General features: G+C 38.3%; 2 protein-coding genes across 7 annotated transcripts; both read left to right on the forward strand.

Moving 5' to 3' along the window:
- Window positions 1–9,263: 9,263 nt before the first annotated feature.
- LOC100791596 (serine/threonine-protein kinase ATG1c) lies at window positions 9,264–24,763 on the forward strand. Of its 6 annotated transcripts, none has more exons than XM_006576487.4 (13): window positions 9,264–9,767; window positions 18,188–18,305; window positions 18,377–18,435; window positions 18,610–18,674; window positions 19,054–19,147; window positions 19,229–19,309; window positions 19,501–19,609; window positions 20,489–20,567; window positions 20,645–21,018; window positions 21,133–21,488; window positions 22,193–22,484; window positions 23,998–24,068; window positions 24,276–24,763. In XM_006576487.4, exons 1-13 carry the CDS (start codon window positions 9,522–9,524, stop codon window positions 24,525–24,527), a joined length of 2,196 nt encoding a protein of 731 aa, XP_006576550.1. In that variant the 5' UTR covers window positions 9,264–9,521; the 3' UTR covers window positions 24,528–24,763. The 6 variants fall into 6 exon arrangements, with proteins under 6 accessions (XP_006576550.1, XP_006576548.1, XP_006576547.1 ...); XM_006576485.4 differs by having other exon boundaries at window positions 20,639–21,018; window positions 24,276–24,691; XM_006576484.4 differs by having other exon boundaries at window positions 21,127–21,488; window positions 24,276–24,691.
- A 2,338-nt stretch (window positions 24,764–27,101) lies between these two features.
- On the forward strand, window positions 27,102–28,094 carry LOC102659871 (uncharacterized mitochondrial protein AtMg00810-like). Its single transcript, XM_006577443.1, has one exon. It carries the CDS (start codon window positions 27,102–27,104, stop codon window positions 28,092–28,094), a length of 993 nt encoding a protein of 330 aa, XP_006577506.1.
- Window positions 28,095–72,089: the final 43,995 nt, after the last annotated feature.

Consider the following 72,089-nt stretch of genomic DNA (forward strand, 5'->3'; position numbering starts at 1 on the left):
AACTTCAAACAAATAACTTCAATCGCATGAACACAATTCATGATACATTCTCTTTCAGCTGATAGAGATATCTTATTTTAAACTGGGCACCAAATTTGTGTTTTCCTTTAAATCATTACAAAAAAAAACCCTATCAAGGAGCCCTTTCTTCAACCAATATGAGGAAAAATATACAGCCATATAAACTGTTTACTTGAGAAAACCACTTCGGTGACCAAGACACATCGCATCAGCAATAACAGTAGCAGTACACAACAATAATAATAAGCAAGCAAGCAAAACACCCATCATTACCAACATAGTACAGCCCAACCCCATCAAAATTAATCCCCATGATTGACCCAAAATATTCAATTAATGAAGCCAAAAAAAAAAAAGTAGCTACACTAGAGAGGGTGATGAACCCTAAATGAGACATTGAAGGAAAAAATCATAATACAATTAAAAGAAGACTCGCCAGAGAGTGATGAACAAAGTGAAGAGAACAAAACCCTAGAGAATAGAACAGAGCATGTGAGGGAGAACAAGAATGAGCCACTGCGAGAGAGAAGAACCCACCACGGAGAGAGCAAACCAAGTGAGGGAGAACGAGGCTAGAAGGGAGAACGAGAGTCACACGAGAGAAAGGGTCGTTGGAGAGGAAGTGAGGTCCATGAAAGAGGAGAAATGAGGTCAATGAGAGAGAAGAGTCACTGGAGACGTGCGAGAGAAGAGTGCTGGAGACGTGAGAGAGAACTTCAAATTCTCTTTATTTATGTGTAATTTTAATTCTCACCTTTTGAAATAATCAGAATTCTTTTCCAAAATGACGTGAATTCAAATTCTCTCACAATGCTTTATCCAAACAGCTTAACAAATTGCAGAGTAATTTAAATTCATTAAATAATTGATTTGCTCCGTTAAATTACTGTATCCAAACGCACAGTAAAATTTTAAAATTTTTGATCCAAACATAAGGTCAAACTCAAACCCTGATAACATTTGTAAGGGTGATTCCATGATCAAGAACCCAAACGTCGTTAGGGTGAATTTTCATTTGTTATGGAATGAAGCGTTTGGGTGGTGATGGGACTTGAACGATTCTTGCTTGTACTTGAAGGGATTCAAAGCATTCGATGAGTTCATGCTTATACCTGAAAAGGATTCAGAGGGTTTACACATCACTTTGGCGGTTTGCTCCCTCTTGGTATTGTTTCTCATCTTCATTCTTTGTTTAATTTCTCCTATTGGGTTTCGATTGAGCTTGTTTTGAGTAGGTGATTGGAACCTCTTTGCCAGTACAAATGGTACGAATGGTGTGGGAATGAAGGTGATGCTTACCTTGAAACTACTATTCACTCCCTTTCTATTACATTTTACCTTCCAGTAAGATGTTTGTGAAAATGCTACAATTAACTGAAGAGGAATATAGTATTCTAGCTAGTTGCTTTGTTTTTTATATTTATTTTAGTAAAAAACACTAATGATTTTTATTTATGACTGGATCAATGATTTGTCTTCATGGTAAATATTTGTTTTCATGAATTCATTAGAGAAAAAGTTGGGGTAACACTCTACTGTAAAGAAAAAATGTAGAATCTTGCCTTATGTAGTTTGGGCATGTAGAAGGTTTAGTAAGGAGAGTATCTCAGATAGAGAGTAACCTTGAGCTTTACTTGGTTGTTGGAAATATAACTAATCAAAGCAAGTCAGTTTTAAAGATTTATTTTAAAAGTTTGTCATGCAATTTGATGCTATGATTTATTATTATCTGTTAATTGCAAAGAAACTCTCTTGTTCCAATGCAATTTTTGATAGAACCACGGGAGGTCTCTATGGGCTTTGACAGGAATCCTGCTAAGCAAGTTAGGATTCTATACAAATTACTTGCTTATGCACATTTCTTTATTTTTATGAAATTATACATATATAATTGTTATAATATTTTTATATATGCTTTATAGTTTAAATATACAATTTGTACGCACGAGATATGATAATTTGACTAAAATGGTCGTGTTCATAATTTCTTAACTTTGCAACTCTGCTTTATAACTTTGCAACATCATTATCAAACTGTAGTAGTGGAATAAACTTCATGATAGGAGTAAAAGTTTGTGAAGTATAGAAAGGGAAATAAATTGTTAAGGAGAAGAAATAGAGAGAAAGTAACCATTGTTGGCAAAGCTAGAATTTAGGATGAACTAATTAACTAAAGTAGCAATTGGCTTAACTGGCCTATTATGCATTTCATTTGTTTTTCATTTATTTAAGTAAAGAGTTCATTTGTGATTCTTTGATGTAGATAGATTTTTTTTATAATGCAATGATCAATTGAAATAATTTGTTTATTTGTATAAATTAACTAACTTTGGTGTATTTTATTTTTGAAGAGGATATAGTGATATGCTTTGAAGATCAAGAAACAAGGAGATGCTTTAAAGAGATTCCTACTAAAGTTAGTAATTTTCCACCAAACTATACACTGAAGTCTTGTAGTTATAATTTAGTCTCTTGCTTTTGTTTTAAATTGTTATTTAGAATAAAAAATTGATTAGAAGCTCTTTAACATTCTATATTATATATTTGAATCATAGACATGTTTAGTTATTTTGATTTATGATGTGATTAGTTCAATTGTGGTTTAATCCATATTTTTCTTAAATTTTCTTTATTTACTTTTAATTTAATCTGATAGAGTATAGTTTGCTCAAAATCTTATGCCCTACTTGATCTTACCTTCTTTCACTGGTCTAGTGCATTTGAAAGGCTTTTTTCCTATAAAACTTCACTTCTTAAATCTTGGCATCCCCACACCATTACAAAAAACAGAAATAATACCCCTTTGGCCTTCCTAGCGCATGATTTGCACATAGTTGAACATAGGTGGTGTATCACACTTGAACATATATTTTGAGAACTTTCAATTCTACATATCCACTAAGATATTTAAAAAGCTACCTTGAGATATTTTAAAAAAACTATGAGTCTACCTTAAGAGCAATGGATATTGAGTTTCCCTCTCTGCGTCTACCTTTTCTCCCTCTAAGGAATCGGTGTCTGTCTTCTCTTTTGTTTTAAATCTATTTATCTAATATTTGTTACCAATGTTCACTATTTATATTACCTTATATGTAATACCTTTTGTTGTCATCAGGGGTTTATTAAAACAACAAATACCTTATGGTCTCATGCAATCAAGGACTCAACTAAAAATGAGAGCAACGGTGAGCGAGTGGTTTGGTCCATCTTGTGCATTTGTTCTTATTGGGTTTGTTAGTTTGTTATGTTGCTTCTCCAAGGTAATTGTATAGATATGTAACATGTTGGCTATTGCATTATAAATGTCATGCTTATAGTTCTTGAACTAGATAAAACTATTGGGTTGATCCTAGGCATGTTTTAATGACAACCTTATTGATGTTGGGGTTGAAGGAATTCTACCCCTTGTTTTTGAGTTTGGATATCCTCTTAATAAGTATTTTTTGTTACTTTTGTATCTTAGTGATTTCCAAGGCATATTTGATATGGATCATTTTATAACATCCCTAAGAGATGAGCGAGGATATTGAAAGAGTTGCCTTCCATACTTAGGCTAAAAATAGAGTGTTGGTTTCTTTACAATATATATCGCTCATTAGTTGGTCTGATATGACTAACTATCAAAACCAAGTAATTTTATTGTATTCATTTAGTAATATCCTTGAGTCAATTGGTTTAGGAGTTTAAAAACTGTCAGCTTACTACTAGCTTAGCTTGTGATTGTATCAAGCAACAACTTTACACCATGTTATCTTTCTGTGTTGACATCTTCTAAGTTTTTTTTTTTGTTGCCTATATTAGCTTATGGTGATAGATATTGTGCATTATAGCTTACTTGTATGTACTTTTTCTTGTCAACAAGGATGATAAAAATGGTTTATTACTGCAGCTTCACTAATCAACTGGCAATTATATGAGAGTGTTCTTCTTGAGTTGTTCTGAATCCTTAATTTTTTTTATTTGATAGGTATTTCAAGATACAATTGTTTTTGAGGTTGATGATCAACTCTACTAATGTATTTTGGTTCTCCTCAATTCAGCTAGGACTAGATATGCTTTATGTATGAATATTCTTTCATGCATGCATATTCACAAATGTTTCCATGTGGTTTAGTTTTATGCATATATTTAGTTTCTAATTTTTAGACCTATTATTTTACAAATTTTAGAAAAATGGAATCAAATTCTTTTTCTCATTATATAATTTATCTAATAATGTAAAAAAAACACTAATATCCATTAAAAAAATTATTTAAAATTATAAAAATTAAAATATTACAAAAAATGACAATTTAATTTATTTTTTAAAAGAAGTGAATTAGTAGTGTCGCAACCTACCCTACGACGGGAGTGCGAGTGAAAAGTCAAAGGAGCGTCTTCCAAACAAGAAAACGCGCGGGAGTCACCACCAACGTTTATTCGTGGAAAACGTTAGAAAAATCCAAAAGAGAGGTCTGTGAATTTTGAAAATAAAAGTTCGGAAGTTGTTTAAACATGGGGAAAGTATTAATACCTCACATGCTCGTTACAAGGGACAACAACTTTTAATCGAGTGTGCAAAAAATGTGACTTCAATATTATTTATTTTCTCCTTTTATATATATAATTTTTTGGGGGTTGACAAGGGGGCTGCCCTTACTCCTACGTATCCTCAAATGCGATGAGGAATTCAAACCTACGTAGTTCTTTAAGTCTGAATGTTTATGTGTTAAATTGATTTTTTATGTTTTTGAAAGATTATTTTTAATTGCAAACAAAAAGATGTTTTAAGGTGTTGGACCTTGAAACAATGTTTTAAATTTTGAAAAAACGGAGAGAATCGTTAAAACGCTAGACCTTGAAACGATCTTTTAAATTTGAAAAGCGGAGAGAATCGTTAAGGCGTTGAACCTTGAAACAATCTCAAGTGATATTTAATAAAAAGAAATTAGTTATGAGTTGGTTTTATCTTGGTTTTGTTTATTAACTTTCAATCTCTTTAAAGACAACTTTACAACACTAGTGATCGGTTAAGATTGAACTTTGTAAAGAAAAACGAGATCGCCGATGATAAATGGAGAAAATGGATGTGCACATAATAACAAGGGGGACCCTTAAGGATACATAGATCACATTCAATTTTTTTTTTTTAAAAGAAAACTAACCGACGGTCGCACGAAGAACACCGAACAAGAAACGATGTAGAGATTGATCACAGTCGCAATTCGGCAACGCCTTAGTTTCGTTTTCTCTTTTTTCTTCTTCTTTCTTCTTCTCTCAATTCCCTCCACTTCTGAACCTTGGAACCCCTTCCTCAGCTCCCCTTCATGCCTATTTATAGAAAACAGGGCATTTGGACCATGGTAGCTCGCCCAGGCGAGCTGAGACTTACTCCTGAAGTAACTAGCTCACCCAGGCGAGCTGGTTCCTTCAGCCTAAAGTCTTTTGAGGGCCCAGGCGAGCTAGAGGCTGGCCTGGGCGAGTCAGGGTCCATAAAACTTAGTAAAAGACCCTTTTGCCCCTCCTTTTTGATATTTTTCGCATTCTTGATCGAAACACTGAATGGTTCCTTGCTTTGCACTGTAACTGGCGTTCAACACTATAAGTCATCTAGCAAGGATCAAAAGATCAATGAACGATAGTCCCCAGACGAATTAGGGTATGACAGTTGTCCATCTTTAAATATCTTTTATTGGAAATAAAAGAGAAGTAAAGATAAGGATACTAATTTCGTTCGAGTGACCTTGGTATTCGACTAGCCAATTGACGAAAACCAAGGAAAAAACCTGTAAACAAAAGGACATTGAAGTCCTATAGAGCAGAAGACATTTGAAGTTTTTTTTATTCAAAGCATAGAAACAAAGGACGTTGAGTCCTAAGCAGCATAAAGACAATGACATTGAGTCCTATACAAGACAGAAGACTTTGAAGTGTAAAAGACAAAAGACATTAAAGTCTTGTAAATGTAAAAGATAGAAGACATTGAAGTCTTGTAAATGCAAATGACAGAGGACTTTGAGTCCTATGAAAGCATAAAGACAAAGGACTTCGAGTCCTATGAAAGATAAAGGCGAGGACTTTGAGTCCTGTGAAAGATAAAGGTGAGGACTTTGAGTCCTGTTAAAGATAAAAGCGAGGACTCTGAGTCCTATGAAAAATAAAGGCAAAAACTTTGAGTCCTATGAAAAATAAAAGCGAGGACTTTGAGTCCTGTGAAAGATAAAAGCGAGGACTTTGAGTCTTGTGAAAGATAAAGGCGAGGACTTTAAGTCCTATGAAAGATAAAAGCGAGGACTTTGAGTCCTATGAAAGATAAAGGCGAGCACTTTGAGTCCTATGAAAGATAAAAGCGAGGACTTTGAGTCCTGTGAAAGATAAAAGTGAGGACTTTGAGTCCTGTGAAAGACAAAGGTGAGGACTTTGAGTCCTATGAAAGATAAAACTGAGGACTTTGAGTCCTGTGAAAGATAAAGGCGAGGACTTTGAATCCTATGAAAGATAAAAGTGCGGATTTTGAGTCCTATGAAAAATAAAGGCGAGGACTTTGAGTCCTCTGAAAGATAAAGGCGAGGACTTTGAGTCCTGTGAAAGATAAAGGTGAAGACTTTGACTCCTATGAAAGATAAAAGTGAGGACTTTGAGTCCCGTGAAAGATAAATGTGGGCACTTTGAGTCCTATGAAAGATAAAAGCGAGGACTTTGAGTCCTGTGAAAGATAAAAGTGAGGACTTTGAGTCCTGTGAAAGATAAAGGTGAGGACTTTGAGTCCTATGAAAGATAAAAGTGAGGACTTTGAGTCCTATGAAAGATAAAGGCGAGGACTTTGAGTCATATGAAAGATAAAGGCGGGCACTTTGAGTCCTGTGAAAGATAAAAGCGAGGACTTTGAGTCCTGTGAAAGATAAAACTGAGGACTTTGAGTCCTGTGAAAGATAAATGCGATGACTTTGAATCTTATGAAAGATAAAAGTGAGGATTTTGAGTCCTGTGAAAAATAAAGGCGAGGACTTTGAGTCCTCTGAAAGATAAAGGCGAGGACTTTGAGTCCTCTGAAAGATAAAGGCGAACACTTTGAGTCCTATGAAAGATAAAAGCGAGGACTTTGAGTCTTGTGAAAGATAAAAGTGAGGACTTTGAGTCCTGTGAAAGATAAAGGCGAGGACTTTGAGTCCTATGAGAGATAAAGGCAAGGACTTTGGGTCCTATGAAAGATAAAAGTGAGGACTTTGAGTCCTGTGAAAGACAAAGGCGAGGACTTTGAGTCCTATGAAAGATAAAAGTGAGGACTTTGAGTCCTGTGAAAGATAAAGGCGAGGACTTTGAGTCCTATGAAAGATAAAACTGAGGATTTTGAGTCCTGTGAAAAATATAGGTGAGGAATTTCAATCCTCTGAAAGATAAAGGCGAGGACTTTGAGTCCTATGAAAGATAAAAGTGAGGACTTTGAGTCCTATGAAAGACAAAAGTGAGGACTTTGAGTCATGTGAAAGATAAAGGCAAAAATTTTGAGTCCTATGAAAGATAAAAGCGAGGACTTTGAGTCCTATGAAAGATAAAGGCGAGGACTTTGAGTCCTTTGAAAGATAAAAGAGAGGACATTGAGTCTTACGAAACAAGCCAATAGGTACTTGTACCAAAGGTATGAGAAAGCAAGAGGTTGACTCTTTGAAAGGGTCTCTCATCCTAAACTCAAAAGATAGGACATTAGATTTGGGAATTAGGTATATAAAGAGAAATCTATGCACTTATAACCTAACATGATTTTTGTGCAGATGCATGCAACCTTCATCTTGAAATGCAATAAAATGTAAAATAATTTTGAATCATGAAAATTATGTAATGCTCATGACATTCTTTCCTATTTTTGTGATTTTTATTTCGATTTGATTTTTTTTTTGTTTTTTTGGAAAACACAGATTGACTGTCTCTTTCTGAAAGACGTGATAACTCATGAGACATCATCCTATCTTTTTGCAAATCTCTTTGGGGAATCCCTCAAAGTGTATATTTTGTTTGATTTAGTCACTTGACAATTTTGTTTGGGAAATTGTATAAGTCTCCCAATATCGTCACATATATACATCGAAATAGATATGAGAGAACCGGGTTAGCCAAAAATATATTTCATGTGTCGCATCTCAAGACATTTCAAAAACAAATGTCCTCATTGTGTTGGAAATGCAAGCCAAGAACGTTAATTTATGTTATATTATTTGTAATTTAAATATTATGTTACATTGTTTATAATTTTATTCTATTTCATGTTAACTTAGTCTCTTTTTTGGTTCAATTAAAGTTGTTAGTTAAATACAAATTTTATTGACAAATGAAAATGAAAATAAATTGAAAATTCACTCTTGAAAAAAATGAATAAACAAAAAATAATGCAAAATATTTTTTTAAAAATAAATATGTATACAATTAATAAAAAAACAAAAAACAAAAGATTTCTGAAGTGAAAAAAAACTATGCAATGATTATATATATATATATATATATATATATATATATATATATATATTGCGTTGAATTATTGGAGTAAATAGTTTTTCTCTTTTTATTATTCGAGTAAATATTTTTTTTATTTTTACAAAAAAATTCTAAAAGTTATAGTTAGTAACATATATAAAAATATGATTATTGTTCAATATATAAATTAGAATAGTTATTTTGAATAAAAACATTTTTAGATGTTATTCTTTAACGAGATTATTTTAACCTTTTTTGGTACAAAGATTATTTTATTTTAGCCTTTAGGTGTTCTCATCTGATGAGAGATTTTTTCTTAATCTCTCATTTCTTTCTATTTTTTTAATCTTTATTTCTAAGTTAAATTTTAATATTTTGTAATAAAAATTATCATTACTTAAAAAAGACTTATATCACAAAATAAATTATTAACTATATTTAAAATATAATGTTTATATTATATATTCAAAAATATTTTTTTATAATAAATTTTATTAAAATATAGTTTATATATATATATATTTAAAAATATTTATTATAAATTTTAATTATATAAAATAAATATAAAATAGCTAGTTATCATTCACACGCATAACAAATGTTGCTTCTTCCTTAAAATTCCTATTCCTTTATTGCTTCTCTCACGTTCTTCGAACGTGGACGTCAATGCATCCGAATGGAGTTTCTAACTTGTTATTATATTAAAAATAAAAAATAAAACAATTCAACTCTCCCAATTAAAATTCCATTTTCTTTTAAAAATTTAAATTCCAATTATTAAATGCAAGTAATCAATCAAACAAAACAAAGCCTCCAAAGTAAAAAGAAAAATGAAAAACAATTGTCGTCTCTTCGATAACGATAACACTAAAATCTTTCTCAACTCAAAGTAAAGAAAGTGTATACAAAATCTCGGAAAGTTTTCTGACCACAATCCGTCGTCGTTTTCTTCTTCTTCTTCTTCTTCTTCTCAGAACCAAAACCCAACCTTCGTTTGAGTTTCTTTGGAGGATCCGTTTTCGGAGTCTAGGGTTTGGGATTTGACGGCGGCGATGGCGCAGGCGGCGGGGCGGAGCAGGGTGGTGGGAGACTACGTGGTGGGGAAGCAAATCGGCGCGGGGTCGTTCTCGGTTGTGTGGCACGGGAGGCACAAGGTGCACGGGACCGAGGTGGCGATCAAGGAGATCGCCACGCTTCGCCTCAATAAGAAGTTGCAGGAGAGCCTCATGTCCGAGATTTTCATCTTGAAGCGGATTAACCACCCTAACATAATCTCTTTGCACGATATCATAAATCAGGTTAGGTTTCAATTTCTTTTATTTGTTTTCGTTGTGGGTTGTTTTTGTTTAGTTAGGACCTCTATTTTTCATGGTAGCATCCTAAGGTATTTTCATAAGTTTCTGTCCTTTAGGCCGTTTATAAGACTAATCCTAGGCATAGTCACGCTTAAAGTTACTTGCCCATGGGTATGAAATAAATTAAGTTTGCAGGGGAATATCCACAACCTTGTGTGCGCTCGAAGTCCCCGATTAGACGCCGGCGGGCTACTTCGTACCAATACCATGATCACAAAAAATATGTTACTTGTCCCTCTCTAAGGATGTATTATCAATACCATGATCACAAAAAAAAAAGTTACTTGTCCCTCTCTAAGGATGTATTATGTGGGAATTGAACTTTGGTTCTCTTTTGTGTTGGCAATTGAATCATACCCGTTGTTGAACTGGTGTGGATTGTTGAAGTTATAAACTTATAATCCTAGGTTTAGTCATACTTAAAGTTTCTTGTTCCTCTCTGAGGATGTGTTATGCGGGAAATGAACTAGTGATGTTTTAGTTTTAGGAGCTTGAGGATGATGTGTGATGAGTTTGGTAATTTTGAAATTGGTGTTTTTGCTTTTCTCTGTGGTTGCGGCTGTGTGGCTGCTGTATTGTAGGATTTGAAGAGGGATCAGATTTGACCGTTATGGGGGTATGTGTGTTAGGACTAAGTGGTTATGTATGCTAATATGTATAAGAAACTATTTTGCTGTGGGTGTAATTGCATCCTGCTGGAACTTCGGTTCACTGCTTATCTCTAATTTGGGAAAAGCAATATGCAAGATCTTGCTATTAACAATGATTCAGTATTTTTCTGTCTAGTTAAATTGGGGGAATTTGTGATTATGAAGCATTGTGAGGCTAAAGCTGGGTTTGGTGTATGTATGAAGAGCTTTGTGTGGAAAACAAAGGAGTGATGTTGACACCACTTGATTGTAAAATGACATTTGTTGTTTAAAATCTGTTAGTATGCTTCTGGATCTGTGCCTGCAAAATGGTAGCCTGCCTTAGGTAGATGATGAATGGAGCATCATGACATTGGATCTAGGCTGGATTTATTTTGTGCTGATGGTAGACAAAATATGGTTGTCTCGTAGGGTATGGATCATGGTTTAAGTATTAGGTTTGGCTTATTTTATTCAAAATAAAAAATATGAGGTCGGAGTAAGAATTGTAGCAAGTAATATTCTGTTGAATATCTTGCTTTACTTGATGTATGACTGATGTAATATTTTGCTTATCTGAGAAGTTAGCAGAGATAGGCCTGAGAGTAGGCTGTCTCTCTCTTCCATCCTTTCTCTATATATTTTGTAATCTTACCAAGTAATGAATAAGCTTAGTGAGAGACATTTTTTCCTCACTCAAATTTCAAGCTTCAACTTGGCATCAGAGCTGAGTTCGTCTGCTGCCGTCCGTTGCCGCGCCGCCGTTGTTCGCCGCCGCGCCGCCATTTTTTTCCTGCGACAAGCAGGGTTTGGTGCGCCTCGAGAAGCGCAACCCAACCCCACAAATCGCGTGACCATCAGGTCACCCATGCGCCGTCACGCGCCCTCATCGTCCGTCACCCTCATCGGCGCGTGGCCGCCACGCGCCGTCTTCTCGGTGCTGGAATCCGGCCAGACCAATGCCAATCGTCTCGTCGGCGCGTCTTGAGGCCATTCCAGCCTTCAGTTTTTGGTTTTGACACTCGGAACGTGTCGACCTTGCTCATCTCTCTGTTTACTCTTAGGGTTTTGTGTTCTTAAGTAGAAATGGCTTCGTCTGGTCCAGTTCTCTCCTTCTCCGGAACTCCAACCATCACAACAGCTAAACTCAATTGGAAAAATTATTTATCTTGGACTGCTTCAGTGGAGCTGTGGTTTCTCGGCCAAGGTCACCATGACCACTTGGAGAAAGGTGCTGAGGAGGTTCCAATCGATAAATGTTAGAGAGAAGTCTTAAATTCAGTTAGTTTTCAGTTAGTTGTAAAAACTGTTTGTGGTTACTATTAGCTGTCTCTTCTTAGTTAGTTAGTATGCTGTGATTCTGTTAGTTACTAACAGAATCAGTTAGTAATTGTTAGAGTCAGAGTTAGGCCTCATTGTGAACTCTGCTCTATATATAGACCTTTGTTGTAATCATCAAATCAATAATGAAAACACAATTATGATTTCTATCAGTTCTCTATCTCTCTCTAAATGTAACATGGTATCAAAAGCCTTCTGATTCTTCCACAAGCGTGGCAAGATCCTCCTTTTCTTTCCTCTTTCCTCTTTCCTCTGAATCTTCCCTTCTTCAATGGATTCCCAACCTCACACACCTCGTACACCACCAATCTTGGCGACACCCAACTCAACAATCACACCTCTATCTTCTTTCAACTACAAGATTTCTGTCAAATTAGATGCAACAAACTATCTTGTATGGCTGCAACAGATTGAACCAGTCCTAAGGGCTCATCGCCTTCATCGTTTCTGTGTCACTCCTGAGATACCTCCTCAATACGCTTCGGAACACGATCGCCTTGCCAATATTGAAAACCCAGCTTTCAGCAACTGGGAATTACAGGACCAGCTCCTCTTAGCATGGCTGCAATCATCTCTTTCCCCTGCCATTCTTCCTTCTGTCATTGGTTGCAAGCACACATTCCAACTCTGGGAAAATATCCATCAATCCTTTCAATCGAAAACCAAGGCTCAGGCGCGACAATTGCGAACTCAGCTACACACCACGAAGAAAGGATCATCTTCAATCTCTGAATTCTTGGCAAAAATCAAACACATTTCAGATTCTTTGACATCAATTGGTGAGTCTGTTTCCCTTCAAGATCAACTTGATGTGATTCTTGAAGGTCTTCCTAATGAATTTGAAAGTCTCGTAACCCTAATCAACTCAAAGATCGAATGGTTCGATTTAGAGGAAATTAGGGCCCTTCTTCTGGCTCATGAGCAGCGATTGGACAAGGCGCGTATCACTGAAGAAGCTGCATCCCTCAATTTTACTCAATCTCAGCCAAATTCAAAAACCCCCAATTCTGTGAACCCTAATTCTGCGACAGACACCCAGATTGCTCCTCAAGCCAATTGGACAACTGGGAACTCAAATTCAGGCAATTACGACTCTCAAAACAACAATTTCAAGAACAACAATCAATCTAGAGGCCGTGGAGGAAGAAATGGCCGTGGCAATCGTGGTGGTCGTGGGGGTCATTCCACTGTTCAGTGTCAAGTCTGTCATCGCACAGGCCTGAACTTGGATACTCAGTCAGCAAGGTGTGTCAGTTTTTCGCTCAGCCACTGGTCTCTCATTGGAGTGCAGTCAAAAGGATCTTAAGATACTTAAAGGGCTCCATTGATCATGGTCTCACCCTTCTGCCTGCCACCACCAGTGCCCCTCTCAGCATTAATGCTTTCTGTGATGCAGATTGGGCCTCTGATATTGATGATAGGAGGTCCACTTCAGGTGCTTGTATCTTTTTTGGTCCTAATCTTGTGTCCTGGTGGTCTAAAAAGCAAACTCTGGTTGCTAAATCTAGTGCAGAGGCCGAATACAGGAGCCTAGCACATGCTGCATCTGAAGTTCTTTGGCTCCAGTCTCTTCTCCATGAGCTCAAAGTTCCCATCCCTCCTCCAGTTATCTATTGTGACAACCAAAGTGCTGTTGCTATTAGTCACAACCCTGTGCTTCACTCCAGAATGAAACACATGGAATTAGACATTTTTTTTGTGAGGGAAAAGGTTCTGAACAAGTCTTTGGTTGTTTCCTACATTCCTGCACAACTCCAAGTTGCTGACATACTTACCAAATCACTTAGCAAGCATTTGTTCTACAACTTCCGCTCCAAACTCAGAGTACTTAGTACTGCTGAGCTTGTGGGGGGAGTGTTAGAGAGAAGTCTTAAATTCAGTTAGTTTTCAGTTAGTTGTAAAAACTGTTTGTGGTTACTATTAGCTGTCTCTTCTTAGTTAGTTAGTATGCTGTGATTCTGTTAGTTACTAACAGAATCAGTTAGTAATTGTTAGAGTCAGAGTTAGGCCTCATTGTGAACTCTGCTCTATATATAGACCTTTGTTGTAATCATCAAATCAATAATGAAAACACAATTATGATTTCTATCAGTTCTCTATCTCTCTCTAAATGTAACAATAAAAGACCTGAATGGGAGAAGCTGGATTATCAGCTTTGTGCAGTTTTATGGCATTCAGTTGAGCCAAACGTTTTGGAGATTCTTAGATCATTCAAAACATGTTGTTCTTTCTGGAAGAAGGCCCGAGAAATCTTTGCGAATGGTATTCAGTGTTTGTTTGATGCAACCATGAAGGTTACAGCCCTCAAGCAAACCAGCCATGACATGATTGCTCATATAGGAAAAGCTCAGGCTGCAGTAGAAGAGCTGGAGAGGTTTCTGGTGGCTGACTCGTTAGAGGAAGTGAATAGAAAACTAGATAAGTTCTACATGGTCCTTATATTGAGGAGTCTACATTCAGACTTTGACCATGTGCGAGATCAGGTTCTTGCTGGAGATCAAGTCCTATAAATGGACTCTCTCATCACTAGACTGCTTCATGTGCCACATATGCTGAAAGATGAAAATCTAGCTGATGCGGTGGAAACATCAGCTATGGTTGCACCTTGTGGGAGAGGGGGAGACCGTAACAGTAGAGGAGGTCGTGGTGGAAGAAGTGGCGTCCTCATTGCACCTATTGCAAGAGGATGAGTCACACTCAAGAAAACTGTTACTTACTACATGGCTTTCCTGAAAAAGTAGCACAGGTGTCTAAGTCAGAAAAATCGGAGTCCGGATTCTCTAATGAAGAGTATTAGGAGTATTTGAGGCTCAAGTCCGAGAAGTCCAGCAATCAAGCATCATCCTCATCGGCACCATGTTTTTCAACAACTTGTGTTTCTCAATCCATTGGAAGTCCTAGTCCTTGGATACTCGATTCAGGTGCCTTTGATCATATCTCTGGTAACAAGTCCTCCTTCTCATCCATTTCTTTTCCAAAAGTTCCTCACCTTGTTACTGTAGCTAATGGTTCCAAAGTTGCATCTCAAGGAAGTGGTCAAGTTTCATTATCTCCTTCATTGAAATTAAATTCTGTTTTATTTGTTCCTTAGTTTCCATATAATTTAATCTCTTTAAGTCAGTTGACTCGCTCATTAAATTGTTCAGTAACCTTTACCGCTGATTCTTTTGTTATTTAGGAACATGGGACGGGTCGACTGATTGGAGAAGGACGTGAATCACGAGGACTTTATTATTTAGAATCCAACTTTCCTGTGTCTTGTTTTTCATCCTCAAAACCCAAGCTTTTGCATGATCGTCTGTGTCATCCAAGTCTACCAAAGTTGAAAATGATGGTCCCTAGTCTCAAGAATCTTAGAGTCTTAGATTGTGAGTCTTGTCAACTAGGAAAACATGTTAGGTCATCTTTTTCTCAAACTGTACAAAGATGTGACTCGGCTTTTTCTACCATTCACTCTGATATTTGGGGACCAAGTCATGTTGCTTCTTTTGGTTTTCGATATTTTGTAACCTTCATTGATGAATTTTCCAGATGTACTTGGGTTTACTTAATGAAAGACAGATCTGAACTTTTACCTACACTCATGTCATTCTTTAAGGAGATTGAGAATCAATTTGGCAAATCAATTAAGATTTTCAGAAGTGATAATGCTAAAGAGTATTTCTCTCATGATCTCTCTTCCTTTTTATCTTCAAAAGGTATTCTGCATCAGTCCACATGTCTTCATAGACCTCAACAAAATGGTATAGCAGAGAGGAAGAATCGTCATCTTCTTGAAATTGCACGCTCCCTAATGTTAAACTCCAATGTTCCTACCCATCATTGGGGAGATGCAGTGCTTATTGCTTGTTACTTAATTAATAGGATGCCTCCTTCTTCTCTTGACAACCAAGTTCCTCATTCAATTATTTTTTCTCATGATCCATTGTTTCATATTTCTCCCAAAGTGTTTGGTTGTACTTGTTTTGTCCATGATCTTTCTCCTGGTTTGGACAAACTTTCTGCTAGGTCAGTCAAGTGTGTCTTCTTGGGTTATTCTCGTCTTCAAAAGGGTTACAAGTGCTATTCTCCAACCACCAGACGATACTATATGTCTGCAGATGTAACCTTCTTTGAAGACACACCCTTCTTTTCATCTTCCATGGATCATCCCTCTTCTCTCCAGGAAGTTCTTCCAATTCCTTCTTTTTGTCCTACAGGCAATTCAGACCAAAATGTTAGTGTTGTCCCATCTTCTTCACCAAATTCACCTGAAGTTGCTCCTCCACCTCTTATGACATATCAACGCAGGACAAGACAAGTTGGATCTACCGTACCTGAAGTCTCTTCTCGTGATCCACATCCTTCTTCAACTAGTCCTCAACTCATGGGTCCTTCCTCTCCTTCCACTTCTTCTCCTCATTCTAACTGGCCCATTGCCATCAGGAAAGGTACTCGTTCTACTCGTAATCCCCATCTTATTTATAATTTCTTAAGTTATCACCGTTTGTCTCCTTCATATACTTCCTTTGTTTTCTCATTATCTTCACTTACTATCCCTTCCACTGTCCGTGAGGCACTTGATCATCCTGGCTGGCGACAAGCTATGATTGATGAATTGCAGGCTCTTGAAAATAATGGTACATGGGAACTTGTTCCCCTTCCTCCTGGCAAGACAACTGTGGGTTGTAGATGGGTCTATACTGTTAAAGTTGGACCCAATGGTGCAATTGATCGGTTTAAGGCTCGCTTGGTAGCTAAAGGCTACACACAGATATATTGATTATTATGATACTTTTTCTCCTGTAGCCAAAATCACTACTGTTCGCCTGTTTCTTGCTATGGCTGTCATGCGCCACTGGCCTCTCCATCAACTTGATATTAAGAATGCCTTCCTCCATGGTGATCTTGAAAAGGATATTTATATGGAGCAACCTCCTGGGTTTGTTGCTCAAGGGGAGTCTAGTCTTGTGTTTAAGTTTCACCGGTCTCTCTATGGTTTGAAGCAATCTCCTCGAGCCTGGTTTGGTAAATTTAGTCATGTTGTTAAGCTTTTTGGGCTAAAATGAAGCGAAGCTGGTCACTCTGTATTTTATTGCCATACATCCCTTGGATAGTGTGCTTATCTAATGGTTTATGTTGATGATATAGTGATTACAGGGAATGACACTACTAAGATTGTCCAGCTAAAGGAGCACTTATTCAGCCATTTCCAGACCAAAGATTTAGGGCATTTGAAGTATTTTCTTGGTATTGAGGTGGCTTAATCTGGAGATGGTGTCATGATCTCTCAAAGGAAGTATGCTCTGGATATTCTGGAGGAAACAGGCATGCAAAATTGTGGACCTGTTGATAGTCCTATGGACCCAAACCTGAAGCTCATGGCAGATCAGAGTGAAGTTTATCCTGATTCTAAGAGGTATAGGAGACTTGTAGGAAAGCTCATTTATCTTACCATTACAAGACCTGATATTTCCTTTGTTGTTGGAGTAGTTAGTCAATTCATGTAGAATCCTCATGTCGATCATTTGAATGCTGTCATGCGTATTCTTAGATATGTTAAGAGAGCTCCTGGAAAAGGATTGTTATATGAAGACAAGGGTAATACCCAACTATCAAGATATTGTGATGCAGATTGGGCTGGCTGTCCCATGGATAGGAGATCCACATCAGGTTATTGTGTCTTCATTAGAGGGAATATTATTTCTTGGAAAAGCAAGAAGCAAACGGTTGTTGCTCGATCTAGTGCAGAAGCTGAATATCGATCTATGACTATGGTTACATGTGAGCTTATGTGGGTTAAGCAACTTCTCCAAGAGTTGAGATTTTGTGAAGTTGGGCAAATGAGGTTATATTGTGATAATCAGGCTGCTCTCCACATTGCTTCGAATCCTGTTTTTCATGAGAGAACTAAGCACATAGAGATTGATTGTCATTTCATTCGGGAGAAACTATTGTCCAAGGAGATTGTCACTGAGTTCATTAGTTCCAATGATCAGCCAACAGATATTTTGACTAAGTCCTTGAGAGGACCTAGGATTCAATCTATATGTTCCAAGCTTGGTGCATATGATTTATATGCTCCAGCTTGAGGGGGAGTGTTGAATATCTTGCTTTACTTGATGTATGACTGATGTAATATTTTGCTTATCTGAGAAGTTAGCAGAGATAGGCCTGAGAGTAGGCTGTCTCTCTCTTCCATCTTTTCTCTATATATTTTGTAATCTTACCAAGTAATGAATAAGCTTAGTGAGAGACATTTTTTCCTCACTCAAATTTCAAGCTTCAACTTATTCTATGAATAGATTGGTCTGGCTTAAATTATCATTTGTGGCAAGTGTGATACCAAATGAAATTCACATTCATTGGTGCATCAGAAAGTCCCTGCTTAGAAGTGTCATTCACTTTATGTAGGTTCATGGGAAGATACATCTTGTGTTAGAGTACTGTAAAGGGGGAGATCTTTCCTTGTACATCCAACGCCACGGAAAGGTACCAGAGGCAACTGCCAAACATTTTATGCTGCAGCTGGGTATGTTTCAACTGTATACAGTTATGCTTTCTTCAAATGTTCTAGTATTAAATGACTACTCTGTGTTTCAGCTGCTGGTCTACAAGTTCTTCGGGACAATAACCTTATTCATCGAGACCTGAAACCACAGGTTTTTATTTTGATTCTATTCCTTACAGCATAAATGCCTATCAATTGGTTTATGTTTCATTAGTTCAGAGTTCTAGCTGATCGCCTTCCAGATAAAATTTAATCCTTGTATGAAGATTGAAGGTTGCTTTGTTATTTTATCTAAGTATGGTAATACCTATCGTCCTTGAAACAGAACCTTCTTCTCTCTCGAAATGATGAGAAGTCAGTGCTGAAGATTGCTGACTTTGGATTTGCAAGGTAGCCTAATTATTTCTGATTCATTCATCCGTATTCTTTAAGAACAAAAAATGATTAAGACCTCATAAAAGCCTAATTTTTTTCCCCAAAAGTACTACTCTTTATGTTTGTGGCTCACTATTTGACTTGAGATAATTAGTGATTATGTTTTTAAATGAGTTCAATCATTAATTTGAAGCCCCCATGAATTTCTTCTAAGTCTTTACACTGTGATCTGACAAATTACACCATGTTGCTTGCTTTGACATTCTTATGTTCTTTTTGCTGGTGCTTATCTCTATGACTTTCAAATTTCTGGGTATTCTTTCTGGAAAAGGTTCTTCTCTCTATACTCCTTTCTGTAATCTAGTCAATAAAGCACATTTTTCTTCTCGGGCAGATCTCTGCAACCTAGGGGCCTTGCTGAAACCTTGTGTGGTTCACCACTCTACATGGCTCCAGAAATCATGCAACTACAGAAATATGATGCTAAGGTGATTTTAGTTTTATATCTTTAGAACACAAAAGCATACATGATTAGTTTCCTTCCTATTTATCTCAAATTAAACATGCAGGCAGATCTTTGGAGTGTTGGTGCAATCCTATTTCAGCTTGTTACAGGAAGAACGCCTTTCACTGGAAACAATCAAATACAGGTATAGAATTGATATTAGTGCCTCTTTTTTTTGTAGTCTTTTGAGTATTCTTTCAATGCTAACAAAGTAGTTCTTTCTAGCAAATAATCTATATAGTTTGGTGCTATCATCAGTAGTGTTGTCCTCCGATGTGTTTGAGTCTTTTTGCCCCTTAATTAACTTAATGTAACTTGTAATCATGAACTCTGCAGTTACTACAAAATATTATGAAATCAACAGAATTGCAGTTTCCGTCTGATAGCCAAAGTCTGAGTTTTGAATGCAAAGATTTGTGTCAGAAATTGCTACGTCGGAATCCAGGTATGTTTTGATTTTATTGAAGATTAAAATTTGAGACATAAATGAAGGGTCAATCTGTGGGCCAGTTTAAGATATTTAACAGTATCATTGGTAATTATTTAATCATTGTTACTTGTCTAATATGGTTTGAGATTTCCTTGGTGTCATTTATGACTAATTGCCTGGGAAACTAGCTCCAGTAGAGAGGGTGGGGAGTGCATGCATGTTTCAAACCTGCCTATGTAAAATTAGATTCGCTTTGGTTAGCATCAGCATGACAGCACCACAAAATTGAGCTGACAAATCTGATTTTTCATTGCTGTTTCAGGCTTTTAGATAATTGAAATCCTCCTCCTGCTAACCAATACCATACTAACAAGAATCAAGGGGTATTTTGATTTTGTTCTTTTTGCTAATGTAGATCAGACCACTTGATAGGTGAATGCTTATTTTGGCTTTCTGTGCAAGATTTACATACATAACTACTTGATACAAGGGTCCTGTTGTAGGGGTAAATTATTACTCATTGTTAGGAGTATAGACAAGGCAACTTTCAAAGAGTCTTGTGAAATAAGGAAGGGTTGCCCTACGTTCAAGGGGTATTTAATTTGGGGATTGATAACAGATGATTAGTTGGAGCTTGATTTAGTGATGATTGATTGATAAAATATGCTTGTACTAATATCTAGTTTTTTTTATAAAAAATATAAATTGAGGGGAATATACACCTTGTGTCCCAACCTACAGCCCTTCATGCGCTACTTTTTCAACTGTTTTGTGTGAGATAAACAGGGAAAAGGGGATGATATAAGTTCATAGGGTGCTTGTCATGATTTTCGGTATACTTCATATCCTATTCTGATACACTGTTCTGACTTCTGTATCTTTTTTTAACTTCAGTGGAACGTCTAACTTTTGAAGAATTCTTTAACCATCCATTCCTTTCTCAGAAGCAAACAGAACAGGATGAGCCATTGAGGTAAAAACAGGCTCTTAGAATTTATGATTATTATGGTTAATTTGCAAATATAAATAATTTGTAGTTTCCAGGAATAGAAGTTCTCCAAGGCTGGTTGGTGGGTTTTGTTCTACAGGGTCTGACCCTTTGAGAAGAACTGAGGAAAATTATCAAGAAGATTGTTTGCCTTTCATGTTAGATGATGACTCTAGTGGCCCGGAGGGGAGTCCATCCTTTTCAAGGAAGAAGTCCTCAATGAAGTCGACCTATGGATTTGATCTAAATGCTAAACTAGATAAAGCGGAGTCATCATCTCCTATTTCTAATAACATAAATCATACTTCTGGATTTGGTAGTGTGACACAGAGATCTGAAAACACTACTAAAAGATTGGACAACCATAAAATTTCTAGAAATCTCACTAATCCTCTAGAATCTCCAGAACAGCTATTCACAAGTCCTTATCCAAAAGGTAATATGATACTAAAATTTCTTTTTTCCATTTCTGGTTTTATGGTTAGATTAAGGACATATTTTTTTTAATAATGTATAATACTGCTTATTTATGTGGAATATGTAGCAGCAGTTACGGATTCACTGGAGAATATTGATCAAGAATATGTTCTGGTGTCTGGGCCCCCTATAGATGTTTCATCTTCTTCAGTGGGTGCTTCAAGGCCCAGCCATACCCCATATCGGTCAGGTAGTTTACCCCAAGAGTCTTCTAGTACAATCACTAGACTAAGTGTTCCAATGCCAATAGTTGGTGTACCTTCCAATAGCATATGCCAAATTGGAAGTTCAGGAAGTCAGGACTCTGCTCCTGGGACATCGCTTGGATCAATGGATACTGGTGATGAACAGCCATCAGCTCACTGCATGACAAGGGTGAAATCATTGCAACAGTGTGCATCTTCCATCACGGAGTTAGTTAATGAAAAGGTAAATGCTGCTAAAAGTTTGCTCGCTACTGTATTCTTAAAGTGACTGTAATTTTGCTCGCTACATGTGCATGTATGTGAAAATCATGAACTAGTTTTTCACTCCTTGTCTGTAGTGGAGCCTATGAAATGATAAATGATCTTTTAAACCAATCAGAATCAGGACATTGTGTGGTCTTGTAGTGAGTGATACAATATATTTCTTATAATGGATTCATACACTCTATTTAAACTATAGGTTAACTAGGTGTTTTTATTTGGCTTTTGCATATAGTAGAATGAATCAACAGGTTAGGGCTTATTCAATGTTAACAAGTTAATACAGGATACTGGTCTTAAATTACTGTGGAAAGCTGCGGATGTGAGATAATGCCTAATGCAACATTTTGGTCAGCCCCCCTCCTTGCCTGTTGCACTAGAAACATGCAGTCATTGTTATTACTTATATTATAATAATAAAACAGTATAGCAATTTAGATGTTCCTTCTGTGTGCATTATGAGGATCTTTCCCTTTGGTGGGAAATGAAAATGACTGAAACCTGTCCTTCTCATTGACCCTTGGTGTGTCTTGTCCTGCTGCCTTTCGCGTTATGCAAAGTGGTCATAGTTGTCTAAATGTTAAGTTTTTATTTGTGTTGTATATTAATGATACTCACCCTTTTGATTGCTCCATGTCCCTCTCTTCTCTTAAAAAAATGTAAAAGATGGAGGCAGGAAAGCATCTGGAAGCATTTTCTATTCAGCTTGTAATTCTTGCAATCTGGAAGCAAGCACTGCATATATGCCATACACAAGCTGCATCAGCCATGGAAGGAAGTCCAAATCAAGAAACTTCAAGATATAGAAGGAGCACCAGCAGGAAGCATGGCAGTCCTGATTCAGAAGAATGCCTTGATGGAAACACCCTAGGGCCGAAGGATATATTATCTCAAATTGAAAGTGAATTTTTGAGGGAATTTGAGCATGCTGAAGAACTTGCCAAGACCATTGAGCCCGGTATGGCTTCCTTTATTTTAATTTATGAGCTGAATGGCTAATTAAGTTGCTTCTTTTTTTTTTTAAAATATCTTCTGCACTGATGCTCGTAAGATAGAGTTTTATATGTCTAAACTTTTTAGGTTTTATGACCTGATGTGGTATCAACTAAATTGGATGTAATGTTGTTAAGAGTCACTATTGGAGATGACATAAAAAGTAAATTGCTGTTAGCTATGGATAATGATGGATTTATTCCAGCCAATATTTGCAAGTTTTAAAAACTTGAGAATCTCATGAACTCGTAAAGCTTCCATAAACTTGACTCATAGATTCAACTTATAATGAGGCGTTTACTTGCAATTTTGTTTTCTATTTTCATTTTCTGTTTTTACTTTTCAATTTCGAAACTACCACCTTGTTTTCAATTTGTTTCCTGTTTTCAATGATTTGTACAGGAAAAGAAAAAAACAAAAACAAAAACAAAAAATGGTTTCAATGTTTCTTGTACAAATCTTTCAAAACAGGAAACAAAAGTGTAAGTGAACCCCCCCTAAAGTCTTCAAAAGTTTACCTAATATACAAATAATTAAAAAACTGATGATATTCAAAGCTTCAAACATAAGGGTAAAAACCTATCACAGGTCATAGTGGAGACACAAAGACATGGACTGAATCTCCATGCCCATACACTTGCCACTTGATTTGGTTCCAAAACTATAGTAAAAAGGATGTGTGTTATTAAAATGTCACAGGCTATAGTTATATTAGGTTTTGTGACAGGATATATTAGATGGATATTATTTTGTTCATCTAGAAAGTACTGCATATCAAAGCACAAGAGTTTAGTCCTAGTTTGTGGAAACCCCCTATTTTACATATATCATTGCTCCTTCACAATGGGCTGACAATATTGGATTCTTGTCTTGTTGGGTTCATGATGGATTCTGGGTTCACACTTCACAGATGTTGTCACAATAGAATGCAACAACTTGACAATGCTTAAGTTTGAAAGAAACAAAATTCCATGCTATTATTACGCTTTGATTAGTATGCAGAAAACAGGCAACAGTGATGGTCTGATCAATTTGTGCAATTGATTTGATCCCTAGATAAATGTTACATTTATTATTGATGTTGCCTTCAGAGAGTGTGGGTAGCATATAAGACTGTTGTGGTGCATCAATTGGGTAAAAAATTACATTTGATTTGAAACTCGACTTACTTGTTGACTAAAAAATTATGCAAGTTTGCATGAATTTACTGAGTCTTGCCAAGTTTATTCAGAAATGATTTAGGAGTTATCTCAATTTCTCTACTTACAATCATAAACTCATAATATGTTGACTCGAGTTTGACAACAGTGACTATTTGGAGCCTATGGCCTTGTTATAATATGTGCACAAGATAGTAATAACTACTAATAAATGAACATTTCTCCTTTCTCTCCATGAGTGTGTGAGAGATTCTTATAGTTTCATTCCATAACATATGAAATATATAACAATAGAGACCCTTTCTGTCCTGATTGCAGGAAACACAGAGATGCCAGATGCAATGGAGACAATATTTCAATCCGCCCTTGCTTTTGGAAGACATGGGGGTGTCAGTATTTCTTTCTGCTTCTCATTTCATCCATCTTGAAAATACAATTTTAAACATCTATGTACCTAAATAAAAAAAAAGGATGGCACATCATTGATTATACAAAATTATGGTTATCTTCAACATTTTATGGATGATAAAATTGAACAAACATGGGGATATAATTGGTGATCCAAGCTGAAGTTGCGTTCTCAATGTTGATGGCAGGTAGAAGAGCTCATGGGAGAAATGGAAAGTGCAGCTGCATTGTATTCAAAAGCTGTCCGTCTGTTAGTTTTCCTTTTAGTTGAGGGACCATCCCTGATTCTTAATCCTCCATTTTCACTGACAAACTCAGACCGTTACAGGCTTCGGAATTACATTGATATTCTTAATAACAGGCAAGGTTATTCAAGGTCCCAGCGAATGACACTACTGAAATGTGATGACAGTCGAGGTATCCTTAAGGAAAAGTTTTAGGAATGATTATTTATCTCCCATTCCACACAACAAATTATTTATTTGTACAGTTATTCTTTGAGGGAGGGGAAATTGGGGATGCTGATGGGAGTAAACCGGCACAAGATAGTTGTAAAGTTCAACATTTCTGTGATTAGAATGATGGCCAAATGTGCATTTGATTATGTATTCTGTGTCAGTTGTCTCGCGAATTCTGTGATGATGTGTTTGAAATTTGAATTTGTTTTTTATTTTCTTATTAAAACCTTAGAATATTAAGATAATATTAACACTAGTTAAAATTTGATCGATGACTTTAATTTGGTTTTGTTCTTAAAAGAGAAAGTTCTATGTGACCTTTGTCAATGAAGTATTATACATGGTCGATCAAATTCAAGATGCTAAGCTTCTTATTATCATGAACTGTCCATTAGCCAGTTAAGGTGGAGAGATGTGCAATGGCTCTAGTTATTAGCCTTTCTCTCATTTAAGTTAGAGTAATTATAACTGTCTTAACTGTCAGTTAGTTATAAATTAACTATTGTATATAATTTGTATTCATGATTGAATTAAGTAATGAGAAACATTTCTTTTGTCTTCTTCTTCGAACTTCTTTTCTCTCTTTCTTAGAATATGCTGTTCCATGAGTTTTACATGGTATTAGAGCATATCCAATATCATTCAAAAAGGGTCACCTATCATTGTTATTCATGCACCAAGTCTAAGAAGTGCTGGACGTGAGGGGGTGTATTAAAAAAAATCCAAGTTCTACATCGGCTAAAGATAAAGCCATATAAGATTATATAAGTGAGGGACAATCCTCACCCCTTGAGTCAACTTTTGGGGTTGGGTATATAAGTTGAAATCTTCATTAAGAGGATGATTGGTGCAATTGATGTTGAAATTGGTTTGTACAAACTCAAGTCAATCTCTAGCCATCACAACAATGCATCCCTTGTTATACTCAATCCCTTCAATTATGTCAATTCTTGTAATAAAATACTCATTGATATATGGCATTGCAGATTAGGATACTTATCCAATGAAAGAATGTTAGCCATGAAACAATATTATTCCATTTTAAATTCTATTAGAGAGATTATTCGTGATGCTTGTCACAAAGCCAAACAAAAGAAATTGATTTTTCCATCAGCAGTTCTCATTCTCTTTCTCCCTTTGCTTTAATACATGTTGATATTTGGGGTTCTTGTTCAACCACTTCTATACATGGTCATAAATATTTTCTTACTATTGTTGATGATCATACTAGATTTGTTTGGGTTTTGCCAATGTCTTCTAAAGCTGAAACCCAATCTCTTTTACAAGGTTTTATTAAATCTGTTGAAAGGCAATTTGATACAAAAGTTAAAGCTATTCGCTCAGATAATGGTGCCGAATTTATCATGAGTCATTTCTTTCAAGCCACTGGTATTATTCATCAAACAACATGTGTTGAAACTCTCCAATAAAATGAGATTGTCGAAAGAAAGCATTAACATTTACTTAATGTAACTCGAGCCCTTTTGTTTCAATATAACCTTCCAAACATTTTTTTGGTCCTACGCTTTACTTCACGTTGCTACTTTGATAAACATCATTCCTACACCTTTTTTGAAAAATGAGTCTCCATATCAAAAATTTTATTCTGCATTATATGATGTTAATTTACTTTGAGTTTTTGGCTGTTTATGTTACACTAGCACTCTCAGTGCTAACAGAAAAAAGCTGGATCCTAGAGCCTTACCTTGTGCGTTTTTGGGATTTAAATCCCACAAGAAAGGTTACATTGTGTATAATCTCCATACACGAATCATTGAAGTGTCTCAAAATGTCATTTTTATGAGAAATACTTTCCCTTCTCCACTCTCAACATTACTGACCCTACCACCCTTCCATCACTACCCATAATCCACAAGCCTTTTCTTCTCCAATAGATTCCCCTTCTCCTACATCTTTACCTCCTCAACCTGAATCTATATCTGTTGACCAGCCATATACTGAACCCACCTCTTTTGAACATTCCCTTCATAAGACTGACCGAGTTTGAACTAGACCCATCAAATACAATGACTACCAAACCAATTTCACACCAACCATTTCCACTAATAATTCAGGCACCAAACATCCTATTTCCTATGTGATTTCCTATAATAAGCTCTCTTCCCACTATCACAACTTTATTCTTAATGTCTCTGCTAATTCTAACCTAAGTCTTATACTTAAGCCTGTAAACATGATTCATGGGTTCGAGCTATGCATGATGAAATTTCTGCTTTAGAAATGAATCATACATGGGTGCTTACTAATTTACCTTAGCAAAAAAATGTGATTGGTTGCAAATGGGTGTACAAGATCAAACATAATGTAGATGACTCTATTGAACGGTATAAGGCTCACTTGGTTGCTAAGGGCTATACCCAAATTGAAGGCCTGGACAATTTAGATACTTTTTTTCCAGTAGCCAAAATTACTATAGTTTGAATTTTGTTGGCACTTGTTGCTTCAAATAAGTGGTTTATCAAACAGCTTGATGTCAATAATGTGTTCCTACACGGTGATCTTAATGAAGAGGTGTATATAGTTCTACCTCCAGGTATGAAATCTACTAAACCTGGTCAAGTTTGTAAGTTACAAAGATCTCTCTATGGGTTAAAGCAAGCCAGTCGTCAATGGTATGCTCAATTATCTACTTTTCTTGTGGCTCATGGCTTCAAACAGTCTGTTACTAACTATTCTCTCTTTACTTTGAAAAGAGAAAATTCATTCATTGCATTATTGATCTACGTTGATGATATTGTTCTGAGTGGGAATGATCTCTCTGTTATTTCTCATATTACAAAATTACTGGATGACACTTTTAAGATGAAAGACCTTGGTAATTTGGAGTATTTTCTTGGATTTGAAGTTGCTCGTGGAACCTCTGGTATTAACATTTGTCAAAGAAAGTATGCTTTGGATCTTCTCACCGATACTGATATGTTAAATTCTAAGCCTGTTTCTACTCCTTTTGATTACTGTACCAGGTTACATCAATCATTTGGATCATTGCTTTTTGATACACAAATTTCTTCATATAGACGCTTAATTGTCAGGTTAATATACCTTACAAATACCAAACCTGATATCACCTTTGCCGTTCAACACCTGAGTCAGTTCATTGCTTCTCTCACTATTGCTCATTACATGACTCTTTATTGTATTCTTCAATACATTAAAGTTGCTCCTAGTTTGGGTATTTTCTTTCCTTCTACTAGTGAGTTTCAGCTCAAAGCCTTTAGCGATTCTGATTGGGCTGGTTGTATTGATACTAGAAAATCCATTACTGATTTTTCTGTTTATCTTGGTTCATCACTTATATCATGGAAATCTAAGAAGCAAGCCACAGTCTCGAGAAGTTCTTTTGAAGCCGAATATCGTGCCCTTGCTACTGTAACTTGTGAAATTCAATGGCTCATATATTTGCTTCATGACTTTGGTATTATTCAAAAGCCTGCTTTAGTGTTATGCGACAATAAATCAGCTCTCCACATTGCAGCTAATCTGTCTTCCATGAAAGAACCAAACATATTGAGATTGATTGTCACTTGATTCGTGACAAGCTGCTTTCGGGTTTGATCAAACTCTTGTCTATTGCTTCAGCAAAACAACTTGCTGATGTTTACACAACAACAACTTTAGCTCCTGGTGCTTTTCATTTTATCTGTTCCAAGCTGTGTATAAATGACATTCATTCCCCAGCTTGAGGGGGGATATTAGCCTTCTCTCTCATTTCAGTTAGAGTAGTTATAATTATCTTAGCTGTCAGTTAATTTGTTATAAGATAACTCGTATATAATCTGTATTCATTATTGAATTAAGTAATGAGAAAAATTTCTTTTGTCTTCTTCTTCGAGCTTCTTTTCTGGGGTCTTAGAATATGTTATGCCATAAGTTTTACATGGTATTAGAGCATATACAATATTATTCAAAAAGGGTCACCCACCATTGTTATCCAGGCACCAAGTCCAAGAAGTGCTGGGCTTGATGGGGTGTATTGGAAAAAGTTCCACATTGGCTAAAGATAAAGCCATATAAGAGTATATAAGTGAGGGACAATCCTCATCCCTTGAGCTAGCTTTTGGGGTTGAGTATATAAGTTGAAGTTTGTTGATGGTTCTTTGCCGCAACCAATGCCTAATCATGTTCTTCATATTGCATGAAAACGTTGATTTCATGGTATATCATTGGCCAACACTAGAGGCTTCCGTTACATATAAAATTGATTTCATTATTGCCAAAGCAATGTAAACGACTTTACTTAAATGGAAGATTGAACATTATTACAAATTATTTAATTTTGTTGCCACTAGCTCACTTTAGAGGGCTGATAAATAATTTTCTGAAAAAGAAAAAAGAAAATTGAGGCGTCCAAGGTCACCTTTTGGTGGATGGAATAACTTTAAGAAAAAGGGAATAACCATATGAAGAAAATCCTTATGAAGTAGTACTATTTGCCATGAACAAGTAACGGTATAATGTATATATATTCTTTTTTTGTTTCAGGTAAAACATGACCTGTTTGGTCAGAATTTTGGGTCTAAATGTCATATTCAAATTGACTGGCGTTTGGTGACATAAAACGAGGATCCCTGTAGTAAGCTCATTCCAATGGAAATGTTGATGTTAATGCTAATTATGTAAACAAACATTGAGAATGTGAATGACCTATACCTATAAGCTATTCCTTCTTTTCCAGCCAAACATGTGTATGTACGTACGTAGATAGAGGCAATTACTTGCTGTACCTTCTTTTTTAGTTCATGCACCTCCTAAAAGACTCAAACCAACAAAACTACCCCTCCACTTAACCTCCAACACCATCTCCTAATTACTATTATTATTATTATTATTACCTCTATTCCTATGTATAAGAAATTATGACATAATTCATAAAGACCAATAAAAGTAGATTGATTATTTTGTCATAAATTTTAATTATATTTTAAGACTATCCATCACATTAAATAGTTTGAGTGATGATTATTTTTGAAAAAATAATTTTTCAACCATCATTGATGGCTCAATAAATACTCCCACTTTCATGAAAAAATAAGTGTCATTAATAGACCTCACTATTAATTAAGAGTAAAAAGAAAATTTAAAAAAAAATATATTTCTTATAATTAAGATCAATAAAATGTTATCTTCTTTTTCATATATAGTACTAGAGATATTATTATTATTATTATTATTATTATTATCATTATTATTATTATGAAAGGAGAATTAAAAAATTGTGGCAATTTGATGAAAAATATTTTTAAGAAAATAATAATTATGGTATAAAAAAGCTTTTAATTGCCCTCTATATATATTTATATCTTGTTGATTTTTTTATGCGTATTTATATTTTGTTGATTCGACTGTTTATCATAAATATCAAGATTGGAAGTATGAGTACAATTATTTGTATTTTAAAATTATTAAAAGGAGTATAATAAGTTTTATATTTAAACAATGAAAAAGTATAAAGATAATTGTGATATCACTATCTATAAATTTACATAAAGAAAAGGGAATATTAGTAAGTTAAGTAATGTCTAGTAATATAAGTTGGAGGAAAAACATGTAATATTTTTTGACAAATGTTAAATGTGTGAAAAATAATTAAACCTCTAAATTTGTTAACCATGGTGAAAGTTATTGGAATTATCTTTCTGTCCTCTTTAACTTTTAGATGTTATATTGTTTTTTTTTTTCAAAATTCTTAAGCCATACTAATGTGGGATGTTGGGATAATATTCATGTTAGGGATGTGATGGAAAATAGCATTATTGGAGCTGAAACTTGTGCTGAAGCAGTGTTCGACATTTTAAGCGAACAACAGAGGATAGCAATGCTTGTTTATTTTTTTTTTTCTTTTTCTGGTCGGCCAAAGAAAGAGGATAACAATGTTGTTATGGAGTCTCTAGAAAAGACAAAATGATAAGATTTGGGAGAATAAGGAGTATTCTGATGCTGTTGCAGTGCATGGGGAAATGATTGAAATTTTTTTATAGTAACATACATAAAAACAATTAAATATACAAACATACATATCTCCCCCTTTTATTTACACAAATATACAATTTTACTATTTAAAGTGAAAATTTGGGTTGGGAGACCTGAATTTATACTTCGATTTTCAAAAAACTTTGCAAATTTATGTTAAGAATTCGGGTCCCCAACCCAAATTCTCAATGTGTATTTTTTAAGAAAAAAATTAATTTTTTAAAAGAAAAATAATGTAAATGAAGGAAATTAATTCAAAATAATAAAATTAGATAATATATTAACGAAGATAATAAAGTGAGAATATCTCTAAAAGAAGTCTAATTAAAGAAAAATAGTTAAAAACACTTCCGTTGAAGAATTTTTTTTAATTTATATATATAGAGTGAAATTAAATACATTGATAACATAAATAATAAACAAAAAAAATAATTAAGTTGCTTGACTAGAATTTTCACGATGATGAGGACACCTATTTTTGGAATGACATACTAGCCTGGAGATTGAGTAACATTTTGGTTGACCTCTTTCTCTCTCATCCATATTAGTTTGTATTCATATAGATTTTGGTCGACCTTTTTTATTTCTCCTCATGACTAGATTGACTTATAATTGTGGTCCTTCATATGGTGGCCAATAATCGTGATAACGCATGCCTGCTAACGAGACTTTGTACACACTTGACACATAATCCAATGTGTACACTAGATGTACATATTACAAATAATCTATATTGATGTGCTTACATGCAATAATGACATGAGTAGCCTTTGAGGCTTCCCACAATCACATATTCTTTGATCCATTCTCACAGTGAATTTTTCCATGCGACGCCTCTCTCTCGAATTCACTCTTTCCTCAACTTGAAACTCAAATCTCTGGTGGTCAAATTGTTGAACAAAGTGAGTGTTAAGACTTAGTTTCTTCTTCATTGATGAACTTGGCCGCAATGAGTGTGTAAACTTGTTCGGAGGCAATCATTGCATTAGCTCGAGTCCCACAGTCGACAAAATATTTGTTTAACTTCTCATATGTGGCTTTGACCAAGGTAGTGATTGGAAAATTTCTCATTTTTTTAGAACCGAGTTCAGTGACTCTGCAAAATTAGCGGTCATGTGTCCCCACCGTTTTCCATCATCCCATGCCACAGTCCATTGCTCCCTTGGAATTTGATCAAGCCAGGCAGTGCCGTGTGGGTTGTCTTCTTGTAACATGTGGTAGTGACGAAAAACTCTAGTTGGGTCATGGCATACCTTGTTTGAAAAAAAATGTAAATTTGCTTGTCAGTTTAACTTTAATAATAGAATAATGTGAATTAAATTTTTTAAAAATATCTTACCTATACTCAAGACGTTTTTCCTTTTGTCCTCACTTTTAAATTGTTTTTTTTTTTTTGTAGTTTTGCCTAATGTGTCAAATGCAGAACACATGCGATGAGTTGTTTGTTGTCCACCCATTGTCTGGTTTCCTGTATGCACTTTTGATTGACTTGTGCCTATTGGAGATTAGGCATATACCGTGTTGTTGTGTGACGTGGGTTCTCAAGTTTTACAAAAAACAAAAATTTCCAACCATCTGCTATCTTGCCCTCGACAATGGCAAATGCTAATGGAAATATGTTGTTTGCCCCATCTTGAGCAATTGCAATTAATAGCCTCCCTTTCTATCGTCCATAAAACCATGTTCCATCTATTTGCACCTAGGGTTTACAGAATGCAAACACATCAATGCATGCCTTGAATGACAAAAAAAGTCGATGGAATATGACTTTATTTGGAATTGGTTGGCCCGACTCATCTAGTGTAGGTTTTGGTTGAATTATGACAATTGTTCCAGGGATGAATAAATCCAATGCTTGTACATATTTGGGAAGTATGTTGTATGACTCTTCCCAATTACCATATACCTTATCGAGGTCCCATTGTTTTACTAGCCATGCCTTTCGATATGTGATGGTGTAGCTGCATTCTTGTCCAATGAATGCGATGAATGTTGGAACAGTTAGTTGCTCATTTTCTTCAACCATTGCAAGGATATTTTTGCCTGAGTTTGGAATCCATCTTATTGTGATCTTGTGAAATGGTGGGCATGATGCATTTGTGAGGCCCTTCAATCATTCTAATTTCCTAAATTTTTAAATTTTTGCATTTTGACGCTCTAAGTTTCCATTGACACCCCTCAGCTCGACAATATGTTCGCTTTCAGCAAGTGCACCGGATCGCACAAGTAGTATAAAATAGTAAGAACCGAGTATCGAACTCTCGGGGAACTTGTGTTACTTGGTAATCTATTTCAGTAAATAGGTGTCTGGTGTGAAAATCTAAGTGTGAATATGAACAGGTATGTAAACTATCTATGCAAAAAGGAAAATCACGCGAGAGAAATGATGTGTAAAAACAAGTAGAAAACGCGTTGGTCTTCCTAATAGGTGCCTGATGCTAAAAGGATATTTTCTATCTAACAATGCTCATGTGTTCCTATGGTGTCTCCTGAGATGCTAAACCCTGATTCCGCATAATAGTTTAGCCTAATCCTGATGAAGCATCATCCTCAGATTCCTCTTGAGGGACTAAACTCAACCAGGACCGCATTAAGACAAACATACTACAACTAAATTATCGCACCCGATTCCTCGTGATAGTACGACAACTTAGTCCTGTCCTATCAAGGTCATTAGAATCAGACCAGTTTCCACTGTTGAATGACCCTAACAAAGCATGCATCTACGTGATCAAGGTAAAGGCATACTAGAATGAAAAGCTGATAGCACAGAGAACACACAAAATATCATTAAATAGATAAAAAGATATTTACATCAAGTACCTACAGGGAAGATCCAACAGAGGATTTTAGCTTTCCATAACCAGGAAGCCTCCTTTACAACAAAGAGAAGAACAAGATGAAAGATTGCAAAAATACAAGTGGTGAGGATGTTTCCTTCACCTCTAGGATCTCACAACCACTCACAAACGCATCTCAAGCTCTCAGAACAACTTCCTCTTCAAGCTCTGGTCTCTACAGATCTTCACACAGCAAAATCTCTCAAAACTCTTTGGAACTTAGACCTTTCTCTCTCTAGAATCACTAGACATGCAAAGCTTCAGCTCTCAGCCCAAACTCCCTTCACAAAATCTAATTTTAGGCTTAAATAGGTGGCCTTGTTCGTGCTCGTGCACTTAGCGCAATTCTGAACCGCTTAGCGCACATTAGTGAATTTCGGCTTAGCGTGTGCCTTTCTCGCTTAGCGGATGGACTGAAGCGGTGCGCTTAGTGAGATGAAGCGGTGTGCTTAGCAAACATGTACAACTCATCTTCTTCCAGATTCTTCCTTGCACTTAGCCAATGAGTGTTGCGCTTAGCGGACGCTCGCTAAGCCAGCGAATTGGCTTAGCGAGAAGGTGAAAAACAACACTTTTCAAAGCTTGCCTAATTAACCTAAAATTGAGAGAAAATGATTATTAAACACACAAAATGGAAGTACTAAGTATTTATTACCTATACTTAATAGAAAATACTTATAACACTACAAAATAACCATAAACTGGGGAAGTTTGATACAATTTACACAGTTTTTATACACAAAAGTTAGTCGTATTCATCGACTAACACAATACAAGACCCATGTATCTTTTGCACACCTCTTGTGTTTGAAAGTGACATGGTTCTTAATGTGCTACATTTTTACATTTTTACTCATGCTGACTACCATATAGCTCACCATCCTACAATTCAGATTGTTGTGGTAGGTCCAAAAAATGCCTATAGTTAGGGTTCTTAGCCACTTGGTTGTCACCAACATTAGTGTAATTTAAATATGGACATTAGACATTTTCAGTTGTTGTCGGTTGGAAAAGAAATTGGATTTCATTATTGTCGTTGTCGTTGATGTTGTTGTCATCATTGATCGCCAAAATTTCCTTTTCATTGTCACTGAAGTCACCAACTACTTCATCTGGCAACCTATTTTCAGCATGATGGTCGTGTGACATTTCGTTTCTTTGAGATTGAGCAACATGGATTCTAGTAGTTTGGTTGGGCATTTAGGTTGGAGGGCTCATTTAGTTTCAAAAGTTGGGGTGTCATCACACAGTAGTCTGATGATCCACTAAGAGCTGTGTGTATGAGCTAATGTGTGCACTAAATTCAACAAGTTAAAAATGGGGGATGTAACAATCATTTGTGGGCATGCATGGATTTGGTGTGTAAGAAGATGGACCTTCATGTTGGCTTTCAGTATGATAGTCAGTATATTGTGTTTGTTGAATTTGTGGTGATGGATTAGTTGTTTCAACATTAGTGGTAGAAGAAGGTTGTTGTTTGTATTGTATGAGTAACTCAAAGCAACTTATGCATTCATGTCGGTAATAAACATTGAACATGTTGTCAATATCCTCATCGTCATTGATGGTAACAACATGGTAACTGAACATGCCTGGTTCGATAGTTACGGGGGTATCGATAAATGACTGTTGTTATGCTTTGATCTCGGTTTAGGCCCATCTTTTGTTGGATTTTTCTTTTCAAGGAATTCAAGGTCATGCCTCTCTTCATAGAAACAAGTACATTTTTTTCGCTCTTAAACTCTTCGCCAATGTTACAATCGGCTACATAGGCATCATAGTGGACTACGACAAAGATTGTTTGGTTTATGGTTGACATGGTTATACTAAGGTGTGATGTATGTGAATAAGTTATATATTTGATAATGAATTGAAAGTTATCTACTGAAAGGTTTGATGTGTTATGAAGAATACATTATGAGTTTAATTTATAATGTGATGATATGAGAATGTTGAAAAAAATGATGGTACTCAAATTTTGTGGGCTGAACCATATCTAAAATTCACTAATCATAATTAGAGAAATTTTGGCTCCAAATTTGGCTCTACAAATTCAAATTCAAGTGAAATTTGAATAGAAATTCAAATTTCCCTCCAATTTTGTGTGACACTTAGGCTATAAATAGAGGCCTTGTGTGTGCATTTTTTCAACTTTGATCATTTGAGAATTACACTTCAAGGTTCAGACATCATTAGAGGCATAAAATTTTGTGCTCCTTCTCCTTGCACACATCTTCTCCTACCTTCAAGCTCTTATCCATGTTGTCTTAGAGTCATGTTTAGTCATAATAATTGTCACATTATGTTCTATGTTTATGTTGAATTTTGATTTTGTTGATTGAATTCTAGATACATTGTTCATGTATTCTAGCTATTCTTAGGCTATCTTTTGAATTTTGAGTCTAATTCATGCATGTTATTTAGTTCATAACATGCTCTAAATAAATCCCTAGAAGTAGTCTTGTTGTTGAACTTTGTTTTGTTTTATAGGTTTCCTATATGATGCCTATGAAGAAATTGTGTTGTGCTTGTGGCTGGATTTGTGAATCAAAATAAGTCTTAAGCTCTCTTGAATTGTGTTATTCAAGAAAATTGAGCATAAGCAAACACAAATTGTAACTATCCCAGCCTTTAGCAACATAAACAATACTCTTGTTTTCTAGGTTGAAATCGCTGGTGCTGGCAGCTTGAACATACGAACTTGTAAAAATGACTGGGAATTGGTCACTACGAATTTTGAGCTGAATGTTTAATGAATTTTCTAGACATTTGGAAAAAATTTAAAAAAAGAACCAAGTGATTTGGATAAATGGAAAAAATATGAAAAATAACACAAGTTGACAGGAAAATCAGTGTTTAGGAAAAAAAAGTGAAAGGGAAGTGTGCTTGTTGTTTTGGCTCGAAATTTGTTCTATAATTGGTGCCTATTTTATACCAATCTTAGTTCTGAAATTTCAATTGAAAATTAGTGTGAAAACAAGTGCCAAAACTAGAGGTTTCTTGAGTCTTTTTTTATAGTTTTTTTACTCTACTCTAAAGCCATTCTATGTTTCTCTTTGAGTCCTAGCTTACTTTTATGTGCTTTTAATTCCTTTAATTGTTGAATAATCCTTGAAAATTTGTCTTGTTAAGTCTCTATTGGTTTATCTTTCATTTCATTTTTTGGTCTTTGGTTATTGCTTGTCTTTTTGTTTCCTTGTTTGTGAGTTGGCATCTAGGGAATTGGAAAGGATGATTGGTGCCATCCCTTGAAGAATTTGACTCAAGAAGCAAGGGGCCAACCACCTTAAGAGCTATTGGACTAAGAAGCACTCCAAATGGAGTGAATCACCAAAGAGAGCACAACCACCAAAGAGAGGACTGTTTTGTAATTTTGTAATTGGCAATTTACTTACCTTCATTGCTTTCAAATTTTGTAACAAAAAGGCCTTTCATTGGCATTGTGTTGGGAGCCTCCAATAGGTTACCAAACTTCCATTTTTGTGTAATAATTTTAGGCAATTTTCCCTTAGGATAGTGAGTGTTTTGTTGGGAACCTTAAATGTGGTCATCTAAACACTCTTAGGATCCGCCTAGTTTATATTTCTTGCACTTTAATTTCTTGCTTACTTTCATAGCTTATTTTCTTTACTAGTCACGCCTAGTTTATCTTGTAATTACATAATACTATCTTCTTGCTTATCACGCTTATGTTGAGTTCTTTTGAACCCTAGATTTTACCTTTTACAAACCCCCCTACAACAAAGAACCATAACTTAGGAACCAATGTGAGTCATCATTCATCTAGGGTTAATGGTGAGGGTACTAGTCATAAGGACCCTCTATCTAGAATCCTAAGGAAGAATGCAAGGTGATCTTCACCAGAAGCTAGGTAAAAGGGAGTTTGGAAAGAAATGAGAATGTAGAGGAAGTGGGAAAGAAGGTGGAAATAGATGAGAGAAAAATAAAAGAGAAAAAGAATACTAAGAAAGCTGTGGAAGAATAAAAAAATAGTGCTAAAGAGAGTGATGGTGATGTCTTGAACTCAAAGACCAAGAACCAATTAGTCAGAGAGGGCAAGAAGGAAGCACCAGCTGTACCTGCCAAAGATATTCTTTATCCTTTTATTCCTTCAAGAAAAGACAAAGACATGTATTTTGGTCATTTTCTTGATATTTTTAGGAAACTAAAGATCACCATCCCTTTTGGTGAAGCGTTACAGCAAATGTCGATGTATGCAAAATTCGTGAAAGATCTCTTATCTAAGAAGGGAAAATACATTGATAATGAGAGCATTAAGGTGAAAGGAAACTGTAGCGCTGTGATCTAGAGTATCCTGCCGCAAAAATTTAAAGATCTTAGGATGGTGACTATCCAATGCTCCAAAGGAAAAACTTCAGTGGGTAAAGCTCTCATTGACTTAGGGGCACGAATCAACTTAATGCCTTTTTCCATGTGCAGAAGACTGGGAAATTTCAAGGTGGTCCATTCTAGAATGACACTGCATCTTGCAGATTGCTCAATGACGCGACCTTATGGTGTAGTTGAGGATGTCTTAGTTAAGATAGAGCAGTTCACCTTCCCAGTAGAATTTTTTATAATGGACATCGAGGAGGACATTGAAACTCCCCTAATTTTGGGCTGACCTTTCATGCTCACTGCCAATTGTGTGGTGGACATGGGAAAAGGCCATCTGGAGATGAGTGTGTAGGATAAAAAGGTTTCCTTCAACCTCTTTGACTTAGCAACACCCACCATCATAGAGCTTCATGACCCGTGAGGGTCCTTTGTGTCAAGCTAGTGATGTTAAAGAAGCGCTTCGTGACCTAGAATTTCTAACCTTTTCTTCTTTTCTATATACATGTCTTTTATGCTATTTAAATTATACTGTTTAGATACTTGCATAGTTTTCTGATCTTGTGCTTGATGCCTTATACCTTGATTGTTTGAACTTGCTGGCATAATACATGTTATATTGATAATTAGATCAAGTTCAATTTCAAATTGAGTATGTTTTTTGTTGATGAAATAGGCTATGTTTCAATTTTGTTGTTGCACGTTAAGCGCGCATAAACCATTTTACCCATGCGTTAAGTTGGAAGATTGCGCTAAGCCTAAATATCTCTCTATCATAAATTTTTTGCTAATTGAGCTTAGTGCGAGATTACTCGTTAAGTGTGCACTTCCTGTTCTGTATTCTCACTAAGCCGAAAAACTTATCTGTTTGAAAATGTTTTTAAATTGGGCATAGCGCACATGGGCAGGCTTAGCGCACACATATTCACTCGCTAAGCGAGGCAAACTTGCCAAGCCAAACCTCAACTCTAGAACTTCAGTAGATTTATCGGCTGAGCAAGCCACCATAGGCTAAGCGAGTACCAGATACTCGCTAAGCGCATCATGCATGCTGTCGCAACATACCTCACGACAGGACGACGAAGGAAAAATAGATGAGCCAAAGTGCATTCGTCTCCAAGGGAGAAAATGAGCGGAGTTTCCACCAACTTTTATTCCAGGAGAACGTTAGAAAAACCAAAAAGAGGTCTGTGAATATTGAGAACAAGGGTTTGGGAGTTGTTTACGCATGGGGAAGGTATTAGCATCCCACACGCTCATCACAAGGGACGACAACCTTTAATCGAGTGTGCGTAATGTGACTTCAAAATTATGTATTTTCCCTTTTTATGTTTCTTTATTTTTTGGGGTCGACAAGGTTGTTGCCCTTGCTCCTACGTATCCTCAGGTGCGATGAGGAATTCAAACCAACGTAGTTCTTTAAGTCTGAATCTTTGTGTGTTAAATTGATTTTATGTTTTTGAAAGATTTATTTTAATTGTGAACAAAAAGTCATTTAAGGTGTTGGACCTTGAAACGATGTTTTAAATTTAGAAAAGCGAAGAGAATCGTTAAGGCGTTGGACCCTAAAACGATTTCAAGTGATATTTGATAAAAAGAAGTTAGTTATGAGATGGTTTTATCTTGGTTTTGTTTATTAACTTTCAATCTCTTTTAAAGACAATTTTACAACACTAGTGATTGGTTAAGATTGAATTTTACAAAGAAAAATGAGATCGCCGATGATAGATGGAGAAGATGAATGTGCACATAATAACAAGGGGGACCCCTAAGGGTACATATATCACATTCAAATATTTAAAAACAAAACTAACCGACGGTCGCATGAAGAACAACAAACAAGGAACGATGTAGGGATTAATTGTGGTCGTGATTCGGTAGCGCCTCAACTTCGTTTCCTTTTCTTTCTTCTTCTTCTTTCTCTCTTCTCTCAATTCCCTCACCTTTTGAACCTTGGAACCCCCTCTCAGCCTCCCCTTCACGCCTAATTACAGAAAAAAGGCACTTGGGACAATGGCAGCTCGCTTAGGCGAGCTAAGGCTTAGTCTTGAAGTCACCAGCTCGCCTAGGCGAGTTGGTTCCTTCACCTTGAAGTCATTTAGGGGCCCAAGTGACTAGCAAGGATCAAAAGATCAACGAACGATAGTCCCCGAACTAAATTAGGGTATGAAAGTTGTCCCTCTTTACTTATCTTTTATTGGAAATAAAAGGAAAGTAAAGATAAGGACACTAATTTCGTTCGAGTGACCTTGCTATTTGACTAGGTAACTGGCGAAAACCAAGGAAGTGAAACATGTAAACAAAAGGACATTGAAGTCCTATAAAACGTAAAATGGAAGACATTAAAGTCCTTTAGAGCATAAGACATTTGAAGTTTTTTTTTTCAAAGCATAGAAACAGAGGACATTGAGTCCTAAGAAGCACAAAGACAAGGACATTGAGTCCTATAAAAGACAGAAGTCGTTGAAGTCTTATAAAGTGTAAAAGACATAAGACATTGAAGTCTTGTAAATGTAAAAGACTGAAGATATTGAAGTCTTGTAATTGTAAATGACATAGGACTTTGGGTCCTATGAAAGCATAAAGACAGAGGACTTTGAGTCCTATGAAAGATAAAAGCGAGGACTTTGACTTTGAGTCCTATGAAAGATAAAGGCGAGGACTTTGAGTCTTGTGAAAGATAAAAGCGAGGACTTTGAGTCCTGTGAAAGATAAAAGCGAGGAGGACTTTGAGTCCTATGAAAGATAAAAGTGAGGACTTTGAGTCCTGTGAAAGATAAAAGCGAGGACTTTGAGTCCTGTGAAAGATAAAAGCGAGGACTTTGAGTCCCGTGTAAGATAAAAGCGTGGACTTTGAGTCCTATGAAAGATAAAAGCACGGACTTTGAGTCCTGTGAAAGATAAAGGCAAGGACTTTGAGTCCTATGCAAGGTAAAAGCAAGGACTTTGAGTCCCATGAAAGATAAAGGCGAGGAATTTGAGTCCTATGAAAGATGAAGGCGAGGACTTTGAGTCCTATGAAGGATAAAGGAAAGGACGTTGAGTCCTACGAAACAAGTCAATAGGTACTAGTACCAAAGGGCTTAACCTTATGAGAAAGCAAGAGGTTGATTCTTTGAGAGGGCTTCTCATCCTAAACTCAAAAGATAGGACATTAGATTTGGGAATTTGGTATATAAGGAGAAACCTATGCACTTATAACTTAACATGATTTTTGGGATGCAGATGGATGCAACCTTCATATTGAAATGCAGTAAAATGTAAAAGGTTTTGAATAATGAAAATTGTGTAATGCTCATGACATTCTTTCCTATTTTAGTGATTTTGATTTTGATTTGATTGTTTTTGTTTTTTTTTTCCTTTTTTTGTGGAAAACACAGATTGTCTATCTCTTTCTGAAAGACGTGATAACTCATGAGACCTCATCCTTTCTTTTTGCAAATCTCTTTGGGGACTCCCTCTGAGTGTATGTTTTGTTTGATTTAGTCACTTGAAAATTTTGGATGGCGGCAGTGGAGCCATTCGACATTGAATCAATCAACTGAAATATTGATCATAGGGTGTCATACCCTAATTTCGTCCGGGGACTATTGCTTGATGGCATGCAACCTTTAATTGACCGCTTCAAAGTACTTGGCACCCTTTGTTGCACAATATGTGTAGTCCCGAGACATGCCGGAAATCAAAAGGAAGCGTTGTTACGCAATCCGTGAAATTCCGTAACGTGACGGAAATCAAAAGGAAGTACTGTTACGCAATCCGTGAGTTTCCGTAACTTTTTCGAAAGCTAAAAAAGAGTAATTACATGATCTGTAAGGTTCCGTAACCTTACGGAAAGAAAATAAGTATCGTTACGAAATTCGTAAAGTTTCGTAACGTTACGGAAAAAGAATCACCAAAAAAAGAAAAAGGGGGTGTATTTAGTAAAAAGGGGGTGCAAATAGCAACCAGACCCACTTGGGCCTTCCAGATTCTTCCTCCAGAAGGCGGTTGCTTCTGGAGGAAGCAACCTGGCTCGCCTGGGCGAGCTGGGTGGCAAGCTCCTCCCCTATTTTGCTATAAATAGGGGGAGAAGTGAAGAAGAAAAGGGTTCAGCCTTCTTGGCACTTCGTATTCACTTGAAATTGCTGAGGAAAATTGTTTCCGTGAAGAAAATCCAAGCCGAGGCGCTTCCGTAACGTTTCCGTGGGTAATTACGCAAAGATTTTCAACCGTTCTTCGTCATTCATCGTTCGTTCTTCATTGTTCTTCGGTCTTCAACCGGTAAGTACCCCTAATCGAGCTTTTCAATTCATTCTATGTACCCGTGGTGGTCCCCATTTGTTTCGTGTATTTTTATTCTCGTGTCATTTACTTTCCGTACCCCCTTTTTATGTGCTTCAGTAATTTATTTAAGCCATTTCTCGCCTAATCAAAAAATAAAATATATTTCCACCGATCATTTGATTTGTAATGTCCGTTAATTTCCGTTAAAATGAAATCCGACCGTTTGGTCGTGCCGTAACCACGTTGGAAATCAAAAAAGAGGTAAAATAATAATATAATAATTAAAAAATACCTTTTAGTAAAATAAAGCGAAAAAATCAATCGGACGTTTCTCTTTGGGATTTCTCTTTCTTAATTGAATTGACTAATAACTAAAGTGAAACTAAGGCTAAAATCAACTCGCAAAGTTAAGCTCGTCCACAAAAAAAATCACCAAAAAGGATTTGAAAGTTCAATATCTCAGTTTTTCTTACCAAGTAAATGGATCATTTTTAAGGTCCAACGCCTTAAAATGATCACCTTCCAAGTAAAAAGAATCGCTTGATTCACCCTTAAAAAGAACTACGTAGGTCTGATTTCCTCTTCGATGGAGGGTACGTAGGAGCAAGAGCCTCGCTTTTGTCGACCTCAAAAATAAAAAAGAAATAAAGGTTAAGGTAACACAATTTCACTCAATTCTAAAAAATAGGTTGTTGTCCTTTGAGACAAACGTGAGAGGTGCTAATACCTTCCTCAAACGTAAATACAACTCCCGAACTTGGAATATCCTTTATGACCGGTTTCCTTCGATTTTTCCGACGTTTTCCACAAATAAACGTTGGTGGCGACTCCGCGCATTTTCCTCCTTTGGAAAACGCACCCGAGAGCCTCGCCTCGCTCGCCCGCAAAAAGGCATGTTGCGACAGTTGGCGACTCCACTGGGGACTGTTTTTTGTGAGTTAGGCCTATTTTAGGGAATTGTGGAATTGTGAAACTTCGTGTGTGCATTTTGTTGAACTGTGTAAATATAATAACTGCTATCTTTTCCGCATTTTTTCACTGCATTCTAAGCACCCACGGGTTTGAGTAAAAAAGGGGCCCTATACTCGGGTTCATGGGAATTTAAGGAGTGGATGTGAATCTATGGTCATGCTAGGTCTCCGACTTGCTTGACAATAGTGAAACCTCGTCTAGAGCTTCTCTCTTTATAATGTGTTGTCGCTGGTATTCCATACCGCCACAATATTATTATCTTGAGTGATGATACCTCTAGAAAACAGCCATGTGAGTTATGAATCGTGGGAGTAGTTATTAGAGACCCCTAGATATTATCCTATAGGTTCCCAAATAGGGGCATAGAGCAAACACGCTCCGTGCCATTTGTTCTCATGCATTCTTCTGTGAATAGCATATAAATTATAGTTTTGCTAGTGATATTTTGTTTCCCTAAAGTAATACGTCACTTTTTAATACATACGTTGAGGCGCCATAACGCCTAAAACGTAGTATTAAAAAGATGGATCTTTTTGGTCTCGTATATGTAAATTACCCCTTTGTTTTGTTTTTTTTCCGTTTCATGCATGCGCATTGCATCATTCATATCGGAGTCTTGATCCACCCCTTTTTTAGGTAAATGATGGGGACAAATCAAAACAGAAAAAGATTTTATCAAGTCAAGATTAAAGGTCTAGATGTCACCAGCCTTAAGGAGTTGGGACGGTTGATGGGACCCCTCCAAAGGCAAGCCTTTCGCAAAGTGTACGGAAAGATTTTAGATTTGACCGCAGCGGAGGTATTTACAGAAGCTGTTGTATCCCTCGCCCAATACTATGACCAGTCGTTGAGATGCTTCACGTTTGGGGACTTCCAAATGGTACCGACCGTTGAAGAATTTGAGGAGATATTAGGATGCCCTCTTGAGGGAAGAAAATCGTATCTTTTCTCCGGGTTTCTTCCCTCCTTGAGTAAGATTGCATCTATGGTCGGAGATTCGGTGAGAGAGTTGGATCGTATGAAGCAAACTCGAAACGGCATAGTGGGCCTACCGCGGAAATACTTGGAAGGCAAGGCAAGGGATATGGCAAGTCAAGAAAAGTAGGTCCCGTTTGCGGATATACTAGCTTTGCTAATCTTTGGGGTTGTACTCTTTCCGAACGTGGACGGTTTGGTGGACCTAGCCACAATTGATGCTTTCCTTGCATATCACCATAGCAAGGAGAGCCTAGTGGTGGCTATCTTGGCAGACTTATTTGACACATTTGACCGAAGGTGCGAGAAGAACAGCGCACGGATCGTCTGCTGCTTACCCGCTCTTTGTGTGTGGTTGGTTTCACACCTATTCCAGCAAGACATAAGATGATGGAAGCTTGCTTGTGGGGCTTCTATGGAGGCTGGATCTTTGAGCTTCAATGAGGTCCTTTAATGGTGATTTTCCACCATGGAGATGCAGCGGAAGACAAAGGAGAAGAGGTGAGAGGAGGTGCCATCCACTAGGGAATAAGCCATGGAAGAAGGAGCTTCACCACCAAGATGAGCCTTGGATAAGAAGCTTGGAAGGATGCTTCAATGGAGGAAAAGAAAGAGGGAGAGAAAGAGAGAGGGGGGAGCACGAAATTGAAGGAATAAAAGAGGGAGAGAAGTGGAACTTTGAAGTGTGTCTCACAAGACTCTCATTCATCAAAGTTACAACAAGTGTTACACATGCTTCTATTTATAGACTAGGTAGCTTCCTTGAGAATATTTCTTGAGAAAACTTCCTTGAGAAGCTTCTTTGAAAAAACTTCCTTGAGAAGCTAGAGCTTAGCTACACACACCCCTCTCATAACTAAGCTCACTTCCTTGAGAAGCTTCCTTAAGAAGATTCCTAAAGAAGCTAGAGCTTAGCTACACACACCTCTCTAATAGCTAAGCTCACCTCCTTGAGATGAGAAGCTAGATCTTAGCTACACACCCCCTATAATAGCCAAGCTCACCCCCATGACAAAATACATGAAAATACAAAAAAAAGTCCCTACTACAAAGACTACTCAAAATGCCCTGAAATACAAGGCTAAAACCCTATACTACTAGAATGGCCAAAATACAAGGCCCAAAAGAAGGAAAAAACCTATTCTAATATTTACAAAGAAGAGTGGATCCAACCTTGATCGATGGGCTAAAAAATCTACCCTAAGGTTCATGAGAACCCTCGGGCCTTCTTTAGTAGCTCTAGCTCAAGCCTCTTGGAGTCTTCTATCGAATACCCTTGGGGGGTAGGATTGCATCATCCCCTCCACCTTGGAAAGGATTTGACCTCAAATCCCGAGGTTCTTCTTACTCTGGGCTCGTTCCCTCAACACCTGTAAACAGAATAAAAACATATATATTAGTGGTGTTGGGTATGTTAGAGTAGGGTAAGGTCTGAAAACCCATTTTCTGGGCATCTTCCCATAAAGGAACATGGTTCCTCACCAACTCAATGAGTGGTGCTACAAGTATAGAAAAATATGGGACAAACCTTTTGTAAAAGTTTGTTAAGTCATGGAAGCCCCAAATTTTTCTTATACTTGGTGGAGTTGGCCACTCAGGAATGACCTTTATTCTCTTAGGGTTCATGGGAACCCCTTGATCACTATTTGAAAAATTAAGAAAAGTAACGCAATAAAACATACCTTTTTCTGTATTTTCATATTGATTATTCCTACCAAAAAGTATGACAAACCTAAGGTGTCCCATATGAGTACCTAAGTTTGTATTGAAACTAAAAATAAGAACAAACCTACCTAATGGGTCCCTATGTACACACACTATGAAGATGTTGGGTGCATGAGTGATTTTACAAAAGAGGGTTGCACCATTCAAAACATTCATCATACCACCTATTTTAGGAACTTGGTGCCTAATAATACCTATTTTGGGCTCCAACAAAGCACAAGGATTTAAGCTCTTGTAAACCAAACCCTCATCCAACAACTTTTTTACTTGAGGAATAAACTCAAGCCCAAGAGGTGTGGCAATGCTAGCAAGTGTCTTTTTACAAAGGAGAAAATGTGGAGGTTGTCTAAGAGGGAAAGTTTCTTTAATGTTTGTCTTTATTGTAAAATGAGTTTCCTTCTTAGCTAAACTCTTGGAGGAGACACTTACCTCCTTACACTTCTCTTTAACCACTAATGGTTGTCCTTCTTCTTGGGGGTAGATTTCTTCACTAGATTTTTCCCCTTTTGCTTCTTCACTTTCACTAGAGGAAGGTGAAGTAGTAGCCTCATCTTGGCTACTATAAATGTCTTGGCCCCTCATAATCAAGGTTTTTGTGGTGGGGCATTGAGAAGTAATGTGTCCTCTTCCAAGACATTTAAAGCACTTTATAGAGCTAGTTTTCTCTTGCATACTAGCCTTAGGGGCTTGCTTTTCTATTGACTTCCCCTTATCATCTTTTGGCTTAGAAGGTGTCACCCCTAAGATGCCTTGACCTTGGTCTTTCTTTGGATAAGAGTGAGAGCCATAAGATTTTGAAGTAGACTTCTTTTTAAGTTGTTTCTCTACCCTTATTTCCCAATCTAAGTTAGCCTCTACATTGTCCTTCCCATGGAAGTATGAGAGTTTAATGTTAGCCTCTTGAGGCTTTCTTTCCTTTTCTCTTCTATGGGAGTGAGGTCTAAGATGTGACCTATGCCTTCCTTCGTAATAGTCACGAAGTTCTTCACTTAGGCTTTTGCTAGAGTTATGACTACTATAGGAGGCATGTTTTTCTCTTTTCATTTCTTTCATTATTTTTCTTCTTTCTTCCTCTCTTATTTTCTTTCTTTCATCTTGACTTATTTCTTCCACTTTTTTTTTTCCTTTTTCTTTTCTCTCTTGTTTTTCTTTCCATAACTTGAGGGAACTCAACTCATCTAAGATTCTAGATAAAGGGTCTTTATGACTAGTACCCTCGCCATTAACACTAGATGAATGATGACTCATGTTGGTTTCTAAGTTGTGGTTCTTTCTTGTTGGAGGTTTGAAAACAAAAGGTAAAAGAAACTATGGTTGAAAATAGCCAAAATAAACACTAAAAGAGGTGTGAAAGATAAGGTAAAAAACTAATTGGTAAAAGGAAAGCTATATAGGCAGTTTGACAATGGAAGGTAAAGGAAATAAGCTATGAAAGTAAGCAAGAAAAGTAAACTAAGTGAATCCTAAGAGTGTTTGGATGACCACATCAAGGTTCCCAACAAAACACTCACTATCCTAAGGAAATATTGCCTAAAATTATTACACACAAATGGAAGTTTGGTAACCTATTCGAGGCTCCCAACACACTTCCAATGAAAGGCCTTTTTGTTACAAAACTTGAAAGCAATAAAGGTAAGTAAATTGCAAATTAAAAAATTAGAAAACGTCCTCAATTTTGGTGGTTGTTATCTCTCTGGTGATTCACTCAATTTGGAGTGCTTCTTAGTCCAATAGCTCTTAAGGTGGTTGGCCCCTTGCTTCTTGACTCAAATTCTTCAAGGGATGGCACCAATCCTCCTTTCCAATTCCCTATATGGCAACTCACAAACAAGGAAACAAAGAGACAAGAAATAACCAAAGGCAAAAAAAAAATGAAATGAAAGCTAAACCAATGGAGTTTTAACAAGAAAATTTTTCAAGGATTACTCAACAATTAAAGCAATGAAAAAGGACATAGAAGCAAGCTAGGACTCAAAGAGAAACTTAGAATGGCTCTAGAGTAGAGTAAAAAAACTATATAAAAAAAGACTCAACAAACCTATAGCTTTGGCACTTGTTTTCACAGTAATTTTCAATTGAAATTTTGGAGCTAAGATTGGTATAACATAGGCACCAATTATAGAATAAATTTTGAGCCAAAACAACAAGCACACTTCCCTTTCACTTTTTTTTCTTCTGGATATTGATTTTTCTGCCAACTTGTGTGATTTTTCTTATTTTTTACTTTTATCAAAATCACTTGTTTCTTTTTTTCTAACTTTTTTCCAGATGTCTAGAAAATTCAGTAAAAATTTCAGCTCAAAATTCAAAGTAACCAATTCTCAGTAATTTTTACAAGTTTGTATGTCCAAGCTGCCAGCACCAGCGATTTTTTTTTAAGCATGGTATATTGATTGCCTTGTGCTTACTGGTATATTGATTCCCTATATGGCAACTCACAAACAAGGAAACAAAGAGACAAGCAATAACCAAAGACCAAAAAAAATGAAATGAAACCTAAACCAATGGAGTTTTAACAAGACAATTTTCAAGGATTATTCAACAATTAAAGCAATGAAAAGGACATAGAAGCAAGCTAGGACTAAAAGAGAAACTTAGAATGACTCTAGAGTAGAGTAAAAAAAAACAAAAAAAAAAAGACTCAACAAACCTCTAGCTTTGGCACTTGTCTTCACACTAATTTTCAATTGAAATTTCCAATTATAGAATAAATTTTGAGCCAAAACAACAAGCACACTTCCCTTTCATCTTTTTTTTTTCTGGATACTGATTTTCCTGCCAACTTGTGTGATTTTTCGTATTTTTTCCTTTTATCCAAATCACTTGTTTCTTTTTTTCTAACTTTTTACAGATGTCTAGAAAATTCAGTAAAACTTTCAGCTCAAAATTCGAAGTAACCAATTCTCAGTAATTTTACAAGTTTGTATGTCCAAGCTGCCAGCACCAGCGATTTTGTTTTTTAAGCATGGTATATTGATTGCCTTGGGCTTACTTTCAACCTTCCTATGTATGTTGAACTCACTAGGATTGTTTACCACAATTTTAGGAGTTCAATATTCACTTAGGATCAACATTTCAGCCAGCAATTCAATCACCAAAACTCAAATTCACAATAGACACAATCAAAAGGAAACCTAAAAGTTCAAGAAAAGGTTCACAATCAAAAACTCTAAGAATTTTGCATGAACATGTTAAGGAATAATTAACATGAAAGATTTGACTCAAATCAAATAATAGGCTAAAAGAATTTCATACACTCATGAACAAATGAGTTAGACAAAGAAACAAGAAAATAAAATTCAGCACAACATAAAAAATCTTATGTGACAAGTTTCATAACTAGACATGACTTCTATGACAAAACTACAATAGGTGAACAAGTCACTCTAGATTTTGAGGTTTTCTTCTACTTTAATATTTTTGTAAGAATTTTATGGTTTAGGTTTCAGCCACAAAAAATAACAAGACAAAATCTCAAAGGAACCTAAACTCAACACAATTCATGGTTCAAGAACAAGAACAAGAAATTTGAACCATAGAAAATCAAATCTAGCTTCTATAGCAAGTTTAATCGGTGGAAACTCTAAAGAATCATGTTAACAACATTTAGCACAAGACATGTGTGTAGATACATGGAGAAAAATGAAGAAACAACAATGGAAGAGAAGGTAAAACTGAAAATCAATGGAGGTTTAAGGAGCACCTACTTGAAGCTCTTGTGCTCTGATACCACTTGATGGAAGCTTGCTTGTGGGGCTTCTATGGAGGCTGGATCTTTGAGCTTCAATGAGGTCCTTTAATGGTGATTTTCCACCATGGAGATGCAGCGGAAGACAAAGGAGAAGAGGTGAGAGGAGGCGCCATCCAATAGGGAATAAGCCGTGGAAGAAGGAGCTTCACCACCAAGATAAGCCTTGGATAAGAAGCTTGGAAGGATGCTTCAATGGAGGAAAAGAAAGAGGGAGAGAAAGAGAGAGGGGGGAGCACGAAATTGAAGGAATAAAAGAGGGAGAGAAGTGGAACTTTGAAGTGTGTCTCACAAGACTCTCATTCATCAAAGTTACAACAAGTGTTACACATGCTTCTATTTATAGACTAGGTAGCTTTCTTGGGAAGATTTCTTGAGAAAAATTCCTTGAGAAGCTTCTTTGAGAAAACTTCGAGAAGCTAGAGCTTAGCTACACACACCCCTCTCATAACTAAGCTCACCTCCTTGAGAAGCTTCCTTAAGAAGATTCCTAAAGAAGCTAGAGCTTAGCACACACACCTCTCTAATAGCTAAGCTCACCTCCTTGAGATGAGAAGCTAGAGCTTAGCTACACACCCCCTATAATAGCTAAGCTCACCCCCATGACAAAATAAATGAAAATACAAAAAAAAGTCCCTACTACAAAGACTACTCAAAATGCCCTGAAATACAATGCTAAAACCCTATACTACTAGAATGACCAAAATACAAAGCCCAAAAGAAGGAAAAAACCTATTCTAATATTTACAAAGAAGAGTGGATCCAACCTTGACCCATGGGCTAAAAAATCTACCCTAAGGTTCATGAGAACCCTAGGGCCTTCTTTAGTAGCTCTAGCTCAAGCCTCTTGGAGTCTTCTATCCAATACCCTTGGGGGGTAGGATTGCATCATAAGACACCCGTGTCCGCTTCAAAGTTATCGCTCGTGCGTCGAAAAGAGAAGAGTCGATTGGGACCAACACTTGCCTGGGATAGGAGGCAGCACAATCAATTGGTTTCCTCGATGGAAGGAAGGAAAGGAGGGAGTTCTTTTCTCATGTGGGGACTACCCTAACGTTCCGTTGATGGGGACGAGGGGTTGTATTAACTATAATCCCGTACTTGCCATAAGACAGCTAGGGTACCCCATGAGGGGAGCGCCAACGGAAGAGAGCCTCTCGCCTTTCCTTGTGAGAGATTTCAGGGCGCAAAGTCTCAAAGTTGTACAAAAAGTCCACAAGGCGTGGAGAAGTCCGTTGAGGAAAGATAAAGAACTTAGGGGCATCCGTAATGGCATCATCGGTGGTTATCATGAATGGCTAAGAGTTCATACGCGAGGGTTAGATTGGCTCTCCAAGTTGAAAGTTATCAATGAGGAGAACTTCGAAGCTTCGGAAGAGGATGAAGAAGTCCAAGCTCTAAAATTAGAGCTAGGGAAGGCAAGACTCGCCAAAGAAAAATTCAAGTCAGCCGCTACAAACATCCGGAAAGAGTGCGCCGAGTTACGAGAGGAAAACGCGGCTACTGCAAGAGCCCTTGAACAAGAAACCAAGAGGGCCCGCAAGGAAGAGCATGGTCGTGATAAATTCCGAGGAGCTTTGTGGGGTAGCAACAATGAGCTCAAGCTCTGGAGAGAGGAAAGAGACCAGTCATGGGTACATGGCATGATCTTAAAGGAGGAATTAGCTGCTTGCTCAAGATCCAAGAGGAGTTTGGCTCAACACTTGGAAGCCACGGAGCGAAGCATGCTAGCCATCATAGGGCAGTACAAGGAAGAGTTAAACCAGTCTTTGACCCATGAACAAAAGCTAGTAGAGGATTTCGCACAAGCGTACGCCGAAAAGGAAGCAAGAGGGAGGGTGATTGATGCACTGCATCAAGAAGCGACCATGTGGATGGATAGGTTCGCCTTGACCTTAAATGGAAGTCAAGACCCCCCGCGACTACTAGCCAAAGCAAAGGCCATCGCTGAAGTGTGTTCAGCCCCTGAGGAAATTCACGGGCTAATCAATTACTGTCAACACATGATAGATTTGATGGCCCATATAATTAGAAACCGTTAGGTTCTGTTGTAACACTTTTGTATGATCTTGGCTAGATAAAAGCTTTGTTCCTTTTTATAAAAAAGAGAAGTTCGAAAACTCATCACATTATCTAAAAAGGGCCTTGAGGTGGATCCAAGTACTCTGATCATTCATTAGCATATTCATGTTTTGGTGGCATACTCACCATTGTTTGTTTCTTTAGGGAACTCACCATAACTAAGAAAGCGCAAAGGCACCCCTATAACACTCGATCCAGAAAAATGGATAATGAAGAGGGAGTGCAAGAACAGATGAAGGCCGACCTATCGGCCTTAAAAGATCAAATGGCTTCTATCACGGAGCCATGCTAAAGCTTCAAAAACTATAGAAGATAATTCCCCGGGTGGCAGACTCCAATACATCTAGGCGAAGCGGAACCGGTGCTACAGCCCGCAATAAACTTGGGCTGAGACAGGAACACGACGGTGTTCGGTCGGAGGTATATTCCTCAAGCCTACCCTTATGGTTTGCCTCTGGACTTCACTCCCCGTACCGCTCCGGACGATTTGAGCCAAGCCCCTACCTTCGAGGGGCAACTCCCTCCTTATGCCGACTATCCCCTGCAAGAAGATGATGAAGGAGATGCCCATCTAGGCCCTCTACTTCCCCTCAAAGATCCGTCCCCCCATGAATTGCCCCAACCAAACATAGTCCGCCATGTCCCGTCTCCACCCGCACCCGTTAAAGAATCCGTTCCCTTTGCAAAAGATAAGGGACAGATTGATTTACTTGAAGGGAGGCTGAGAGCGGTAGAAGGCCTCGGCAACTACCCGTTCTCGGATTTAGCAGATTTGTGTCTGGTACTTGACATCGTCATCCCTCCCAAGTTTAAAGTACCAGATTTTGATAAATACAAGGGGACGACATGTCCAAAAAATCATCTTCAGATGTATTGCCGAAGGATGGGGACATATTCTACGGACGAAAAGCTGTTGATGCATTTCTTTCAAGACAGCTTAGCCGGAGCAGCAGTGGCATGGTATACCAATCTGGAAGCTTCTCAGATCCGGTCATGGAAAGACTTGGCAATTGCCTTCATTAGGCAGTACCAATACAACACGGATATGACTCCTGATCGGAACCAGCTTCAGAGCATGACCAAGCGAGAACATGAGTCCAATAAAGAATATGCCCAAAGGTGGAGAGATCTTGCAGCCCAAGTCGTCCCGCCCATGACTGAGAGGGAGATGATCACAATTATGGTAGATACGTTGCCTACGTTCTACTATGAAAAGCTGATAGGATACATGCCAACTAACTTTGCAGACCTCGTCTTCGCCGGAGAAAGAATCGAGTCTGGACTGAGAAAAGGCAAGTTTGAATATGCCTCCAACGTGGCCCCCAACAACAACAGAAGAGCCCCAGTGGTGGGCACGAGGAAAAAGGAAGGACATACCCACGCGGTCACCACCGCCCCAACATGGATGAAAGCGCCCCAAAATGTCCAAAACTCATACCAGCACAACCCCCCAGACTTTTCAATCCGAGCCGGGAGCTCCCTCCCAACTCAAGTGAAAGGACCTCCCGCAACAGAAAGAACGCCTGCCCAACACACAGCTCCAGCCACTCCCCGGCCAACCAATAATACAACTCCTAGCGCGAGCTATAATAATGCACGCCCCCCCCCGAGAGATGATTTCTCTCCTATTCCCATGGCATACTCCGAGTTGTGGCCTTCATTATTGGAAAATCATTTGGTGGTGGCCATACCCGGGAAGGTCTTCCAGCCACCATACCCGAAGTGGTACAATTCGGATGCCAAGTGTGTATACCATAGTGGAGCTCCCGGACACAACATTGACTCCTGCCTGCCGTTCAAGTATAAGGTGCAACACCTAATAAATGCAGGTTGGCTATCATTCCAAGAGGAGGGCCCCAACGTTAAAACCAACCCACTAGCCAGTCATGGAGGGGCTAGCGTAAACGCCATCGAAGAGCATGGGCCGTCAGGGGCAAAGGGATTAGAAGATTTGGCTACATCTAGACGCTTCATCTACCAGTCGCTGCAAGCGGCATGCATGGTCTCTCGTGGCGGAGACGAAAGTGATGAATGTTTGTTTCATCTCGGGGAGTCACACGACATGGAAACCTGTCCCGCGGTGGAAGAATTACTTCAACGGCTCATGGACTGGGGACAGCTCGAAGTGTCCAAAGGAGGTAGGGAAGAACCACGGATTTGCATGCAGTCGGAAGAAAAGAAGGTTCCCCCAACCCCCAAAGCCCTAGTAATATGTTTCACTAGGAAAGAGACCGGCTCCAGGCCCATGTACCCCCTGACAGCGTCCAAGCCAACGTCGTTTGCATATCAAAGCAATAAGGCCGTTCCGTGGAAGTATACCCCTCCCGCTTTTGGAGAAAGAGTTGCAACCGAAGTTGACTCCTTGTTAGCCAAGGTGACCAACATCATCGGCCTTAGTGGCGTAACCCGCAGTGGCCAGGTATTCGCTCCCCCTCACTCGACGGAATTGCCTATGGAAGCAAAGCTTCATGATGAATCAACAATGAGTCAAAGGTGTTTTGATGATAACAATGATGACAACAAAAGATGATGACAAAGGTGATGAACAAAAAGCTCAAAAGATCAAAGAACAACTCAAGTGAATCAAAGAACATCTCAAGTGAATCAAGAACAAGTCAAGAGTTCAAGAATCAAGAAGAATTCAAGACTCAAGAAGAAATTCTACAATCAAGAATCAAGATTCAAGATTCAAGATCTCAAGAATCAAGATCAAGATTCAAGACTCAAGATTCAAGAATGAAGAAAAGACTCAATCAAGATAAGTATTAAAAAGTTTTTTTCAAAACTTTGAATAGCACATGAGTTTTTGACAAAACCTTTACCAAAGAGTTTTTACTCTCTGGTAATCGATTACCATATTGTTGTAATCGAATACCAGTAGCAAAATGAGTTTGAAAAAGTTTTCAAACTGAATTTACAACGTTCCAAATATTTTCAAAAGGCTGTAATCGATTACAATGTTTTGCTAATCGATTACCAGTGTCCTTGAACGTTGAAGTTCAAATTTAAAAGTGAAGAGTCACATTGTTTCACTCAAAAGCTTTGTGTAATCGATTACACATATTTCGTAATCGATTAGTGTTTGTTTCTGAAAAATCTAAAGATGTAACTCTTCAAAAAGGTTTTGACTCTTTCAAATTGGTTTTAAGTTTTTCTAAAAGTTATAACTCTTCTAAATGGTCTTCTTGACCAGACATGAAGAGTCTATAAAAGCAAGGCTTTGTTTTTCATTTTCAATTCATTCATTCTATCAATCAATCTTTTCCAATTCATTCTTTACACAAGCAAGTTTTCCACATTGATTTCTGAGTCTCTTTGAACTTCTTCTTCTTCTTCCTTTTGCCAAAAGCTTTCCAAAGTTTTCTGGTTTTTCTAAACCTTGAAAACTTGTGCTATTCATCTTTTTCATTCTCTTCTCCCTTTGCCAAAAAGAATTCGCCAAGGACTAACCGCCTGAATTCTTTTTGTGTCTCTCTTCTCTCTTTTCCAAAAGAAGGAAGGACTAACCGCCTGAATTCTTTTGTGTCTCCCTTCTCTCTTGTCAAAGAATTCAAAACGATACAGTCTGAGAATTCTTTTGATTCTTCCCTTTCCCTAATACAAAAGTGTTCAAAGGACTAACCGCCTGAGAATTCTTTTGTATCCCCATTCACAAAGTATCAAAGTTTTAACAGCCTGAGATCTTTGTCTTAACACATTGGAGGGTACATCCTTTGTGGTACAAGTAGAGGGTACATCTACTTGGGTTTGACTGAGAATAAGAGAGGGTACATCTCTTGTGGATCAGTTCTAGTGGAGGGTACATCCACTAGGTTCAAAGAGAACAAGGGAGGGTACATCCCTTGTGGATCTTTGCTTGTAAATGGATTTTTACAAGGTTGAAAGAAATCTCAAGGAGCGCAGGTCGCTTGGGGACTGGATGTAGGCACGGGTTGTTGCCGAACCAGTATAAAAACTCTTGTGTGTTTGTTTCCTTCTTCCCTACTCTTTTACTTTCCGCTGTGCATTTAATTTCCGCTTTTACTTTCTGTTAAGTTTCTCTTCTACTCCTCATTCTCTTAACAATTTAGTAAAAGCCTTAAAAAAGTAATTTTTTAATTGGTAAAGGTTTAGGAATAATTAATTCAACCCCCCCTTCTTAATTATTCTGAGGCCACTCGATCCAACATGGCCCTCCAAGGGGAAGGCGCCCATGATCCAAGAGCTCACAGACGTAGCCACCCCCTCAAAGGAAGTGGATCCTCCGGTGGTAAAAGGAGCTGAAAAGAAAGAAGGTCTTCAAGGAAAGGCGGTGACTTTGGAAGAGGTTCATGAGTTCCTTTGTCTCATCCAACAAAGCGAGTTTAAAGTAGTTGAGCAACTGAATAAAACTCCGACAAGAATCTCTTTGCTCGAACTGCTCATAAACTCTTAGCCTTATCGTGCACTATTGATGAAGGTCCTCAACGAAGCCCACGTAGCACACGACATCTCAGTTGAGGGTTTTGAAGGCATTGTTAATCATATAACCACCAATAACTATATCGCGTTTGCGGAAGAAGAGATTCCCGTTGAGGGGAGAGGGCACAACAAGGCTCTACATGTGTCTGTCAGATGTATGGACCATGTCGTCGCTAAGGTACTCATCGACAATGGTTCAAGTTTAAATGTGATACCAAAGACCACCTTGGAGAAGCTTCCTTTTAGTGCGTCACGTCTAAAACCAAGTTCGATGGTGGTACGAGCCTTTGACGGTAGTCAGCGGGAAGTGATGGGGGAAATCGACATCCCCATTCAGATAGGCCCCCACACTTGCAACGTGGTTTTTCAAGTGATGGACATAAATCCCGCCTATAGCTGCCTCTTGGGGATACCCTGGATTCATGCGCTAGGAGTGGTCCCTTCGACGCTTCACCAGAAATTGAAGTTCGCGGTTGGTGGACTTTTGGTGATAGCGCCAGGTGAAGAGGATATGTTGGTGAGTTGCCCCTCCTCCGCACCATATGTAGAAGCAGCGGAAGAATCATTGGAAACAGCTTTCCAATCCTTCGAGGTGGTGAGTTGTGCCTCTGTGGAAACGAGCCCGTTGCTACCTTCTCTCTCTAATGCGGCCATAATGGTGGCACGGGTGATGCTCAAGCACGGTTATGAGCCCGGAATGGGTCTGGGCAAGAACGACCTCGGGAATGCCGACGTGGTTGATATTAGGGGAAACCCGTACAAATATGGGTTGGGGTATGAACCCGGGATGCCGGGAAGGAGGAATGCGCCGTCCAGACTCCGGGCAGATAGGGCATGGCCCGGCCATGTTAGCCAGTGTTTCACCAGTGCCGGGATAATGTTCGAGGAAGAGGTGGCGGCAATAGGAGAGAAGTCTCCACAAGACCCGCCAAGTTTTGTGCGACCATGCCATCCCGATTCCCAAGTGGGGAACTGGCGCGTGATAAGCCAGTCAGAGGTCTATACCGCTGATTCAATGTAATTAGAGGCTATAGATTCCTTTCTCTTTTGTTTTGTGAAACCTACCTTATTAAATAAACAAAGAGATCTTGTTTCATCTGTTCTTGCAGTTCCACCTTTTCTCATATCATTTTGCATGTTTTTGTTTCTTTTGTCTTGATTGGTATAGATATGAGGGTCGATTCTTTGAGGGTCCTAACAACGAGGGTTTGACAATCGATTTTGACTGAGAAGTAAGCCAAATAATAAGCGAAGAAGAGGAAGAGGATGTCCTTTCACCAGAGTTGGAGAGGTTGATCGCTCATGAAGAGTGTGAAATGAAGCCTCACCAAGAGGAAACCGAACTGATAAACTTAGGGACCGGAGAGGGAAAGAAAGAAGTAAAAGTAGGAACTGGTATGACCGCACCTATCCGCCAAAGCTTGATAACCCTTCTTGAAGAATATCAAGACGTCTTTGTGTGGTCGTACCAAGACATGCCAGGTCTGGACCTCGACATTGTGCAGCATAAGTTGCCATTGAATCTTGGCTCTTCCCCGGTTAAGCAAAAGCTACGAAGGATGAGACCCGAGATGTCTTTAAAAATCAAAGAAGAAGTGAGAAAGCAGTTCGATGCGGGTTTCTTAGCTGTAGCTCGATACCCGGAGTGGGTGGCCAACATTGTCCCGGTCCCAAAAAAGGACGGCAAGGTGCGAATGTGCGTAGGCTATCGGGAATTAAATCGAGCCAGTCCTAAGGACAATTTTCCCCTGCCACACATTGATATACTGGTGGATAATACAGCCAAGTTCGCCCTTTTCTCGTTTATGGATGGTTTCTCGGGGTATAATCAGATAAAGATGGCACCCGAAGATGTGGAGAAGACTACTTTCGTCACCCTCTGGGGAACATTCTGCTACAAAGTGATGGCCTTCGGGCTGAAAAATGTTGGGGCAACCTATCAGCGTGCCATGGTAGCGTTGTTCCATGACACGATGCATAAAGAGATAGAGGTCTATGTAGATGACATGATTGCCAAATCTCGGACTGAGGACGAATACCTCGTCAATCTGCGTAAGCTGTTTGGAAGGCTGCGGAAATACCAACTGAAGCTAAACCCAACCAAGTGCACCTTCGGTGTAAAATCGGGGAAGTTGCTGGGATTTATCGTGAGCCAGAAAGGGATAGAGATAGATCCCGAGAAAGTGAAGGCCATTCTTGAAATGCCAGAGCCACGAACGGAGAAGCAGGTTCGAGGTTTCTTAGGCAGGTTGAATTACATCGCGAGATTTATCTCGCAACTCACCCCTACATGTGAACCCATCTTCAAGCTATTACGTAAGAACTAGGCGGTCCTGTGGAACAACGACTGCCAAGAGGCCTTCGAGAAGATCAAACAGAGTCTCGCAAACCCCCCGGTGCTCATGCCACCTATAACAGGAAGACCTCTTTTCCTGTATATGACTGTGTTAGACAAGTCTATGGGGTGCGTGAAGTTTACCGCATGTGAAATGAATTACTCAATGCTGGAAAGGACGTGCTGCGCCCTGGTATGGGCGTCACATCGTCTTAGGCAGTACATGCTCAGTCATACCACGTGGCTTATTTCCAAAATGGATCCCGTGAAATACATCTTTGAGAAACCGGCCCTCACGGGACGAATCGCTAGGTGGCAGGTACTACTATCTGAATTCGATATTGTGTACGTCAGCCAAAAGGCGGTAAAGGGAAGCGCATTGGCAGGTTATTTGGCCCAGCAACCCCTCCAGGATTATCGGCCGATGCACCCTGAGTTCCCAGATGAAGACATCATGGCCCTGTTCGAAGAGAAGCGGACGAACGAGGACATAGACAAATGGATTGTTTGCTTCGATGGGGCATCTAATGCTTTGGGCCATAGAGTAGGGGCAGTCCTTGTATCCCCGGATGATCAGTGTATTCCTTTCACTGCCAGGCTAGGTTTCGATTGTACCAACAATATGGCCGAATATGAAGCGTGCGCCCTTGGGATTCAAGCGGCCATTGATTTTGATGTAAAACTACTCAAAGTGTATGGAGACTCGACTTTGGTAATACGCCAGTTGAGAGGAGAATGGGAAACTAGGGATCCAAAGTTGATACTCTATCAAACTCACATCTTGAAGTTAGCCGAATTCTTTGACGACATTTCTTTCCACCACATACCTCGGGAAGAGAACCAAATGGCCGATGCATTGGCCACCCTAGCATCCATGTTTCAACTTGCCCCGCACGGGGATCTGCTGTACATCGAATTCAGATCTCGAGGCAAGCCAACACATTATTGTGCGATAGAGGAAGAGCGAGATGGGAAACCGTGGTACTTCGACATCAAACAATATGTTGAGAACAAAGAATATCCACCGGGGATTTCCGACAATGACAAAAGAATGTTAAGGAGATTGGCTACTGGTTTCTTTGTGAGTGGTACCATCATGTACAAACGGAACCACGACATGACCCTCCTATGATGCGTAGATGCCAAAGAGGCGAACTACATGATTGAGGAAATCCACGGGGGTTCATTTGGGACACATGCGAATGGGCATGCTATGGCCAGGAAGATCCTTAGAGCCGGTTATTACTAGCTCACTATGGAAAGTGATTGCGACGCCCATGTAAGGAAATGTCATAAATGTCAAGCATACGCGAACAATATTAATGTTCCGCCACATCCTCTAAATGTTATGTCCGCCCCTTGGCCTTTTTCCATGTGGGGGATAGATGTCATTGGGGCCATCGAACCCAAAGCTTCGAATGGTCATCGCTTTATTCTTGTGGCGATAGATTACTTCACCAAATGGGTCGAAGTGGCTTCTTATACCAATGCCACGAGAAGTGTGGTGGTCAGATTCATAAAGAGGGAACTGATTTGTCGATACGGACTCCCTAGGTAGATCATTACTGACAATGGCACCAATCTGAACAATAAAATGATGCAGGAAATGTGCGGGGATTTCAAGATCCAGCATCATAACTCTACCCCTTATCGGCCAAAGATGAATGGGGCTGTAGAGGCTGCAAATAAAAATATTAAGAAGATTATTCAGAAGATGACGGTGTCATACAAAGATTGGCATGAGATGCTGCCTTTCGCCCTGCACGGATATAGAACCTCGGTACAAACTTCTACTGGGGCAACGCCATATTCCTTGGTTTATGGGATGGAAGCGGTACTCCCATTTGAGGTAGAGGTCCCTTCCCAGAAGATACTAGCGGAATCAGGCCTAGAAGAGTCAGAGTGGGCTCAAACACGCTACGACCAACTCAACCTTATTGAAGGTAAGCGTTTGACAGCCATGAGCCATGGGCGCCTATATCAACAAAGGATAAAGAACGCGTTCGACAAGAAGGTACACCCGCGCAAGTTCAACAAGGGGGACCTTATGCTGAAAAAGATATCCCAGGCTGTTAAGGATAATCGAGGGAAGTGGGCCCCGAATTACAAAAGACCTTTCGTTTTGAAAAGGGCTTTTTTTGGGGGTGCTCTGGTACTCACCAACATGGATGGCGAGGAACTACCCTCGCCCGTGAACTCCGATGTCGTTAAGCGATATTACGCTTGAAGTCTGGGGCAATTGAGGGAACCACTGCATGTTCTTTTATTTCTAAGTTTTATGTTCTTATTGGTTTCCTCCAAGGATTCCCATCCGTTGTAATTGTCTCGTCATGTTTCTTTAAAATAAGAGAACAGGGGTTGAGGCTGCAGTCCTCACTTTGGTTTTAAACCTTGTGTTAGTTTGTAATAACCTGAGCCCTTTTCGCTCAGTTCATGGGGTGCCCCAAACGCTTAATTAAAACTGAACCTAACCAGCTTTCACTAAGAAGATCATTACATTGAAAACATTCATGCATGCACATACACATGCATATTTTGTGATAACAGGGGCAGAATCGTCTTAGGCCACGGTCAGAAGTCGAGACAAAGATAACGACAGAAATCAACCAAGGTAAGACGACGACCCGGTCACGATTTGCCGTGCATTGTTTGTTTCATACTTTCAGGTACTTAGGGACGGATGCAAATGGAGGATAGGGTCACAACCGACGGATCGTCATCCCTTCCCAGCGCTGGACAAGCGGAAAACGTCGCTGCAAGGCAGCCCAGTATCCTTTAAATTCACAGTAATTATTACTATCGTTTGTTTAAAATAAGTAATGGATGCCTGATCTAACTTAAGTGGGTTCGAGTAGGCGAACGCTAACCTGTAGGGGGGCCATGGTTATGTTTCCCCTAAAAACAAATGCAGGTTAGCTCACCTGGGCGAGCAACCCCTGCACCAAATTATAAAAAACGAGGGAGGGGAACGTTTTCTGCACCCAAAAACTTCCCCCCCTCATTCAAAAGGAGAGAGCTCACGGGACTCACGGTTTTTGCTCCCCCAGACCACCTTTGGTTGCATTTTGCTTTCATTTTTTGTATTCCTACTCACTCCAACAAGTAAGTGTTTAATCCTTGAGTTTTTTAGCTTTCCATTGATGCATTTTGTTCATCTTTTGGTGCTCTAAATTGTGAGAATGTGCTCAAATTTGTGGGGCAGTTTTGGGTTGTTTTCATGCTTGATTTGTTTGAGTTGAGGGGTTGTAGGGGATGGCCTTAGGCCTATGTTATATTCTGAAGCAATGGGGCATGCCACATTCCCCCCATTCTCTTGCTATTCATGCCTAAACATGCGCCCACCAAGTGCTCGGTGAAATGGCCCAATGACATATGAATATGGTTTTGTAAGATTGGGATTGTGGGACTGTTTTATATACATAGGGACATCATAGGGGATTCGAAATGGGTGCCCAAATGCAATTCCAAGCTTAGGAACCCAAGCTCTTAACTTCAATGCAAGAAAGCATGACTTATGCCTAAAAATCTAAATTTTGGTTTTGAAAGTGGAAAGGCGTGAAAATTAGGACATGCTTGAGAGGGTTTTTACTAGAATTTGGTTGCCCCATGAGGGATACTTTGCATCTAGGTAGCATGGAAAATACCTTTTAATGGTATGTATATATGTGTGTGAATATAGGTAGCGTGGAAAATATCTTTTAATGGTGTGTATATATGTGAATATATGGCATAAAAATGCCTTGCAAAGTGTGAATGAGTAGCAAAAATGCCTTTCAACATATGCGTATTTGAGGATAGGTAGCATTAGGAGCCTTTTAGAAAATGTACCCATGTCAAAAATGGCCTGAGGACGCTTCCTAAATGGATATATGATGTGGAATTATCCCTCAAATGCAAGTATGTGCATGACGTAATTAGCTTTCCAATGTGCATATAAATAAATGTGAGTGAAACGACAAAATTTGTATGTTAAATAAAATACTTCAAATGTGTGTAGGTAGTTTGTGATAGCAAAATATTTAGGATATGAATATGTGTGATTTTGACACAATGCCTTGAGCATGGTAATGTGTATTCTTTTCAAAATATATATGTATGTGTGGTAACTAGGATGTTTTGAATGTCTTTGTATGTTGACATAAATAGTAGAATATTTTTTTTACACATACGCATGTTCATAAATGTGTTATATTAAATGTGGGCACGAGTTTGTTCTAAATCGGAAAGATTAGCATGTCGTTTTTGTGTTAAAATAAGCGTTTTCTTGTAGACTAACTTTCCAAAGGTTTGTCTTCACAGGACATGGCCTCGAGGAAGGTTTCCTCAAAGAGATCTAGGAAGGACGCTGCGGCCGCAGGAACTAGTGCCGCTCCCGAGTTTGATAGCCATCGTTTCAGGAGCGCTGAGCACCAGCAGCGTTTCGAAGCCATCAAGGGATGGTCCTTCCACCGAGAGAGACGCATCCAGCTCAGGGACGACGAGTACACATATTTCCAGGAGGAGATAGCTCGCCGGCGTTGGACATCGCTGGTCACTCCCATGGCCAAGTTTGATCCAGATATAGTTCTCGAGTTTTATGCCAATGCTTGGCTTACAGAGGAGGGTGTACGGGACTTGCGGTCATGGGTGAGGGGCCAGTGGATTCCTTTTGATGCAGACACCCTCAGTCAGTTCCTGGGATATTCGCTAGTATTGGAGGAGGGTCAGGAGTGCGAGTACGGTCAGAGAAGGAACCGGGCCGATGGATTTGATGAGGAGGCCATTGCTCAGCTGCTATGCATACCAGGTCAGGATTTTGCCCGGACCGCTGCCGGGAGGCGGGTGTGGATCATGCGCACCAACATGACTACCTTGACCCAAACTTGGATGACGTTACTGCTCAGCAACATCCTCCCCAGCGATCATAATTTCGACCTCCCTCTGCCAAAGTGTCAGCTGGTGTATGCCATCCTGACACAGATGAGCGTTCATGTGGCTCAGTTGATCGTTGATGCCATTTATTTATTTGCAGGTATGCCACCTACCAGGCACCCTCTAGACCCAGATAAGTCTAACAGGGCCCTGGGTTTTCCAGCATTGATCAAGGGTCTCTGCCAGTCATTCGGGGTTCCTGTCACACCTAGTAAGGTGATTCGACCGCCGATCACCTGGGCTTTCATAGAGAAGTATTGCACGCCTAGACAGGCGCAGGGTGGCGACCAGCAGGCCCCTGACGCACCGCCGCCACCTCATCAGGCTGATCCAGCTGGGTCATTTGACACAGAGCGGTATTTACGGCATTTGGTTCGCCAACAGGCGACCAACCACAGGGTGCACGTGCAGACCCATGACTATCTCTACCAGCTCAGCCTCAGCCTGCAGAGCCAGGGTTTCGCTTCTTTTCCATGCCCTACTCCGGATCAGTTCAGGGCAGAGGTCGCATGGCCCGGAGATTGGCCTGAGGCCCAGGCAGGGGAGGCACCCGCAGAGGCTCCCGGCGATGCAGATGAGGCCCGCATGGACGAGGAGATGACAGATTTACTCGATTTCTTGGGAGGGAGCGGAGCCACATGATCAGGAGATCCCTAGATCCATATTCTCTTTTTATGTTTCCTCTTTTATCTATTTCGTATCATTTTATTTTGTATAACTGAGGGACTAATGTTTGTTTCGTTTTGATTGACTCTTGTTTTGTGCATACATGTCATTTGAACTATTACGTTAGTGCTTACTTCGTTGATTGTCAATAGTGTTTGTTGAAATTCTGGAACCGTGTAGAGTTTTTCATTTAGGAACGTCGTCCTAAAAAATAAAATGAACCAAAATCGTGATAACGCCAAAAATAAGAAAGAATTGTTGTGAATAAATGTCATGTCTATGTATATAAAGAAAAGAAAAAGGTTTTTTATATATATGTAAAAGGGAAATGTGTATAGAAGGATTTTGTGTGTGTAAATAATGTGTGAAAAGAAATTCTTGTGTGTGTGAGCGACGAGTGTATATAAAGAAACTTTTGTATAAACTACATGTGTGTGTTGGGAAAAATGAAAAAAGGAAATCTTTGAACATGAATAGGGTTTGTATATAGACCGTGTTGACGTAAAGAGAAAGAGTTTTAATGTGTGTGTATACAGAAAAGGTTCGTCATGTATAGGAATGTGGGTGTACAAAGAAAAGTTTTTTCTCATAGATAGCAATGGATGTATAGTTTTTTGTGAACATAAAAAATGAAACAAAAAGGAAAAGAAAGAAAGACCTCGAAGGTTGGCATGTTATGGTCATCGGAAGCATAAATCATTCGTAGAGAGCAAACATATCTTTTGGAAACAAGGGACTGACGCTAAGAGTTTATTTTCCTGAATGATCGAGATCAGAATGGATGGATTCATTGAACCGATGAAAGAACATAATTTGGAAACGTTGGGTCTATTTGTGTAAATCCCCAACCGTAGTATCACAATGCCATAAACTGGATCAAAAGGAAGCGTTGTTACGCAATCCGTGAAATTCCGTAACGTGACGGAAATCAAAAGGAAGTATTGTTACGCAATCCGTGAGTTTCTGTAACTTTTTCGAAAGCTAATAAAGAGTAATTACATGATCCGTAAGGTTCCGTAACCTTACGGAAAGAAAATAAGTATCGTTACGAAATTCGTAAAGTTTCGTAACGTTACGGAAAAAGAATCACCTAAAAAAGTAAAAGGGGGGTGTATTTAGTAAAAAAAGGGGTGCAAATAGTAACCAGACCCACTTGGGCCTTCCAGATTCTTCCTCCAGAAGGCGGTTGCTTCTGGAGGAAGCAACCTGGCTCGCCTGGGTGAGCTGGGTAGCAAGCTCATCCCCTATTTTGCTATAAATAGGGGGAGGAGTGAAGAAGAAAAGGGTTCAGCCTTCTTGGCACTTCGTATTCACTTGAAATTGCTGAGGAAAATTATTTCCATGAAGAAAATCCAAGCCGAGGCACTTCCGTAATGTTTCCATGGGTAATTACGCGAAGATTTTCAACCGTTCTTCGTCATTCATCGTTCGTTCTTCATTGTTCTTCAGTCTTCAACCGGTAAGTACCCCTAATCGAGCTTTTCAATTCATTCTATGTACCCGTGGTGGTCCCCATTTGTTTCGTGTATTTTTATTCTCGTTTCATTTACTTTCCGTACCCCCTTTTGACGTGCTTCAGTCATTTATTTAAGTCATTTCTCGCCTAATCAAAAAATAAAATAAATTTCCACCGATCATTTGATTTGTAACGTCCGTTAATTTCCGTTAAAATGAAATCCGACCGTTCGGTTGTGCTGTAACCACGTTGGAAATCGAAAAAGAGGTAAAATAATAATATAATAATTAAAAAATACCTTTTAGTAAAATAAAGCGAAAAAATCAATCGGACGTTTCTCTTTGGGATTTCTCTTTCTTAATTGAATTGACTAATAACTAAAGTAAAACTAAGGCTAAAATCAACTCGCAAAGTCAAGCTCGTCCACAAAAAAAATCACCAAAAAGGATTTGAAAGTTCAATATCTCAGTTTTTGTTACCAAGTAAATGGATCATTTTTAAGGTCCAACGCCTTAAAATGATCACCTTCCAAGTAAAAAGAATCGCTTGATTCACCCTTAAAAAGAACTACGTAGGTCTGATTTCCTCTTCGATGGAGGGTACGTAGGAGCAAGAGCCTCGCTTTTGTCGACCTCAAAAATAAAAAAAGAAATAAAGGTTAAGGTAACACAATTTCACTCAATTCTAAAAAATAGGCTGTTGTCCTTTGAGACAAACGTGAGAGGTGCTAATACCTTCCTCAAACGTAAATATAACTCCCGAACTTGGAATATCCTTTATGACCGGTTTCCTTCGGTTTTTCCGACATTTTCCACAAATAAACGTTGGTGGCGACTCCGCGCATTTTCCTCCTTTGGAAAACGCACCCGAGAGCCTCGCCTCGCTCGCCCGCAAAAGGGCATGTTGCGACATAGGGTTTGCCCCTTTCTTTTTGTTTAAAAAACTTCGATTATTCTGCACAACAAGAAATTTATGGCTTTGGGACCGACCGCATGTACCATGGAAGGATGGCAATGGATGATTACACTTTGGTGTATAACCCGGTGAAACTTTCCTGGTTTATGATTATAGAGTGATGTCAAGGGTCTGTCGATCCCACTGAAACTTGATGTGAAAGGCTGATCCAGGAAGAATTTATACAACAAAGGCCACCCTTGGATTCAAAAGGAATCCTAAGTTGTCTGCATGAGCGACTAACATCAAATGTACCCTACTATCACAATTGTCTTTGGGCATTTTCCATGAGCTCCTGGTCAAATGAGTTTTCTTCTCAAATGTGCAAGTGCAAAACCTCGAGGATTCTTTTTTTTATATATATTTTTTTCAACAATCACAAGCGTGTGCGGGTTTCATTCCAAAATCCCAACTTAAAAGTAAAATTAGTCATTCCTTGATCCACTTGGGCTTTATTGGGCTTGTAACGTGGTCGGGGGTAAGAGGGTTATGAAAGAAAGGATCAGAGAGGCTCAAAGAGTGTTTAAGGGTTACATTGAGTAAGAACCTCAAGAGCGTTGCTTGTACCTTTTGGGTTGGGCTTTACTCTTTTTGTCTTATACATTAATCCTTATTGCACCTTTTGTGCCTTCCTTGTAAAACCTGTAGATCTTTTGTCTCTATTTTTTCTTTACTCGCCTTTGGCGGATTTGCTTTCTTCTTTTTTTTCTTTTCTTAAAATCATTGTTGCCTAACCTAGAGCTTGGTAAACCTCATGCATGTGTTGCTCATATTGCTCTTTCTGCTGGTTTAGTGGTGGTTCCATACTCAGGGTTTCTATTTTGTTTTTGTTGTTGTTTTTTATGTATTGTTTTTAGAAAGCAAATATGCTTTGGCTCAGAGGGGGGTAGCAAGGGATAAATTAGTGTTTGGGATATTGAAACATGGCTATGTGTCATTTCAAATATTGACTAAATACTTTATAGTTTGGATTTTTGGGCCAAACATCTGATAAACACGCTCCTGATTTTTTCTTCTTTTTATTTTTTATTAACCCTAATTTTTGCTTAGGCTGCTCTTTTAAGTTTTCGACCTACTAGGTGAGAACTTCTAATCTGCCCCTAGGTTCACTTGAGGCTCATGCATGGTGCCTCTCATTGCCCAGTGTATGGCTATGAGGTATCTATTGTTGTCTTTTGTCATGACCTTGTAGCAAGGGAAAAAAGAAAGAAACTATGCAGGTTCTTGAAAATGAATTTCTAAGGACGAGAAATATTTAAAGGATTTTCAATTGATAGATTAAGTCAAATGACTCTTGCTCTTGACAACTCACTTTTCTCTAAAAAAGATAACTTTTAAGAATGCTAAAATGAGGTCACATGAATGTCTGTACTTCTTATTTTTGATTTGGAACATAGTCAATCAAACGTTTTTTTTGAACTTTTTGCTTTACTCATCGCTTACGGCACCCTCACCAAACATGGAGAACGAGCAATTTCTGATTGAACAGACTTGGAGATCAACTCAGGAGTGCAGGTCACTTGAGCAAACAAACCAACAACTTACATTCACATTCTAGTGAAAGTTAAATAAGCAAAGATGTAATTATGAGAGAATGAGAGACAAGGACATCAAATTTATCCATATTATTAGCATTGTGACTATTGTTTACTGTAATGGCATAAACCTAAAAATCCTAATGAGTCATTGGAGACATCTAACAACAACCTTCAAATTGCTTGAAGCATCATACGTAGTATTGCTTGACGACATCAAAACTCACGAGCGATTTTCCTCCTCGAATCTCAGCCAGCTTGCATCAATTAGACTTTGCACCTTATGTTTTAGGGTCATACTATGCTCAATGGAATGCCCCGAAACTCCCCCATGATAAGCACATGTCACATTGGGGTTGTATCATCTGGGAAACGGAGGTTGAGAAATCTTTGTTGGGCTTATGACTGCCATTGCATTATCTAGCATATAAAGGAGTAAGTCAGCATATGGCATTAGAATTGGGGTGAATTCTACAGGCTTCTTTTCTGGAAAATTCCTTCCCTGGTTGGTGTTTTGATTGGTATTAAGGGTGGTGTTTGGTCTTGGATGTACATCGGGTGGATTTTGTGGCCGATTTAGGGGTGGCCTTTGTGGATGATTTGGCGTTCTTGGCTAGTAGGGTGGTGGGTAATGAGAAGGACTGATATTGGCCGAGTATTGGTATTGTTGGGCTAATGGGAAATTTGGCCATGTAGGAACGACAGTCACAACATGGGTTTTTCCCTCCTTCTTATTCTCTTCATTTGCCCTAGGTTTCCTATTCATCAAAGCAGGATAATCAGATTTGCCTCTTCTCAGACCCACTTCAATCTTTCGCTGGCGAAAACTAAATCGACAAAGCTTGAAGGCATGTAACCCACCATCTTCTCATAGTAGAACACCGGTAACGTGTCTACTATCACTGTTATCATCTCCCTCTCCATCATTGGGGGCACTACTTGAGCTGCTAGATCCTTCCACCTTTGGGCGTATTCTTTGAAAGATTCATGCTCCTTCTTACACATGTTCTGTAGTTGTATTCTATCTAGAGCCATATCAGAATTGTACTGATACTGCCTAATGAAGGAAACCATTAGGTCCTTCCAAGAATGGACTCGGGAAAGTTCCAGATTAGTATACTAGGTGATGGCTGCCCCAGTAAGACTTTCCTAGAAGAAATGCATCAACAATTTTTCATTTTTCGAGTATGCCCTTATTTTCCTACTGTACATCTTCAGGTGATTCTAGGGGCAAGTAGTCCCCTTGTACTTATCGAAATCCGGCACCTTGAACTTTGGAGGGATAACGACGTTGGGCACTAGGCACAGTTTTGCCATGTCAGGAAAGACATAATCTCCTCCTCCTTCAATAGTCCTCAGACTTTCCTTTATATGATCAAATTTCTCCCTTTCCATCATAGTAGGAGGGACTCTTCCCACCGCAAAATGCAAGGGTTGTGGTTGTGGGTGATACTGAGGTCCCCCCAAGGTGTTTGGCAGGGGTATGCCACCAAATTCCTGCCCCTCAGTGGCATATCCGAGGTGAGTCTTGAAGTCAGCTAGATTGTGGTCTCGGGGTGCTTCATGTGTCTCCCCCATAGGATGAGAGACATGTGCATGATCATCAGATTGGGGTTGTTTGTAACGATCCGCCTCGTCGCTACGATATCACCACTCTAATAACTGGAAAATTTTCTTCTTTTATGAAAACTCCATAAACTTGCTTATGAAAATCATAGTAAATTTGAATTTCACAAATATATATATATATATATATATATATATATATATATATATATGTCCCCAAACACGCACCAATGTTTAACCGAATACATGAATATTAATATAGTAGTTCAGTACACATCATACACATAATGAAGATTAAATCAGTTGGAACATATAATTAAATCTGTGATTTACATCCTTAATCCAACAAAATAAATCATGAACCAACTATGGAGGAGTTGATTAACAAAACATAACTCTCTTCCAAAATAATCCCGATGTCATCACGTCGGCTTGGCGGCTCCTCAACAGAACAACAAGCACACTTCCCTTTCACTTTTTTTTTTTCCTGGACACTGATTTTTCTGCCAACTTGTGTGATTTTTCTTATTTTTTGCTTTAATGAAAATCACTTGGCTCTTTTTTCATAATTTTTTTCCAGATGTATAGAAAATTCAGTAAAAAAATTTCAGCTCAAAACACATAGTGACCAATTCACAGTAATTTATACAAGTTCGTATGTTCAAGCTGCCAGCACCTGCGATTTCAACCTAGAAATCAAGAGTAGTGTTTATGTTGCTTAAGGCTTGGATAGTTACAATTTTTGTTTGCGTATGCTCAATTATCTTGAATAACACAATTCAAGAGAGCTTAAGACTTATTTTGATTCACAAATCCAGCCACAACTCAGCACCACAACTCAACTTCATCATAGGCATCATGTAGGAAACTAAGAAAAAAAAAGAGTTCAACAACAAGACTACTTCTAGGAATTGATTTAGAACATGTTATGAACTAAATAGCATGCATGAATTAGACTCAAAATTCAAAAGATAGGCTAAGAATTACAAGAATACATGAAAAAATGAATCTAGAATTCAATTAACAAAATAAAAATTCAACACAAACTTAGAACATAATGTGACAATTACTATGACTAAACATGACTCTAAGACAACATGGATTAAGTGATTTATACTTAGATTTTTGTGTTTTTTTTTCTAATCAATATTTTGGAAGAAAATTTAGATCCAAGGTTCAGCACAAGAATATTATGAATGAAAAATGATAGAACCTAAAATCAACACAAAAACATGATTCAAGAGTAGATCTACAAAATTTGAACCATAGAAATGCATGAACAAGTGTAGATCTAAGATTTAATCGGTTTATTTTTTTTTGAAATTACTCTAAACAGAACCAAACCACAAGACAATGGAGGATATACATGGAGAATAAGATGAAGAAAAAGGAATTAAAGAGAATTCACCAAACAAAAAGATAGAGGAAGCAAAAGAGCATCACCTAGATGAAGATGCTCTTGATACCACATGATGTAAGCTCCATTGGAGCTTGTAGGCCTAGGATCTTCTTCATCAATGGATTCCTTTTCTTCTCGGAAGATGAATGGCAGCAGAATGGGGAAGGAAGAGAGAGAGGAGACGCCACTTCAAGGAGAAGATGAGTCTAGAAGAAGCTCACCACCATAGGAGGCCATGGATAAGAGCTTGGAGGAAGAAGGAGATGAATGAAGGGAGAGGAAGAGAAGAGCACAAAATTTTGTGCTCTAAAAGAGCTTTGAAATCTGAAGTTTAATTTTCAAATGATTAAAATTGAAAAATGCACACACATGACCTCTATTTATAGCCTAAGTGTCACACAAAATTGGAGGGAAATTTGAATTTCACTTGAATTTGAAATTGAATTTGTGGAGCCAAATTTTGGAGCCAAAATTTCACTAATTATGATTAGTGAATTTTAGCTATGGTTCAGCCCACTAATCCAAGATTAAGTCCAAGATTCTCCACTAAGTGTGCTTAGGTATCATGAGGTATGTAAAGCATGAAGGACATGCACAAAGTGTGACTATATGATGTGGCAATGGGGTGTAGCAAGCAATTGCTCACCTCCCCCTCTAAAATTTAATTGGATTGGGCTTCTCCCAATTCAATTAAATTTATTTCTCAACTCACACATCAAATATTCACTTAATGCATGAGAAATTACAAAACTACCCCTAATACAAAAACTAGTCTAGGTGCCCTAAAATACAAGGGCTGAAAAATCCTACATTTCTAGGGTACCCTACCTATATTATGGAGCCCTAAATACAAGGCCCAAAAATAATGAAACCTTAATCTAATATGTACAAAGATAAGTGGTCTCATACTTAGCCCATGGGCCCGAAATCTACCCTAAGGCTCATGAGAACCCTAGGGCCTTCTCTTGCATCTCTGGCCCAATCTACTTGGAGTCTTCTATCCAATGCCCTTGCTGGGTAGGATTGCATCACCTACTGCTGTCATTCTGCTCCCACGGACAAGGTTCGCGATCATCACAGGTATCAACAACACGATACAAAATTGCATGGGTGAGTTCATTATAAAAAGAACCAATGTTAAATCCAAATAATCACAATTAGCAAGAAAACATAAGCAAACATCATTAGCTTAAACAACATTCATTATTCAACACTCACATTCAACAATTATTCATTAGTCACATTCAACAATTATTCATCATCCATCCATGGATCCAATCAAGACTGCTTAGAATGATGCATGCACCTGACCTCAACTCTCAGATGCAATGCGTATGTACCGTATCCA

Source organism: Glycine max, chromosome 3, assembly GCF_000004515.6.
Source record: "Glycine max cultivar Williams 82 chromosome 3, Glycine_max_v4.0, whole genome shotgun sequence".
Classification (NCBI taxonomy): domain Eukaryota; kingdom Viridiplantae; phylum Streptophyta; class Magnoliopsida; order Fabales; family Fabaceae; genus Glycine; species Glycine max.

Excerpts from the sequence above, each read along its gene's own strand:
- LOC100791596 (XM_006576482.4), top strand. The coding sequence starts at position 9,522 with ATGGCGCAGGCGGCGGGGCGGAGCAGGGTGGTGGGAGACTACGTGGTG. Across the intron at positions 18,306-18,376 it reads ACATTTTATGCTGCAGCTGG|CTGCTGGTCTACAAGTTCTT; the intron begins GTATGTTTCAAC and ends TCTGTGTTTCAG. Across the intron at positions 18,436-18,609 it reads ATCGAGACCTGAAACCACAG|AACCTTCTTCTCTCTCGAAA; the intron begins GTTTTTATTTTG and ends TCCTTGAAACAG.
- LOC102659871 (XM_006577443.1), top strand. The coding sequence starts at position 27,102 with ATGAAATCTACTAAACCTGGTCAAGTTTGTAAGTTACAAAGATCTCTC.